This window comes from Cavia porcellus, unplaced genomic scaffold (genome assembly GCF_034190915.1).
Source record: "Cavia porcellus strain 051 isolate PalLab524CR breed Dunkin Hartley unplaced genomic scaffold, mCavPor4.1 scaffold_25, whole genome shotgun sequence".
Classification (NCBI taxonomy): Eukaryota; Metazoa; Chordata; class Mammalia; order Rodentia; family Caviidae; genus Cavia; species Cavia porcellus.
In genome coordinates this window covers 36613051-36663527 of record NW_026947508.1, presented here as the reverse complement: position 1 = coordinate 36663527, position 50477 = coordinate 36613051, and the positions used below count along the sequence as shown (strand labels likewise).

The following is a 50477-nucleotide window of genomic DNA, read 5'->3' as shown; positions in this document are numbered from 1 at the left end:
AGGAGGAGGAAGACGAAGAGGGAGAGAGAGAGGAGGGAAGCAGGCAGGAAACAGCAGGAGTGGATGATCTGTCTATCCAGTGCCTGGAAGCACAAGCCTGGGTTCTCTGAGGTGCGGGGCTCAGCCTCAGGTAACACTTACCTACCTTGTGTCCATCTAGATGTAGGAAGGGCAGGCCAGGCTTCCCTTAGCATTTTATTCCAGGGAATCCTAAGCACATCATTTTTTACATTTCAACTGTTAAAAAGCTTAAATCATATTACTTTTATTGACAGATCCTAATGGTATGTATTTATATAGTACAATGTGATATCCTATCTATATAAAATTGTGGATGATTAAACCAAAGTAATTAGAATATATGGCCCAACTAGCTCAATGCTGGGAATGCATCATTGGATGGTTTCATCATTGTGTGGTCAGAGTGTATGATGCTAACCTAAACGGTCAGTAGTTCAGTGTGGCCTCTTTAACTGGGGATTGAGGATTGAACCCAGGATCTTTGTGGCAGGGTTTCATTAAGTTACTAAGCTGCCTAGGCTGGGCTCCTATTTGTGATCTGTCTTGCTGTCTCAGTCTCCCACAACACTGGAACTACTGGTGTGCAATACCACATCTGGCTTTAAAATATACTTATAAATGTAGTGTGGTAGTGCCCGTAATCACACCTACTGGGAAGACTGGATGAGAAAGCAGGCTCAAGTCCAGCCTGAGAAATTTAGCAAGATCCTGTCTCAAAATTAAAAAAAAAAAAATCGACTGGGGATGTAGCTCAGGGATTCAATTCCCACAAAATATTGTACTTTATAAAATTTGGTTTAATTTATTTATTTGATACTGGGTGATAAACTCATGGTCTCACACATGGTAGGTAAGGGCAAGAACACTGAGCAATGACCCCAGCCCTTAAAATTGTCTTTTAAAAAATATTTTGAGAGGAGATCTTGCCAAGTTGTCCAGGCTGACCTAGAAATTTTGATCCTCCTGTTTCAACCTCTTAGGCAACTGGGATTACACATATGTGCCACTGCATCTCACTGGCTTTTAAATTTTTGACTTGTGTAGTTAAACACATATACAGGATACAGTGTGATTTTTCAATCCATGAAAATGATATATGTTGATCAGATCAGTGTAATTGGTGTAGCTATCACTTCAGCATGTTAAACATGTATTCTTTCTTTTTTTAATTTTAAAGAAAGAAAAAAGATAAGCATAACAATGAAGCTGAGTTTCAAAATAGGTTATTTGGACAGTTACAATAGTTGATACATTGTGTATTGTCTTTGTAGCTGTTCAGAGTACATGATATAGGCATGATATATAGGCAGAGTATACGTATAGGCTAACAATAATAGCACAAAATTTTCTTGTTTTTTATAATTTTTTTATTTTAAAGAGAATAAAACAAATTAAAACAAAACAGAATAGAGCCAATCAAAACAAAACAGTGTGAGTGATACAGGACTTCAAAACAAGATAATAGGAAATCAACAATGGCTACCATAATGCCTCTTGTTCTTCAAAATAGCTGCCCATACCATCAGACATGGGAAAATCACACAAAACATTATGCAATAGAACCAATAAAAACAAAGCAATGAATGTAATATAGGGCCGCAAAACAAGATAATAGTAAATCCAATATAGCTACCATAATATATCTTGTTACCATTGAAATAGCTGCCCACGCCATCGGATATAACAAAATCAAACAAGACAAAACAGAATAAAACCAGACCAAACAAAACAATGAGAAAAATGCAGGACTTTAAAGCAAGCTAATAGGGAATTAACCTTCAGAAGGTTATCACCTTCAGAAGGAGATCTCCATAGATGCTGTACTGTGTATTGTTATCCTCTAAATAGATGATCAGCTTTAGGCCTGCAAAGTCACTGAAACTCTAAACAGTACAAGAATTAAACTGTATTTTATCTCAAAGGTTCTCATCTCAGCCTGTGTTTCTTCAGATTAGCTGGTCACTCGTGGTGGGGGAAGCCTTGACTGTTCTTGTCTCTCAGCTCGTGTGCTGGGAGGAGCTGGCATCCGGTTGTCTTCCCCACAGCCTGTGCATGGTACCAACTCACAGAAAGTGACTGGCTTCTTGTTTCCTCTCTGTGGCCTGCAAATGGTGCCGACTAACAGGAAGAGGTTGGGGTCTAGTTGTCCTTCCTGTGGTCCATGCCAGTTTTCTTCCTTCCTTCCTTTCTTTCTTTCTTTCCTTCTTTCCTTCCTTCTTTCTTTCTTGATCATTTTTTCATGCTGAGAACACAAAGAATTCAAAATCCTTGCTACTAATTTTTTTGTCACTGGAAATTGAATCCAGGGCTTTGAGCATGCCAAACACACACTAAGCTACACCTCTAACCCCTACATTAGCTATGTTGAAATACACAGTTAACTGTCAATCATAATTGTGCTCTAGAACATTAGAAATTACTTGTATTACCCAACTGCACCCCTGTGTCCATTAACTATCCTCTCTCCATTCTTCCCTCCCACCCATACACTTTCCTGGCTCTGGTAACATATTCTGTTTTCTGCTTCTTTGAGATTAATTTTAGCTTCCACATATAAGTACTCAATTCCATATCTTGGCCATTGTGAATAATACTGCAACTGAGACAGAGCGCAGATGTCCCTTCAACATACTGACTTCACCTCCTTTGAATGTATCTGTATCTGTATTTGATACTGGGTAATAAACCCATGGTCTCACACTATCGATCTATCCCACTATCTATACGTAGTGGGATTATTTGATCGTTTTTAGTAGTTGTTTTTCATTTTTGACAGTGCTTCATACTGTTTTACATAACGTCTGTAATGGTTTACATTCACTCCCAGTGTGTGAGATTTCTCCTTTCACCATAGATTTGACAGACTTTAGTTTCTGTCACTATGACAGTAAGCATTCTAATAAAAAGAACAAAATTTTCTTACAAGGATGAGGCAAGGGTCAATAAGGAAACTGTGTTCTCCCCACGTGAAACCTTTAGTACTGTTACTACATTGCTTTAAGGGAGTGTGCCAGGCACCTGGCCAAGATCCTCAAATGTCTGAATAAAGGGTACAGTGAAGGATGAAGAAACAAACAAATTTAATAATACATACCAGGGGGATTGGAAGGTCAGTGACTCAGGTTGATCAAAGACAAAGAGCTTTTTGACTGATCCACTATTTAGTGAGCACATACACACATTATCAGAGTGGGCAGTGTGCTTTTCCTGGAACAGGGTGTGACTGCCTCGGGCTAGTAAAAAGAAAAAAAGCATTTTTGAAAGGATTTAACAAGGTTCAATGAGGAATCTGTTTTTTCCCCAAATGAAACTTATTTATTTATTTATTTATTTTTCCAAATGAAAGTTTTAATACTTCTACTACATTGTTTTAGAGACCCTTATTGTTCTCAACAAGTCTTTTCCTGTCCTGTGAGGGTCACAGCGTGGCCAGCTGTGGGGCTTCAACTGTGGCTGAGAAAAAGCAGGGAGTTTCCACATTCCAATCTGGCTTACAGGGCAGGACAAGGACGACCTTGGACAGCCTCTAGACTCAATTTGTAATTTGTGATCCCTAACATTTCCCCTTTTCTATTTATTTGATTGTACAAGTTGAATCAGTGAGCTGTGGCTGCAGAGCCTCTAGACACCAGTGGGTTTGAGTTCCCTTGTAGCAGACTAAGAATAAAACCAGAAGACATAAGCAAATCATTATGAGTACAGCAACATAAAGCCAGAAATGAGTCTTGAGATATTTAAAATGATTCAGCTGACTGAGTGCATCAAAAATTTATCCTAATCCTGTTTGTTCATCAAAAATTTGAATTTGATGAGATAGATAATATTTCTCTTTGTAAAGCATTTAGGTCCAGAGTTATATTTTGATACATTGCTTCCTGAATATGTGTGTGTTTTGAAACTATGTTACCAAGGGGCTGGAGGTTAAGCTCAGCAGTGTTAGTGACTGCTTGGCAAGCATGAGGTTGTGAGCTCAATCTCTAGTACCACCAAAAAAAAATTGTATTCTGGGGCTGGGAATAAGCATGAGGTCATAAGTTTGATCCCTGCTACAAACAAAACAAAACAAAACAAAACAAAACAAAACAAAACAAAACAACAACCAAAAAAAAGTTCCCAGTGGTGAACAGACTGATTATAAGGTAGGGTACTATGGAAAATTGGATGGTATTTGTTATACTAAAGCGCCACCATACTGTTCTGTATGCACCATCATCCTGTAACCTGTTTGCTGTGTTAACCTTTGTTCCCTTTGTGGACAGTTGTTCCTGGAATCAGTTGATTTCGAGTTACCTATATTCCTCTCAACCTTTGTTCCCCTTTTGTAAAAGATAGTTGATCCTAAAATTAGTAGACAAAGGGCTGTGAATTCCTGTAAAGAAGGAAATGGCTGACCACTGACCAATGGGTGAAACTTCTCTGCCCTCAAGCAGAGGAGAACAAAAGTCTTCCCCATTCTTGTTCCCCCTATTTTGTGGTTTTTTCTCTATAAAAGTCTGTTCAAATTTTAACCCAGCTACACAGCTTTGCACACTCCAACTGCACTGTGTCGCTGGTGCCAGTTTAAAAAAACTCTTGTTTTTCTTTAAAAAGACATCTTGCCCCGTTTTTTGGACAACATTTTGGGGTCTCGTTTTTGGGGTACAACAGTATTTTAGTGGCACATAAAGCTTTGTTGTAGTTGCAGATTTTCTTTTTTTTTGTTGTTGTTGTTTGTTTGTTTGTTTTCCGGTACCAGGGACTGAACTCACAACTGCCTGTTTGCAAGGCAGGTGCTTATGCTGCTGAGCTAAATCCCCAGTCCCTATAGTTGCAGATTTTCAATTTGATCTCCCATTCAAAGAACAGGGGGGATTAGGCATATATGCCCAATACTCCTGTCCTGTCACGGGGGTTATACATACAGTGCAGACTATGATAGCCGTCATGGCAATGAAAATATTTTGGTACCACCAGGGTCTCACTGTTTACCTCTCTCCATGGTTGCATATTTCTGGATGGCAGCCACACTGTTGATCCATCAACACAAACATAACCTCATCCCCATGTTATTAGTAGCAAGGAGCCTTCCCAGGTACCCATCTAGTTACTACTGCATAACACTTGAGTATGTGGAGAGCTGGAAACAGAAGCTGGCTGCCAATGAAGTTCAGCAGGAGCACATTTACTTTCTGTATGTGCATTCAAAGAATTTAAAATGAAAGTAGCAAGGTCTAATTGTGCTTGTGAAGGCAACTGTACTTCCCCTATTTGAGTTTTAAAATGATAGGTGTGCTCTCTCTATAGTTGCCTGCCCTTGATGATTATAAGGAATTTCTGTGCTTAATACCACAAACAGAAAAAAGAAAGATAAGTCTCTATTTATGTAAGAAAAGCCAGTATCAGTTTTTAAGGTGTGTGAGACTCTCATAGCTTTAAGAGCATATAAACAATGCTGTTGAACATGTCCCACCTTTCCCCGTTTTGTAACTTGAGAAAAAGTATTGTAGTGGAAGTAATGAACTTAACCATTGGTCTCTACTCCCGCCAACAGCAAGCAGGAAGGGTTCCTGACAGCCAGGTCAACAATTGTTATTGGTTGATTTCTGGATGATGACCAATCTTTCTGGGGTGAGATGAAATCTCAGCGTTGTTTTAATTTATATCTCTTGAATTACCAGTGATGTTGAACATTTTTTCATGTATTTATTTGCTATTTGTATTTCTTCATATGAGAAGTGTGGATACATCTCAGATGCTAATTTTTGGATTGAGTCTTTGAATTTGGGGGTTTGATGTTTCCAGTTCTTTACATGTTCTGGATAGAAGTCCTTTGTCTAAGAGACAGTTGGGTAGAACTTTTTTCCTACTCTGTGGATTGTCTTTTCACTCCATTGGTGATTTCTTTTGATGAATAAAAATTTTTAATAAGATGAGATCCCACTTATTAATTCATTTGAAGCACTTCCCATGCAGTTTGTGTTTCATGAACTCTGCCTTATCTTCCAATAGATCTCTACCTATCTTGTCTTCCAGTAGATTTAGTGCTTCTATTTTAATATTTAAATCTTTGATTCACTTTGAGTTTAGTTTAGTGCATGGTGACAGACATGGGTCTAGTTTTAGTATTCAGCATATGGAAAGGCAATTTTTCCAGCACCACTTATTAAAGAAGCTATCTTTCTTTCAGTGAACATGTTATGTCCCTTTGTCAAAATAAGGTGGCTGAGTGTTTGTAGTTGGGTCTGCATCTTGTAGTCTGTTCCACTGATCCTCAGGTGTATTGTTTTGCCAAACCATGCCTATTTTATCACAGTGTCTTTGTATTATAATTTTAAGTCATAGATTGTGATGCCTCCTGCCTTGCCTTTGTTACCAAGGATTGCTTTTGCTATTCTAGGTCTCTTCTGTTTCTAAATGAATTTTAGGGATGTTTTCTCTAGTCTGTGAGGTATGCTAATGGTATGTTTCTTGTGATTGCATTAAATATGTATAACAGTTTTGGAAGTATGGCCATTTTCACAATGTTGGTTTGTCCTATCTATGAACAAGGAATGTCTTTCCATTTTCTGATATCCTCGTCAAGATCCTTTATCAGAGTATTTTAATTTTTGATGAATAGATCTTTTGCTTCTTTTGTTAGATCGATTCCTAAGCATTTCATTTTTTTGAATGCTATTGTGAAAGATGTTGTTTCTCTAATTTCTCTCTCAGTGAGTTTGTTGTGTGTATACAGGAATGCTATTGATTTTTTATTACAATCTTAAAAAAACCAAAATGCAATATCCTAAAAAATCCAAACCTTATTATTGATACTAGTTCCTGCACATTTGCTGTGCTACCATACACATGAAAAAAATCATTAAATAGTTAAGACCATTAAACATAAAAACTTTAAAATCTAACTATAGTAGACCCTCAAAAAGCTATAACCTGAATTTTTAAAAACGTGCTTTTATACAAAGAATTATATAAGCTGTACAAAATCTGTACTTTTTTATACTTAATCTAATGTTGAGCTGCACTTGAATTCACATTCTCAGCAAAACACTTGCCTGAGCACACATATACTTCACATGCCATCACAGGACAGCCGCTTTTCTTCATCTTCATCTTCCTCCTCCCCGTCTTCCTCTTTCTTCTCCTCCTCCTCATCTTCTGGTTCATTCTTCCTTGATTCTGTTGGCCTGCCATGACCATTCTTTCCTCCTTCACTTCTTGTGCCCTTTGCCTGGTATGCAGCAATATCCTTTTCATATTTTTCTTTAGTTTACCTGCTTTTTGTTCATATGGTTTTTATCTTTGGCTGACGGCTCAGACCACATTTCACCCATTTTTTTTTTTTTTTTTTTTTTTGCAGCATCTCCAATGCACAGGCCTGGGTATTCACTTCTGATCTTTGGGTGATGTTCAGGGTAAAACAGGAAGAAGGAAAATGGTGGTATTTTGGGAGTATTAGGATTTTTCTTCTTTCCTCTCAGCAACTCCTTTGGGAGGCCCATAATGTTTAATTTCCCTGTCATAGTGAGATTTATCACTCTTTGCCATATCTTCAAACTTCATCTTTTCCTTGGCAGAATGACATTCCATCTCTCCAAGCACTTCTGGGAGAACTCAGCAAAGTTAACTGAGGAGTTGGGGTGCTTTTTCTTCTGCTCCTCATGTGGGGTATCCCTTGTCCATGGTGGTGTGACCTGGTGTGAGATTTTTCTCAGAGTCCCACGGAGAGGCCAAGTCTGACTAAGATGCTTCCTTCCTGGGGCTCTGGCATGAACCTATTTACTTTGCTATGGATTTTTGAGTGTTGACTTTGTATTGAGCTACATTACTAAATTTTCTTATTTTGGTAGAGATTTTGGAGTCTTCTATGTAGAGCATCATGTCATCTTTGAATAATGATAATTTAACTTCTTCTTTTCTTATCTTTATTCCTTTTATGTCTCTCTCTTGTGTAACTGCTCTACTGCTTCCAGAACTATATTGAATAAGCTTGGTGATAGTGGACATCCTTGTCTTGTTTCTGAATTTAGAGTGAAATATTTGAGTTTTTGTCTCTTTAGTATGATGCTGGCTGTTGATTTGTCATACATGGCTTTTATCATATTGAGCTAAAGATTATTCTGAGGTAAAGATTATTTTGTCAGGTTTTTTTTTTTTACATGAATGAGTGTTGGACTTTCTCAGAAGCTTTTTCTGCATTTATTGAGATGATCATGTTATTTTTGCCTTTGGTTCTGTTGATATGGTGTATTATGTTTATTGATTTGCTTTTGTTGAATCATCCCTGAATTCATGGAATGAATCCTAGCTGGTCATGTATAATCTTCTTGATGATTTACTACTATTTTAGTATTCTAGTATTTTATTGAGTATTTTTGTGTCTATGTTCATTAGGGAGATTCAATTTCTTTGCATTTACATACACGTGTTCTATGGGCTAGTATATAGTCTGTTTTAGAAAATGTCTCATATGCAGCAGAGGAGGTGTATTCTGATGTTGTTGGATGGAACACCAAATTTCTAAGCCCATTTTTTCACAGATATGATTCAGTTCTGTTATTTCTCTGCTGATTTTTTGTCTAGTTGGTCTATTTCTTTGTGACAATGGGTATTAAAGCCCCTCATTACAACTGTGTTATTGTTTATTTGGTTTTCATGTTTAGTAATATTTGTCTTATATTGTTGGGTGCTTCTGTATTTGGTACATATATATTTTGATTGTCTTCTCTCCCTCTTGAATTTTCCATTAGTATGTATATAGCGACCTTCTTTATCACTTTTGCTCATTCTTAGTTTGAAGTTGATGTTGTCTGCAAACAGAATAACTACTCCTGATTTTTTCTGTGTTCCTGTTACATGGAGCATTGTTTCCCATCCTTTGACTTTCAGTCTATGAGTTTCTTTTTGAGTTACATGTGTTTTTTGCATAAAACATATTGTTCAATCTTGTTTTTTGATCCATTCTGTAAGTTTGTTTCTTCTGATTGGTGAACTGAGGATGTTTACATTTAATAGTTATAACTGATATGTATTGACTTATCTTTGTCATGTTATTTTTCTATTGTTGGTTCCATACTTTACCCCTGTTTGATTGCTTGCTGATTGGTGGTTTCTGTTGGTTATTCCTGGAATTGTGGTCACTTTTATCTCTATCTAGTATGTCTTTTAATACTCTTTCTAGGGTTGGTTTGGTAGCCATAATTACTTCAGTTGTTCTTTGTTATTGAAGTATCTTATTTCTCCATTAATTTTGAAAGACAATTTTGCAGGGTACATCAATTCAATCTGAGTTGGAAGCTGTTTTCTTTCAGAACTTGAAATTCTTCACTCCAAGCTCTTTTTGACTATAGAGTTTGTATTGAGAAGTCTGGCATGATTCTGATGAACTTTCATTATAGGTGTTCTGAGTTTTTTTCTCTAACAACTTTTAATATTTTGTTCTTGTTTCTGAATTTCTGGGACCTTGATTTTTATATGTCTGTGTGTAGATTTATTTTGATTATAGCTAATTCAAGTTTTATATGCCTCACTTATCTGTATGTCATTTTCTTTCTCCATACTTTGAAAATTTTCTATTAGTTCTGCAAAATTTGTTTGTGTCATTTGTGTTGGCTCTTACTTTTTCATTGACATCAATTATTCGTATATTATTTTTCTTTGCATTGTCTTTCAACTGTTAATTTTTTTAATAGGAAATCAACAATGGCCACCATAATATATTTTGGTATCTTCACAATAATTGTCCATACCATCAGGCATATCAAAACGAAACCAAACAAAACAGAACAAGACTAGTCAAAACATAACACCGAATAAAACAAAACAGTAAATCAGAACAAAACAAAACAGTGAGAACAATACTGCACATTGTTTTCTTCAAAATAGTCACTCAGGTTAGGAGACACAGGATAAAATAAAACAGTAAAGTGGAACAAAACATTGGATTTCAAAAACAAGACAGGGAGCAATCCCCTATAGTTGACACAATGAACACTGCCATCCTCCCAGTAGATGCCTAGACCACCAGTCCCAGGCCCGCAGAGTCAACCAAACAATACAAGGACAATGCTATTCCCTTCCCCTAGTTGCTATCATCTCACTCTGAGTCCTGCAAATCAGTGTGGGGGTGGAGTGCTCTTCTGGTTTTACAGCCTGTGCGTACCAGCTGGCTCATGGCTTCTCTTCTAGGTGAGGCTCCTTCTGATCAGCATGGCAGAGCTTGCTTCATGGGAAAGCATGGTTTTTCTTCTGGTTGAGGGTCTTAGCAATCAGCATGGTGGGGCTTGCTTCATGGAAAGACCCAAGACTTTTTTAAAAATTTTATTTTGAAAGTAGTAAAAATGTAACAGCACAAGACAGAACAAAGCTAATCAAGACAATGCAGTGAAATTGGTACGGGATTTCACAGTAGGATACTGGGAGAGTAGTAATAGGTACTATGGTATATCTCTTTAACTTCACAATAGTTGTTCAGTCAATTAGGTATAGCAAAATCAAACCAAATATAGAACATTATAAAACCAATTGAGAGTACTGAATAGAGCAAAAGAAACATAACAAAACAAAACAGTGAAAACAACCTTTGCTTTCAAACAGAAGATAGAAGGAAATCCCCCATATTTGCTATACTGCATATGGTCATCCTCCCAAGAGATGCTGAGACAACTATCCCCAGTAGCTCTGAGGGGGAGAGAGGGGGAAGAGTGCTTGATTTTCAGCCTGTGTGGCAGTAGGCTCACAGGTAATGGTTCTCTTCCTGGCCCAGGCTGCAGGTGCTTACCAAGAAGCAGAAGAATAAGCTGCCTGAGTCCCACCATGGTCATTCTCGCAAGTGCTGGTTATCCTCCTGGCCTTCGCTGGGGTGCTTACCAAGAGGGTGGGTGAATAAGCTGCCTGAGTCCCACCATGGCCAGATCTCAGGAGCGCTGGTTCTCCTCCTGGCCCACGCCACCAGTGCTTACCAAGAGGGCGCATGAATAAGCTGCTTGAGTTCCACCATGGCCTGATCTCGGGAGCGCTGGCTCTCCTCCAGGCCCAGGCTGCAGGCGCTTACCAAGAGGGTGGGTGAATAAGTTGCCTGAATCCCACCATGGCTGGATCTCAGGAGTTCCGATTTTCCTCCTGTCCCACAACTGTTGATTGTTATTTGCTAATCTTTTGTTATTTTCAAGAGATCTTTCCTTTCATGAGCACTACTTGTGATCCTTCCTCAAGGTCTGAAAGTCTGTCTTCAGTTTCATTCTAACAGTTTTGCCAGATTTCAATGGAATTTTTAAATTTCCTGGGCATCTATTTGAATTTGTCTCATGCATTCCATTTCTTTTCTATATTTATCAATCACAGTTTCCATTCTTTCCCTATCATCATCTGTTTGTACCCTAGATTTGCTGAGCAAGTTCTTTATAAATGTTGACATATCTTTTTTTTTACCTGAGATATTATTTCTGATATGATTTCCTCTATTGAATCATGAATTTGTTTCTTTAGCTTCTATCATTTGAGAAATTTCAGATGTGTGTCTTCTAATTTATTCTATGTTGATGTCTGCTGGAATTGTTCTAGATAGGCTGGAGGTCTGAGGTTGCATTTTTTTCTGAGTCTTCATTTTCTATTTAAGAAATTTTTATTTTTTTTCTATGTTGATTCTTGTAAGTTTTTTGCAATAGGTAGTAGCTGTGTTGGTTACTTTTCTCTCATTACTGAGACAAAATATTCAACACCCAAAATTAAGAGAGGAAAGGGTTAATTAGCTCACAGTTTGTGTAAGTTTCAGTCCATAATCAGCTGGCTCCAAGGCAGGGTGGCATGGCACAGGAGCAAAACTTCAAGGTGGCACAAAACAGCAAAAGCTGCAAGAGAAAAAGGAGAGTGAGAGCAAGCCTTTTTTCCTTCCCTTATATTGTAAGCAGGCTACTGCTCCCTACAGTGGGTGTAGCACTCACACTGTCTTCTGTGCTTTGCTCTTGCCCTTACCCTGGTCACCTGCTGAGTCACTTCATCAAACTTCTAAGTTTCTCAAGTTGACACAGTACATCAACTATTACAGTAGCTATATCACTATTTTCAAGTCCTTTCCAGCAAAATTCTGTTCCTCAGGGATATCTTTTGTGTGCACAAAGTTCTTGGCTTGTGTCTGTTCCAAGATTCTACCTTCCCAGTTAATTAAGAGTAAGATATTGTTATCTGTTTGGCTTAGTTCCCAGTTCTTTGGTTCTGGGCTGTGGTGAGGACCCCAGTGAGAACCCTGGGACTTCCTACTTTTGTTATAGAAAGGAGAACAACTGATTACAACAGATATGACATCCTCTTTAAAGTAGTATAATTAGCAATAACAAAGGCATCAACCACAAATTAGAAACTAACAAATTATCCTAGTGTTAACTTTGCACCTTAAACCATAGGAGCAAAATTTAAAATTTTATAACAGAACCAGTTGTAAACTGGGAGCTTGTATTCAAAGTGTTTCCCCTTGGTAGAGTGGTTTTACCCTGTGGAGTGGAGAAAGCAAAGATCACTGAAAAGAATGAAAAGAAAGTAGAAGCAAGGCTGGAGGACAAAAGATGATCATGCAAACTAGTTTCCTTGGGAAACTAGACAAGTAGGCAGAAGAGAAAAAAATGAGAGAATAAGCAAGGGATTATGGAACTTGGTCTCTGGGTTTGGGGAGTGGAATTAGTGTTCTGTCATTAGAGTTCCCCCCAGCTATTTAGAAAAGAGAGGAAAAAGAAAAGAAGAAAAAGAAAAGGGAAAAAAGAAAGAAAAAACAAAGCAAAACAACAAGAACAAAAGAACCCCCCTGCTTCTGCTTGGTGTGTGTTTGCCCTCAAATACAGTGCTGTTTCACCTCACCTGTTGGCTTGTATTGTTATTGTCGCTTTGTACTTTTCACATCACTGTCCCCACCTGTCCAAGCTGTGCACCCTGCTGGGATCCTACTGTGCCACTGTGTTCCCTCTGGTCTCTGGGTCTCCCGGGCAGTTCGCCTGAGTCGCAGCTGCAGTCATGGCAGTGGGAGGCCCTACACTATCACTTGGGTCCTGGCGGTGGAGGAGGTGCTGGGAGGAGCTCACATCATTCACCTGGGTTGCATGGTTCCATAAGCATCTTTTAATGAGAAAATCTTATTGTTTTATCTATAGAAAACTTAACCTTTTGATGGTAACCAATGTAAACATAGCATAATAATATGTTTAGCAATATTTATTAGCTGTGTCTACCATAAGGCTATGGAAACTATTGGAGATCCATTAGTTTTTTAAGGTGGTATTTTAAAGAGTGGAGTGACATTTTTAGGTGACTGTTCTTTTAATTTACCAAGAGGAGTGTTGTCCAACAGCTTTTTTAAAGTCTAAGGGTCCCCATTTAATTATCTTAAAATTTTTTGATGGTCTATGGGATCATAATAATTAATATATTATTTCTGACTAATGAAAGTCAGACATAGTCAATAATATGTATTATATTTGTAAAACCAATCTTGACATCATTTGATCATCTGGCAACTTAGGTGAAAGCATGTCTTTAATTTGAATGACATTTACTTATAACCAATTATAATTAGACAGACAACAGATGGACAACAAACACAAAAGATTTTTAAAAAGACCAGAGTGTACTCCTGGATATTTGACCAATTTGAATTATAATAATTCTTTTACATAAGACTAGTTAGAACTTTGTCTGTTAACAAAGATCTTTTATAATAAGAATTAGAAAGAATAAAAACCTTTTACCTATAATCAACATTTTCTCTGTATTTTATTTTGTCTTAAGAATTTTGGCAACTCAGTTCTCTCTTCCTTCATTTAATCTCTGGCTCTGTCACCCCTATATGTTCTGTTACCTACTCAGACATTGTTTTTCTTCTAACAGCAATTGTCAGATCCCTCTCTAAAAGACCTGACATAGTTTGGGTTAACACTGAACTTTTATAAGATTTGGCTTTTACATTTTGATAAGCTTTTAGATAAGTAAAAAGATTTTTTTGGTGGCCTTGACTGCCCCAAGTGCCTGTTTGTTATCTTTATTTATATTCTTAAAAACAAACTGAAGCATGATAATTTTTGCTGCTTGTGAATGAGGATTCCCTCCTGTGTAGCTAGGACGACAGGCATATGATACTATGCATGCACAGCATGATCAAGGAAAGCAGAGAATGGTAAGCTGCTTCTTTGCTATATGGCTCCACCACTGTCCCACTGGCATTGCTGCAGGAATTAGCAAGGCTGGTGACAGGCAGTGGACCTGGAAGTTATGAATCGGAGCACACAACCTGTGGTGCCACCACGACCAACATGCTGTTCTCATAAAGCAGAGATTCAGGCTCCTTATAATTTTCCCAGAAGCTCAAATTCACAACCTCACCATTGCTAGCACATGCACCTGCCTCTAAAAGTTCTGAGGTGCAGGCCAAAGAATTTCTTCAAAAGCATCATTCAACTATGGGGACCAACAGTGTGGTGGGTGGCTTTTGTTTTTCTTTATATTATTCTCTCTAGTGCTGTTCTGGAACAGGAACTTCGGGAATGATAGTACTTAACAGACCCAAAACAGATTTTATAATAGATTGTAAAACAGGTCCCAAGCTGAAAAGTTCTCCAGGTTAACAGTTTCTTTTCTGTCATGAGCTCTCTTTAAATTTTTCCTTGCTGTATTCCAGTTTTCAGTGTTCAAGGTTTCTGTTTGAAAACCATGGATTATACTTAACAATTTCAAGTACCGTGTTTGTCAGCAGGTGGGTACTGATTCAAGCTCTAATAACTGTACGTATCTTTGTTCTTTCACTGACAAATTCTGCCCCATTATCCCAGCTAACTAAAAACTTTCCATCGTGCCAAGTGCTTACTTTTTCACTTTGGCCTGGATGTCTCCAAATGTGTCCCACCAAGTGCTCTTACCATCTCACATCCTCTTCTTTCCGCTCTGGTGGGTCTTTCTTCTCAGGCCTAATTAGGATATCCCTATTTAGGAGTCAGTTGTTGGGGAACTGGCCAAGATCCCCAACTGCCTGTGTGAGGATACAGTGAAGGATGAAAAAGAAACAAAGTTAACAATGCATACAAGAAGGACTGGGAGGTCAGTGCCTCAGGATGATCAAAGAACAAGACCACTTTGGCTGGCCCACTGTTTGTTGAGCAGAAACACACATTTTCAGAGGGGGCAGTGTGCTTTTCCTGTGTTTTTCCAATTGCTTTGGGCTAGAAAAAAGAACAAAACATTCCTGCAAGAATGAGACAAGGGTCAATACTGACGGAAACTGTTTTTTCCCCCCAAACTTTTACTACTGCTTTAAAGATCTTTGTTGTCCTCAGCAAGTCTTATTTTGCCCCATGAGAGCCACAGCATCCTTACCTGTAGGGCTTCAGCTGTGGCTGGGAGAGAGCAGGGAGTTTCCACATTCAAATCTGGCGAACAGGGCAGGACAAGGATGTCCTGGGACATCCTCTAGGCTGAATTTATAATTTGTGGTCCCCAAGAGTGAGATGATACTCCACAGTGGTTTTGATTTTCAATTCCCTGATGATTAGTGATGTTGAGCATTTTTTTAATATCCTTATTGGCCATCTCTATATCCTTTCTTTTTTTTTGTCTTTTTCCTTTTTATCAGTACCAGGATTTGAACTCACGACTGCCTGCTTGCAAGGCAGGCACTTATGCCGCTGAGCTAAATCCCCAGCCCCATCTATATCCTTTTTTTGAGAAATGTCTGTTCATATCATTTGCCTGTTTTTAAAAATATGTTTAAAAAATTTTAAATAAAAGAATAAAAACAATGATACAGAATTTCAAAACAAACTAATAGGAGATTAACAATAGTTAATATATTGTGTATTGTTATCTGTAAAGTAGTTGCTCAGATTACAAGATACAGGCATGGAAAAAATGATCAAATAATGAAAGAAAAAACCATTCTTTTAGATGAACTAACAGAGATTAGTAGTATAATTATCTGTCATATATCTATATTATGGTAGATAATTATACATATCATCTTTTCCACTCTTTCTTTTATCCTTTCCTCCATTCCAGTTATTTTTTCCTTTTGAGCAGTTGTTTCCCCTTTCACTTGCACAATAGCTGTTGTACATTTTGGATTTTATTTACTCTTTCAGTTTTTTACCCTAGGGAGACAATATGATGTTTGCACATGAAAATCTCATTTATTTCACTTATGAATATGATCTTACACTGCATCCATTCACTTATAAAAGACTTGTGTTTATCCTTTTTTGTAGATGAGTAGTATACCACTGTATAAACATACCACATCTTTTTTTGTCCATTCCTCAGTTGATGGACATTTGAGTTGTTTCCAAGATTTTTTTTTTCTTTTTTTTTGGCTTTTTCGTTTTTACCAGTACCAGGGATCGAACTCACGACTGCCTGCTTTCGAGGCAGGCGCTTATGCTGTTGAGCTAAATCCCCAGCCCCGAGTTGTTTCCAAGATTTAGATATGACAAATTGTGTTGCTATAAACATGGGTGTACATATTGTTTTTTTTTTTTATTTTGAAGGCAGTATAGCACAACAAAACAAGACAGAACAAAGCCAATTGAGACAATGCAGTGAAATTGGTACAGAACTTCAGAGCAGGATACCAGGATAATATTTAATAGGTCTTATAAGATAACATATACGATGGTACCTATTACTGGGGGCTGTGGGAAAAAAGGAATCTTTCTTCACTGTTGGTAGGAGTATAGAGTTGTACAAACACTGCAGAAATCAGTAACAACAATAGTTGTCCATTCAATCAGGTATAGCTAAATCAAACCAAAAATAGAACATTATAAAACCTATCAAAACAGAATATTGAATAGAGCAAAGCAATTAATCAGAACAAAGCAAAACAGTGAAAACAGTATTTGCTTTCAAAGAGAAAATAGAAGGAAACTCTCCATGTTTGCTATATTGCATATGGTCATCCTCCCAAGAGATGATCAGACCTCTGGCCCCATGGCCGGAATAATCAACCAAACCATGCAAGCATTTAGTTGCTTTATGTGCCTTAGTTGCTATCAACTCTGGCTGTCCTCAACACCATCCAGTTGCTAAATGTGTGTGTGTGTGTGTGTGTGTGTGTGTGTGTGTGTGATGGGACATTTGATTCTCAGCCCGCTAGCCGGTAGGCTCATGGGAGACACTGACTTGTTCTTTCCCTGGTCTCCTGCTGCTCATTTGCACGACTGCTGCTTACCAGGAGGGAGGCTCACTGCTTTCTCACTCAGGCCCCCAAGTTCCAACATGCGGTGCACGTATCTTGCTATGATATGATGTTTTCAATTCTTCTGGGAAAATACCCAGAAGGGAATAGCTGGATTGATTGGATCACCAATCCTAGTTTTTTGGCAGATCTCCACACTGATTTTTACAGTGTTTGTACAACTCTATACTCCTACCAACACTGGAGAAAGATTCCTTTTCTCTCACAGCTCCACTAGTATTTGTTACTGGTTGATTTCTTGATGATACCCACTCTGTCTGGGGTAAGATGGTACCTCAGTGTTTTTTTAATTTGCATTTCTCAAATGACCAGTGGTGTTGAACTTTTAAATATATATTTATTTGCCATTTGTATATCTTCATCTGAGAAGTGCATGTTCATCTCAGATGCCCATTTTTGGATTGAGTCTTTGAATTTAGAGGTCCTGACATTTTTCAATTCTTTATATATTCTAAAAAGAAGTCCTTTGTCTAAGGGACTGTTGTCTAAAATTTTTTCCCACTCTGTGGGTTGTCTTTTCAGTTTGTTGGTGATTTTGATGTGTGAAAATTTTTAATAAGATGAGATCCCATTTGTTGATTCTTTGAAGTATTTCCTATGCAGTTTGGGTTCATGAACTCCCTGCCTACTGCTGTAATAAACCCAACAATACAAGACAAGGTAGGTAGAAGTATTCCCAGAAGAGCTGAAAACATCATATTCTGCCTACCTTGTCTTCCAGTAGATTTAGTGTTTTTGTTTTGTTTATTTATTTATTTTAAAGACAGTGAACAACACAGAATAAAACAGATCAGAAGTAAATAGTGTAAGAGTGACACAGATTTCAAAGCAAGACAACAGGAGATCAATAGTGGCTACCATAATTTTTCTTGTTTTCTTCTAAATAGTTGCCTATATCTTTACACACAATGAATTCATACCAAAAAAAGTATAAAACTGATCAAAACAGAATAATGAAGGCATTACAGGCATTCAAAATCAGACAATAGGAAAATCAACCATGGCTGCCATAATGTCTCTTGTTCTCATCAAAATAGCTTCATGCCTTCATGTACGCTGAAATTAAATAATACAAAATAAACTAAAACCACTCTAAACAAAGAATAAAAGCGTTACTGGATTTCACAGCATAATGATAGGAAATCAGCAATGGATATCATAATGTTTCTTTTTCTTCAAAGTAGGTGTTCAATTCAGCATGCAAAATATAATTGATTCTCATAAATTGTTTAGGAGTTTAGGCTTGTATAAGCCTCTCCGTGTACATCTATCCTTTCTGCACTAGAGGGAAAAACAAAACAAAACAAATTACTAGAAAAATAAGAAACAAAAAACCCCCAAACAAATAATAGTAGCAAGGAGCACAAAACAATGATGATATAGGCCTTCAAAACAAGGTGATAGGATCAGAATTTTCTTTCTTTCTTTCTTTTTTTGTACTGGGGATCGAACTTATGACCTAGTGCTTACTTGCCAGGCAGGAGCTTATGCCACTGAGCTAAATCTCCAGCCTGATAGGTTCAGAATTAAGGTTATTATTTTACATAGTGAGTCTTCAAAAGAGTTCCTCAGATCACCAGGCACAAACACACAAAATTATTCCAACCCTAAAATGTTAACTGTTTTGTTTCAATAACCAATAGAATTTGTAGCACAATCATCTTAGCTATCTTGTGTGTTTATACAAATTTAGATATTTTTTCTTTTCCCTTCTTTTTTTTTTTCCTTTTCCTTGAGATATTATTTTTTCCCGTTTGAGCAGATTTTTTTTTGGTCTTTTTCATTTTTATCGGTACCGGGGATTGAACTCATGACCGCCTGCTTGCAAGGCAGGTGCTTGTGCCGCTGAGCTAAACCTCCAGCCCCTTGAGCAGATTTTTATCTTGTCACAGTATTTATTGAGGATTTTGCATCTTATGTATTCATACCACTTCTTACACTAGGGAGACAATATGGTATTTACACATGTGAGTTTGATTTATTTCACTTATGAGTATGGTCTCAAGTTGCATCCATTTACTTATAAAAATCTCAATGTGATCATTCTTTATAGCTGAGTAGTACTCCGTTGTATAAAAGTACCACATCTTTTTTATCCATTCCTGTTGATGGACATTCAGGTTGTTTCCAAGATCTGGCTATTACAAATTGTGCTGCTATAAACATGGGTGCACATATATCACTGTGATATGATGTTTTCAATTCTTCTGGGAATATGTCTAGAAGTGGAATAGTTGGGTAAAATGGGACTTCCGATCCCAGCTTTTTGAAGAAACTAAAGACTGATTTACACAGTGGTTGCACCATTCTACACTCCCACCAACAGTGCAGGAGAGTTCCCTTTTCCCCACAGCCTCTCCAGCATTTGTTGTTGGTAGTTTTCTTGATCCTGGCCATTCTTTCAGGAGTGAGATGGAATCTCAGCATGGTTTTAATTTGCATTTCTCTAATGAGTAATGATGATGTACATTTTTTCATGTATTTGTGTGCCATTTGTATTTCTTCATCTGAGAACTGAGTATTCATCTCAGATGCCCCTTTTGCATTGGGTCTTTGAATTTCAGAGGTCTGATTCTTTTTAATTCTTTATATGTTTTAGACAGAAATGCTTTGTCTGAGGGACAGTTCACTATGATTTTTTTCTCAGTTTGTGGTTTTTCTTTTCACTATGCTGGAGGTTTCTTTTTTGATGTGCAGAAACTTTTTAATAAGAGGTGATTCTGGGAAGTATTTCCCATGCGATTTGATCCTTGTTCATGAATTCTCTACCTACCTGTCTTCAAGATTTTTACCTAATTTATCTTCCAACAGATTTAGTTTTTCTGTTTTAATATTCAGATCTTTGATCCATTTAGATTTTAGTTTAGTACATAGTGACAGGCATGAGTCTAGTTTTAGTTTTCAGCATGTGGAGAGCCAGTTTTTCTAGCACCATTTATTAAAGAGACTGTCGTTCTTCCAGTGAACATGTTTGGCCCCTTTATCAAAGATACGGTGGTTGAGTGTGTTGGTAGTTGTGGCTGTATCTTCTAATCTATTCCATTGATCCTCAGATCTGTTTTTGTTCCAGTACCATGTTGATTTTATTACAATTGCTTTGTAGTATAACTTCAAGTCAGGCATTGTGATGCATCCTGCCTTGCCTTTGCTGCTTAGAGTTGCCTTTACTATTCTAGGTCTCTTCTGGTTCCAGATGAATTTTAGGAGTGATTTCTCTAGATCTATGAAGTATGTTGATGATATTTTCATTGGGATTGCATTGAACTGTATAGCAGTTTTGGGAGAATGGCCATTTTTACGGTATTCAAATATTATGTATTTATACAAATGATACTTATTATGATATTTATTACAATAAATATTGTAAAAATTATGATATTTATATGATATTTATACAAAATATATAATTACAAACATTACGATATTTATTCTTCCCATCCATGAGCAAGGGATGTCTTTCCATTTTCTGAGATCCTCTTCAATTTTCTCTTTCAGGGCATTATAATTTTTCCTGTATAGATCTTTTACTTCTTTTGTGAGATTAATTAGTAACTATATCATTTTTTGGATGTTAGTGTGAAGGGTGTGGCTTCTTTTATTTGTTTCTCAGTGATTTTGTTGTTAGTGTGTAGAAATGCTATTGATTTTTGAGTATTGATTTTGTATTTAGCCTCGTTGCTGAATTTATTTATTATTATGAGACTTTCTATGGAGTTTTGAGGGTCTTCTATGTAGAGCATCATGTCATCCACAAATAATTATAATTTAACTTCCTCTTCCTATCTTTACCCCTTTTATTTCTCTGTCTTGTCTTATTGCTCTGGCTAGTATTTCCAGTACTATGTTTTTTTTTTTTTTTTTTTTTGCCTTTTTCCTTTTTATCGGTACTGGGGATTGAACGCATGACTGCCTGCTTGCAAGGCAGGAGCTTATGCCGCTGAGCTAAATCTCCAGCCCCTTCCAGTACTATGTTAAATAGTAGTGGTGATAAGGGACATCCTTGTCTTGTGCCTGATTTTACGGTAAAGGTCTTCAGTTTTTGGCTATTTAATATGATGATGGCTGTTGGTTTGTCATAGATGGCCTTTATCATATTGAGGTAAAGACCATCTATTCCAATTTTCTGTAAGGTTCTTATCATGAATGAGTGTTGTACCTTTATCACAAGCTTTTTCTGCATCTATAGAGATGATCACGTGATTCTTACTTTTGGCTTTATTGATATGGTGGATTACAATTATTGACTTATGTGTGTTGAACCATCCCTGCATGCCTGGAATGAATCCTACTTGGTTATGGTGTATAATTTTCTTGATGATTTGCTGCATCCTTTTTGCCAATATTTTATTGAGGATTTTTGCATCTGTGTTCACTAGGGAGATTGGCTTATAGTTCTCTTTTTTAGTTGGGTCTTTCTTAGGTTTTGGTACTAGAGTAATATTTTCTTCCAGGAATGACTTCGGAAGAATTGCTTCCCTTACGATTTCATTGAAAAGTTTGAGGAGTGTTGGCATTAAGTCTTTTTTGTATTTCTTGTAGAATTCCACAGTGAATCTATCTGGGCCTGGGCTCTGGGTTGTAGGTAGGGGCTTAATTACATTTTCCATTTCATTAATAGAAGTTGGGTTATTCAGCAGTTTTACATCTTCTTGACCCAGCTTTGGTACTTCATATGTTTCTAGAAATCTGTCTATTTCTTCTGTGTTATTGAACCTATGAGAGTAGAGGTTTTTCAAATAGGTGTTGATGATCTTCTCTGTATTCCCACAGAGCCTGTAATGATTTCACCTTTCTCATTCCTTATTGCATGAATTTGAGCTGTTTCTTTCCTTTTTTAAATAAGGTTGGCTAGGGGGTTATCAATTTTATTTATTCTTTCAAAGAACCAGTTCTTTGATTCATTGATTTTTTGGATTGTTTTATTAGTCTCTATTGTATTACTTTCTGCTCTGATTTTTTATTAATTTCATCCCTTCTTTTGGCTTTGGGCTTAACTTGCTCTTCTTTTTCTAGATGTTTGAGGTGTAGCAATAGGTTGTTTATTTGTATTCTTTCTGTTTTCCTGATGTGGGAACTCAGTGCAATAAATTTTCCTCTGAGGACTGCTTTCATTGCATTCCACAGATTCCAGTAATTTGTATTTGTATTTTTGTTTGCTTATAGGTATTGTTTAATTTATTCTTTAATTTCCTCTGTGACCCACTGATTGTTCAATAGTATATTATTCAATTTCCGTGTGTTTGTGGGGTTTTTGCAGTTTCTTTTTATCATTAATTTCTAGTTTCATGGCACTATGATCTGATAACATGCATGGGATAATTTCAACTCTTTTGCATTTATTTAAATATGTTCTATGGGTAAGTATATGGTCTATTTTAGAGAATGTCCCCTGTATTGTTGAGAAGAATGTGTATTTTGATATTGTTGCATGGAGCACTCTGTATATGTCTATCAAGTCCATTTGTTCACAGTGAATCAGTTCTGTTATTTCTTTGCTGATTTTCTGCCTGGTTGATCTGTCCCTTGGTGTCAATGGTGTGTTAAGGTCTCCTGTTATAATTGTGCTATTGCTTAGTTGATTTTTCATTTCTATTAATACTTTGCTTTGTATAACTGGGTGCTCTGGAATTTGGTGCATATATATTTAAGATTGTTATCTCTTCCTCTTGAAGTTTTCCCCTAACAATATGTAATGACTTTCCTTGTCTCTTCTGATCATTCATTCTTGGTTTGAAGTTCACATTGTCTGCAAACAGAATAACTACCCCTGCTTTTTTGGGGGGTTCCTGTTGCATGAAGAGTTGTTTCCCATCATTTGACTTTCACTCTGTGAGTTTCCTTTTGGGTTAGATGGGTTTCTTGTAGACAGCATATGGTTGGATGTTGTTTTTTGATCCATTCTGCCAGTCTGTTTCTTTTAACTGGTGAATTGAGACCATTTACATTGATAGTTATAACATTATATATTGGTTTATTGTTGACATGTTATCTTTCTGCTCTTGCATCTTTATCTTTCCATTCTGTTTAATCATCTGCTTTGCTTAGTGGTTTTTCCTATGTGTATCTAAACTGTCTTTCAGTATTTGCAGGATTGGCTTGTTGATCATGAAATCTTCAGCTGTTTGTCGTGGAAATATCTTATTTCTCCATCCATTTTGAAGGACATTTTTCAGGGTACATCAGTCTAGGATGGAAATCATTTTCCTTTAGGATCTGAAATACTTCACTCCATGCTCTTCTTGACTTCATTGTTTGTGCTGAGAAGTCTGTTGTAATTCTGATAGATTTTCTTTTATAGGTAATCTGTCTTTTCTAACAGCTTTTAATATTCTATTCTTATGTTGGATTTCTGGGATGGTGATTATTATTTTTGTGGGTGTAGTTTTATTTTGGTTATGGCTATTTGGAGTTCTATTTGCTTCATTGATCCTAATGTCAGTTTTTATTCTCATATTTGGGAAATTTTAGCTTATACTTCTCTAAATATCCTCTTGATATCACTTGTGTTGTCCCCTTCTTTTTCATTTATCCTTATCAATCTTATGTTGTTTTTCTTTGCATCATCTTGTAGCTGTTGAACTGTTATTTCCTGATTCCTTGTTATTTTTAAAAGATCTTTCCTGGGGCTGGGGATTTAGCTCAGTGGCATAAGCGCCTGCCTTGCAGGCAGGCAGTTGTGAGTTTGATCCCCACTACCGATAAAAAGGAAAAAGACAAAAAAAAAAAAAAAAAGATCTTTCCTTTCCTGTTCACTAGTTGCAATCTTGTCTCTGAGGTCTGAAATTCTATCTTCAGTTTCATTGAGGTGCTTTTTACAACTTTCAATGGAATTTTTGATTTCCTGTATATCTCTTTGAATCTGTTTCATGTATGCTGTTTGTTTCTTATATTGTTCATCCAGGGATTCTATATTTTTGTTTTGTTTCTCTAATTTTTTTTCCTTAACTCTGAGGATGGAGTGTTTCTCTAATTTTTTAACTTTGTCTTCTTTTGATGTGTTCTGCATCTCTTTCTTTACTTTTTTCATTTCTTCTTTTAGCTGGGAGATTATTTCTAGTTTGAATTCCTTTAAAGCTTTCCAGAGTTGCTTCTTTATTTCAGCTGCTATTATTTCAGATATTTCAGGTGTATGGCATGTATTTTCTTCTATGTACATAGCTTCTAAGCTTTCTTGGGATGGGCTGGAAGTTTGAGATTGCATTTTGGACTTTCATTTTGGCATTTTCCTATATATCTCTGTTTCAAGTGTTGTTCCAACTCTTCCCCTGGGCCTGTTGGAAATCATCTTCTATGGCCTCAGCTCTTGGTACTCTGGCCACCTAGTTCCCCAGATTGGGAGAAGTTCACTGCATAGCCCAGTCAGGCCCGAAACCTGTGGAGTTGGTCGAGTGTGACAGGAAGCTGGGAGGTTCCTTTACCACTGGGAGCAATGATCTTAAACTCCCAGGGCTTGGGATGGTGTGCAGACACTCACCTCTGGCCACCCAGTTCTCTGGACTGAGTGAAGTTCACTGGGGGTGGCCCAGGAAGGCCCAAGACCTGAGGATCCAGTTGAGTGTGGCAGGAAGCTGGGAGGTTCCTTGACTCCTGGGAGCAATGATCTTAAACTCCTGGGGCTTGGGATGGTGTGCAGACACTCACCTCTGGCTGCCCAGTTCTCCGGATTGAGAGAGGGTCACTGTAAGTGGCTCAGGCAGGCTGAAAACCTACGGAGCTGGAGCCAGTCAAGTGTTGCGGGTAGTTGGACAGTTCCTTGACCACTGGGAGTGATGATCTTAAACTCCCAGGGCTCTTTCCCTGAATAGATCTTTTACTTCTTTTGTTAGATTGAGTTCTAGGCATTTCATTTTTGGGGATGTTATTGTGAAGGGTGTGGTTTCTCTTATTTCTCTCTTAGTGAGTTTGTTGTGTGTGTATAGGAATGCTATTGATTTTTGAGTGTTGACTTTGTATCCAGCTACAATACTGAATTTAGTTATTATATGTAGGTGTCTTTCAATGGAGTTTTGTGGGTATTCTACACAGAGTATCATGTCATCTGTAAATAATGATAGTTTAACTTCTTATTTTCCTATCCTTACCCTTTTTATTTCTCTCTTTTGTCTAATGGCTCTGGCTAGTATTTTCAGCAATATATTTAATAGAAGTGGTGATAATGGACCTCCTGGTCTTGTTTCTGATTTTAGAGTAAAAGCTTTCAGTTTCTGGTCATTTAATATGATGCTAGCTATTGGTTTGTCATAGATGGCTTTTGTCATCTTGAGGTAAAGACCATCTATTCTGATTTTCTGTAGGGTTCTTATCATCTTATGCCACTGGGCTAAATCCCCTGCCATTCCCTTGAATTTCTTGTAGAATTCTACTGTGAATCCATCAGGAACTGGGCTTTTCTTTGTTGGTAAGGTTTTAATTATGTTGTCAATTTTATTAATTGAAAATGGGTTACTTCATTTGCTTTCCTCCTCCCACTGGCTCACCAGCTTGGGCTTTCACTCTAGTTCTTTTACCAAGATTTGTATGACCACATTGAACTTGTTTCATACTGATTGTTATCTTTGGGTTTTCTTGTGAAAACACCCTGAACTTTGTCTTCACCCTTAGCTGAAATGTTTACATATCTTCTGGTGATAATTTTCATAATTCTATGTCTCTTGAAAGGTTCGTGGACATGAGACCTCATAAAAGGCAGGTTTGAACTACAAATAAGCTCTTAAAGAAAATTTCATTTTAGATTGAAAATATTTGTGCTCAACTGCTTGGGCTTTGTTCATGTGTGTATATTTAGTTCTATGCAATTTCATCATGTGTAGATTCATATGACCATCACAAGAGACAGTACAGTTCTATCACATCAATCCCCCATGCTGCCCCTCATACACCTACAGCCACCTACCTCCGTATGCTGTCCCCTTTCCCCAGCCTCTGCCAACTATGAAACTGCTATCCCTGTACTTTTGTCATTCAAAAAATGTTAGATAAGTAGAATCATATAGAATATGACCTTTTGAGATTGACATTTTTCATTCAGCATAATTCCCATGAAATTTATCCAAGTTGTGGCATGTATTGATACTTTGTTCCTTTTTATTGCTGAGTAATATTCCATGGTTGTGGATGTACTAGTTTAACCATTTACCCACTAAAGGACATATGGTTTGTTTTCAGTTTGGGTCCCTCCCTAATAAAGCTTTTGTGAACAAAAAAAAAAAAAAAGAAAATGGGTTACTAAGCATTTTTACATTTTTTTGATCCAGCATTGGTAGTTCATATATTTCTAGAAATCTGTATATTTCTTCTGTCTTATCAAACCTATGAGAGTAGAGGTTTTCAAAGTAGGTATTGCAGGCTGGGATTTAGCTCAGCAGATAAGCTCCTGCCTTGCAAGCGCTTGGTCATGAGTTTGTTCCCCAGTGATGATTAAAAAAAGTCACAAAGTAGGTATTGGGGCTGGGGATTTAGCTCCACAGCATAAGTGCTTGTCTGGCAAGTGCAAGGTCATGAGTACCACCAAAAAAAGAGCACCTATTCCAAAGTAGGTATTGATGATCTTCTGTAATTCCACAGGGTCTTTAGTGATTTCACCCTTTTCATTCCTTATTGCATGAATTTGAGTTTTTTCTTCCTTTTTAAAATAAGGTTGGTTAGTGGCTTATCAATTTTATTTATTCTTTCAAAGAACCAACTCTTTGATTCATTGATTCTTTGGATTGTTTTCGTAGTCTCTATTGCATTGATTTCTACTCTGATCTTTATAATTTCCTCCCTTCTTTTGGCTTTGGGCTTGACTTGGTCTTCCTTTCTAGATGTTTGATGTGTAGCATAAGGTTGTTCATTTGTGTTTGTTCTGTTTCCCTAATGTGCAAAATCACTGCAATAAGTCTCCGTCTGAGGATTGCTTTCATTGTATCCCACAGGTTCCAGTAAGTTGTATTTGTATTTTCACTTGCTTGTAGATATTGTTTAACTTCTTCTTTAATTTCCTCTGTGACCCATTGATTGCTCAGTAATGTATTATTTCATTTCCATGTGTTTGTGGAGTTTTTGCAGTTTCTTTTGCCATTAATTCCTAGTTTCATAGCACTGTGATCCAATAACATGCATGGAATAATTTCAATTCTTTTGCATTTACTTAAACATTTTCTGTGAGCTAGTATACAGTCTATTTTAGAGAATGTCCCACATGCTGCTGAAAAGAATGTATATTATGAGGCTGTTGAGTTGAACATTATGTACATGTTCACTAAGTCCATTTGTTCACAGATGTGATTCAGTTCTGGTATTTCTTTGCTGACTTTCTGTGTAGCTGATTTATCCCTTTTGTCAATTAGGTGTTAAGGTCTCCCATTATAATCATTCTATTGTTTATTTGATTTTCATTTCTGTTATTATTTGTTTGGTATAGCTGTGTGCTCCTGAATTTGGTGCATACATACTTAAGATTGTTATCTCTTCCTCTTGAAGTTTTCCCCTTAACTGGTATGTATTGACCTTCTTTATCTCTTTTGATCATTCTTGGTTTGAAGTTTACATTGTTAGCAAACAGAATAGTTGCCCCTGTGTTTCTGGGTGGGGGTTCATGTTGCATGAAGTATTGCAACACTATGAGTCTATGAGTTTCCTTTTGGGTTTGATGGGTTTCTTGTGTACAGAATATGATTGGATGTTGTTTCTTGATCCATTTGGCCAGTCTGTTTATTTTAATTGGTAAATTGAGGCCACTTAAATTAATGGTTATAACTGATACATATTGATTTATTTTTGTCATGTTATCTTTCTGCTATTGGTTCTTTACCTTTCCCCTCTGTTTAGTTGTTTGCCTTGCTTCATGGTTTTTTCCTACATCTATCTAGAAGGTCTTTGAGTATTCTTTTCAGAGTTGGTTTGGTAGACATGAAGTTCTTCAGTCATTCTTTGTTGTGCAAGTATCTTATTTCTCCATCAATTTTGAAAGACAGTTTTGCAGGGTACATCAGTCTGATTTGGAAGTCATTTTCCTTTAGGATTTGAAATACTTCACTCCATTCTCTTCTTGACTTTATTGTTTGTGTTGAGAAGTCTGCTGTGATTCTGATGGGCTTTCCTTTATAGGTGACCTGTCTCTTTTCTCTAACATATTTTAATATTCTGTTCTTATGTTGAATTTTTAGGATGTTGATTAGTATATGTCCAGGTGTAGATTTATTTTTTTATGATCATTTAGAGTTCTATATGCTTCACTTATCTGTATATCAGTTTCCATTCTCATGTTTGGGAAATTTTCTGCTATTCTTCTGTAAATAGTCTTTTGATATCATTTGTGTTGTCACCTTCCTTTTTGTTTATAGCTATCAATATTATGTTGTTTTCCTTGGCATTATCTTTTTTTTTTTTTTTTTTTTTTTGGTACTTGGAATTGAACTTAGGATATCATGCTTACCAGCTGGTGCTGTACCACCAAACTTGGTCCTCAGCCCCTCCCTTTGCATCATCTTGCAGTTGTTGAATTGTTATTTCCTGATTCCTTGTTATTTTAAAAAATCTTTCCTTTCCTGTTCACTGGCTGTAGTCTTGTCTTGAGGTCTGAAAGTCTATCTTCACTTTCATTGAGGTGGTTTTGCCAACTTTTGATGGAATTTTTGACTTAATGGGTATCTCTTTGAATCTGTTTCATGCATTCTGTTTGTTTCTTGTATTGTTCATACAAGACTTCCATCTGGCCGTGTTCCTCTAATTTTTTAACTATGTCTTCTTTAGATGTGTTCAGCATCTCTTTCATTACATTTGTCATTTCTTCTTTTACCTGGGAGATTATTTCTGATCTTAGTTCTTTTATAACTTCCCAAAGTTGCTTCTTTACTTCAGTTGCTACCATTTCAGGAGTTTCAAGTGTATGGCTTACATTTTCTTCTATGTCCATGTCTCCTAGGCTTGTTTGAGATGGGCTAGAAGTTTGAAATTGCATTTTGCTCTTTCATTTTGTTGTTTGCCTGTATTCTCTTAGGGAAGCTAAAGGCAAGGTCTCAGTTGTTTTTTAGTTGAGAATATGTACCCCTACTGCAGCTTCTCCAGTTGAGTGGGCGTTAGACAGGTGTTACCAGGTGGCTCCCAGCCACCGAGGGTCACTCAGTGGGGCCCAACGAGGCCCAGAGGACCTTCCCATGGGTTTCTGGTGATGGGAGATGCTGGGTAGGTCCCTACCAGGCTCCAAATGACATGCTGTGGCTTCCCCATGGGATGGAGATTGCTGTGTGCACTTTCAGCTTGCGAGGCAGAGCATAGGCAGCTCTGGGCCACTTGGGGATCACTGGGCAAGGCCCACCTAGGTCCGAGGGGATCTTTTGGTGGGTCCTTCGGTGATGGGTGGTGCTGGGTGGGACCCTACCGGGTTCCTAGCAACGCGCCCCAATGCGCCAAAGTTGCACCATGGGATGGAAATCACTGTGCACACTTTTGGCTTGTGAGGTGGAGTGCCAGAGTTTCTGTTTTAATATTTAGATCTTTGATCCATGTTGACCTTAGTTTAGTGCATGGTGATAGACATGGGGCTAGTTTTAGTCTTCAGCATGTGAGAAGCCAATTTTTCTAGCACCATTTATTAAGGAGACGATCTTCCAGTGAACATTTTTGCCCCCTTTGTCAAAGTTAAGGTGGCTGAGTGTCTTTATAGTTGTGTCAGCCTCTTCTTTATGTTCCATTGATCTTCAGGTCTGTTTTTTTGCCAGTGCTGTGCTGATTTTATGAGAGTAGCTTTGTAATAAAATTTCAAGTCAGGGATTGTAATGGTGTTATAGGTAACTGAGTTAGGTAGAAGTATAGGCAGTCAGATAAGGCTAGGTCCTCAAAGGAGCCAGTGCAGAAGCCCAGATACCTTGTAACTGTGGGGGACATCTCTTTATGTGGACCAGACCTCAAGACAAAAGGTCAAACAAACTGGGCTGGGGATTTAGCTTAGTGGCATAAGTGCTTGCCTGGCAAGTGTGAGATTTCGAGTTTGATTTCCAGTACCAAAAATAAATAAATTAATTAATAAAAATAAAAAATAAAAAAGTAAATCAAACAAATTCACCCATATCCTAAGGATTAATATTATAAATAGATCTCTGTCTCCCAGGGAAATCTAGGAGTCACCATCCCAACCCCCTACAGGATGACTCACTGCTTTTCAAGCATGTGCACTTGCTATGTGACTCACTTCCCTTTTGTTCCAAATGTAATCAACTTTACCCAAGAAATTAGTCTTATTGGTTGACCGTAATTGTGCCCCACCTTATGTTTGCCTTGTGAGTTGCCATGTTTTCCTCACTTTGGACCTTGCTCATCTTGTGGTTTTACTCTATAAAAGTCCCTAGAAAAGACAGAATCTTTGGCAACCCACTCAGGACACTTCTGTCTCTCTCCCAGATAGTAGCTTTCTTTATCTCAATAAATATATTCTGCTCCTAACCTCCATTGTTCCTAAAATTCATTCTTCAGTTTTAGAGAACACAAACTCATATAGGACGTATAGTAGGTTGGGAGTTTCATTCCCCTATATCACTGGTACCTCATGCAATCCCTCACAAATCCTCCTCCTTTCTCTCCCATATACACCCACTCTGCAAGACACTGGTTGCTCTCTAACAACAGATCCAATAAAACTTCCTGTCCTCTGGCAGCATCCAGAACCTCTTGCTTCTGACCCTCCTGCTGCAACAGCACTCCAGGGACCACCTGCTGGTATGGCCACTTCTTTTCTCTTAGAGCTTCCCAGAGATGCCCCCCCTCCCCCCGTCCCAGGTTCTCTTGATGACCAGGCACCTGTTCTGTGTGCTACATCTGTTACACCCCAACCCAATCCATTCCAGTCTGGATTACAGTTTGGCCCCAAAACCTTGCCCCCTGCCCTCCTAGTTCTCACACCAGGAGATGTCAGGGGGCAGAGAATTGAGTTCATTTTCTTTCCCATTGATAGATCTTTCTCAAATTAACCAGCATCTGGGCTCATTTTCCTTAGATCCTTCCCAGTATATTCAAGAGTTTTAGTACTTAATTCAGTCATATAGTCTAACCTGGGCTGATTTAAATATGATTCTTGGTTCCACTCTTTCCTTGGAAGAGTGGAAATGAGTGATCTCCCTGATTTAGTTTTGAGATGAACAGCATCTCCAACAGGCTGGTCTTCCTGTAGGGATGGTGACTATCCCTCAGGAGGACCCTACCTTGGACTATCAGGCAGAATCTGGAGATCTAGCTAGGTGAGATCATATGATTTCTAATTTAATGAAAGGACAGGGCAGCCCATAAAGCAGTTGATTTTGATAAGCTAAAGGAAGTAGAACAGGGATGAAAGCCTAGCTCAGTTTATGGTTCATATGGCTGCTGTCCTTAGCTGAATCACAGAAAGGTCAGAGAAATATCTTATCCTAAAGATGTATTTTATTACCTAATCAGCAACTGACATTTGTAAAAAAATTATAGAAATTAGACTAGTCCTCGGACCCCACAATATGAACTTAACAATTTGGCTTTCAAAGCTTTAAATAATAGAGGTGATACTACAAGAAAACAGGGAATTTCTGAGCTGCAGATGTTAACCACTGCTGGCTATCCCTCCAGGGCCATGTTTTAGATGCTGCCAGAATGGCCACTGGTCTAGGGAATGCCCATAGCCTGGGAGGAATCCTATTCTGTGTCGTCCATGTGGGGGACTGCCCAGTGTCAGCAGTTGCCTCTGTTAGCTCTGAGGAATGGCCACAGGACCTCCCCCACCAGATCCTTCACAGACCTTCCTGGTCTGGCCTCTGTGGACTGACTAGACCTGAAACTGGCAGAGGCTCCTTGGAACATTTCAAACACTGAACTCAAGGTGATTCTTGCAGAGTGTGTGTGTGTGTGTGGGGGGTAAGACTATCTCATTTCTTATCGATGCAAGAGCTTGCCCTCCTTTCAAGAACCAACTTCCTTGGCCCAATTACTATTGTGGGTATTGCCAGTAAAGTCTCCAGACCCTTAAAACGCCTTTCGCCCAAATTTGGTACCAGTTGGGTCAGCACCTTTTCCCACATTTTCTGTAGATTTTACTCTCAGTCTTCCTGAAACTCAAACTCAGTTGTCTTTTGCCTCAGGGATGGAACACATTTTGCACATGCTTTCATTTACTATAGCCTTAATTAGATTCCTGACCCCTTACCTATGACCTCTGCCTCAGTTAGTATTCTTCCTCTTGCCCCGTGGCTACTTGCCTGGAGTTTTATCCAGTCTCTCCTGATTATCTTTACAAAACTTTAGTATCAACTCATTCCTTGCCAAACTATGGCTTCCTACCTTAGTTAAAGATTGCTGGCTCTGTATTTTTACATAGGCAGCAACCTATACAGACATTCCAGTCCCCACCGCCAGGTATGGGTTTCTACCAATCTCACCTACCACCCTAAATATGAAATGAAAGACCAAATCCACTTCTTCAAAGGAAGTCTGTGGCTGCTTTCCCTGTCAGACAACAAACCACCAGGTAGCACATGTGGTTTGATTCCTCCAGTCTTATTCTGCTAATGCTTCTGTGTGCAAGAGCTAAACAAACCCATACATAGTACTATAACCACTGATACTCCTCTAACTTTCTAAGTCTCTGTTTGCATTCAGTGTAACCTGTCCTCTGGTACTTCATTAGGACATTTACTTCCCCTCAGTGTAATTATACATTACCATTCCTGGCCTCGTACGATCATGCCAGCTACTGGGTTACTCAGGATACCTCACTCACTCAGTTTGTCTGCTTTTTTGCTCTCCCATAGTTGTGACTGTGTCGTTGCTCAGCAGACAGAGTTCTGCAGCGGTCATCAAATCCCTTTTCCCCATGAAATCCCCGTCATCAACCTCCCTCTTGCTCAGGCTGTCTACTCTTGTCTACCTTTGAGTACTCCTCACAGTGGCTCTTTGTGGATACAAGAAATTTTTCCTTTACTGGTCCACAATTTATAGGACTGTTTTTCCCACATTTCTAGGGGTTGAATACAGTACTAGGCCTTCACACTGCTCTCCATTGCCAGCTACTTTTATTTTGATACAGATTCTCCTTAAGTTCCCCAGGCTGGCCTCAAACCTGCAATCCTCCTACCTAAGCCTCCTGAGTCATTGGGATTACAGTTGTGAGTCACCATGCCTGGGGAGATTTACCTTGATTAAAATGAATCCACAGGATTAAAGTCATATACATTTGGGGCAAAGGATGTAGCTCAGAGGTAGAGTGTTTGTCCAGCATGTGTGAAGTCCTGAGTTCAATCCCTGGTACTGAAGGGAAAATCATATAAATTTAACTGCAAATTCTTCCTGTTTTGCTTTTTTTTCCCTTTTGCATCAGCATCTCATGATGTAGCCCAGGCTGGTCTCAAACTCATAGAAATCCTCTGCCTGGGCCTCTTGAATGCTGGGATTACAGGGATGTGTCACCATGCCTGGTTTAACCACAGACTCTTCAGAGGTCACATCTGTACTTAAAGCTTAAACCTTTCCCCACAGCAGCTTGGCTTCCATATGGGTACATCACTGATGTTAGCTCTTTATTTCTGTCATTATTACTGCTGTTCCTTGGACTCAAAGTGAGGATACACCGATTTTCTCTGTTATCCCCCAGCCTTCTTTAGCCCTTTGTGGAGTTATCTGACATGACTGCAGCCACTTTGAGCACGACTGAATGACTGATACAGAGTAATCCTCATTGATTTTTCTTTCATAGTTTCCCAGAAAACTATAAATAACAAAACCATTAGAGCAGTACCTGAAGCTTTACAATCTGATCCTGTCTCCAGGAATGTGCCTAACTCTAATATTAGTTTAAGATAAACCAGGTACATTCCAACTAGGATGAAGTAACTTTTGTGCTAACCAGATTACATTCCTTTTCTCCTGGCCCAAACTGCAGGGAACCAAGTGGTCTTGCTGTCACCCAGGACCCTGCTTCTGCTATATGTTTTCTCAATAACTTGTGCTTTGCAAACCTGGACGTGTCTGCTTCTCTTGTCTTCAGCACCATGTCACCTTGAAGCAGGTTTTCCTGCAGTAGAAACTAGCATTGACCTGAAGCAAGGGCCTCTTCTTATTTTCCATAATATTGTTTATCCTCCAATATTCTTATTTTCTAGAATATTGCTTATTCTCCAAAGATCTGGTTTCTGGTGTTAGCATTTCCCTCATGGTGGCCTAATATTCATACAGGCATATCACTGATTTTAGCTTTTTGTGCCTATTTTAGACCCATAGAGATTTCTTTTAGTTTCTTATCATCCTAACAAAGCCTGTGAATATTTTTGCTGAAACTTACCCAGTATTGACATATTTTTAAGAAGGAAGTTTTCAAAATGTCTAGTGAGCTGTACTTCTGGTGGAAGAAAGCTTTTTGTTGTAATGTCTTCTTTATATATGACATTATCAACTTTTTCTAAAATGTTTGATAATTTTTCTTAGTGGACCTGGCAATACCATCTATTGGGGAAGTTAATGTCCAAAGCTTTTCCACTTCAGTCATTTCTCTGAGTTTCTATAATTTTGCATAGGGGAGAGACTAGAAGTGATGCGTAGCCAGAGTAGTATCTCCATAATCACATAATGCAGACCCATTTCTTGGGACCCAAAAATAAATTCTTGTACCACTGATGAAATAAGTCCCAATAAATGATCATCAACAATCTATTTGGGTAATTGAACAACTGAATAGTAGATGATTAAAATACAGTGATGTATTGAACTCAGGAGAACAACATAAAGATTTTACTTTAAAAGGACAAAATAAAACAAAATAAAGCCAATCAAAACAAAGCGGTGAAAGTCATACAGGACTTCAAAACAAGATAATAAGAAATCAGCAATGGCTACCATAAAGCCTCTTTTTATTTTCAAAATAGCTGCCCATATTATTAGCCATAGGAAAATCAAACAAAATATAGCAGAATAGAACCAATAAAAGCAAAACAATGAATGCAATACAGGGCTTCAAAACAAGATAACAGTAAGTTCAAAATGGTTACCATAATATATATTGCTGTCTTTGAAATAGCTGCCTATGCCATCAGATGTAATAAAATCAAACAAAACAAAGCAGAATAAAACCAAACCAAACAAAACAATGAAAACAATACAGGATTTTAAAACAAGATAATAGGGAATTAACAATGGTTGCTATTTTCAGAAGGAGATCCCCCATAGTTACTATACTGAATATTGTTATCCTCCAAATAGATGCCCAGAACATGAGCCTTAGACCTGCAAAGTCAATTGAATATTACGCACTACAAATATTAAGTTGTTTTTTTCTACCTCAGTAGCAATCATCCCAGCTTGTTTCTGTGGATCAGCTGGGAGTAGGGGGACTCGGCTCTTCTTGTCTCCCAGCCTGCATTGCTGGTCAGCTCACAGGAAAGGGCTGGCTTATTGTTTCTCCTCCCCATGGCTCACAACTGCCACTAACTCACAGGAAGGGATTGGCTTCTTGTTTATCCTCCCTGTGGCCTGTGACTGCGTCTGATTCACAGGAATCCATCATAAGGATTAGTACAACATTCATTAGAATTACATTGGCTATTTGTCACAGGAACTAACCCATTTTGAATGAAACATTCAAATCTTTTAATGATGGTGGTTATTTTTTGAAAGAGTGCAGAAGTGTTGGAAATTACATTAGGGAATAGTGCACATTAGGAGGGTTTTATCGATCAGAAACAACCTTTTTGTGTTCCAGGATTCAAAATTATTCCTAGAGGAGGGATATTGTATTAGGAAAACTGACCCAACACTTAGGGATAGTTTTCTTTTTTTTCCTTCTTTCCTTTTTGTTTTTGTGAACAGAAAAAGTAATTTAAGGACAGCATTTTTTAAAAAATAGAGACTCACTATGTAGTTTATATACTGACCTTGAACTCACTACACGACTCAGGCTAGTTTCAAACTTGTGATCCTCTTGCAGTTTTGGGATTACAAATCTCACCATATTGTGTGCCACCACACTGTGTGACAGCAATGTTTTTAATCCCTGAATAAACACACAAAAGCCATACTGTATTAATAAAAAATAATTTTTTTAGTCAGGATCTTGCTATGTAGTCCAGGCTGGCCTGGAACTCATGACAAATCCTCCTGCCTTACCAGCCCAAGGGTTGGATTACAGCTGTGCACCACCACATTCAGCCTACAATGGTAATCAGACAAAGGTCTATCAATCATTTGTGATCTTTCCTCAGTCTTTTTCAGTCTTTTGAATTTCTCAGTTCTCTTTTGGGAATGAATGGTCCTTGTCAGTTTGGGATGACATGTTTTCTGTACTTTAGAAATGAGACCCTTCATCCACCAAAAAGGCCTCAAACCAAACCAGAGCATTTGGAAGGGGCAGTGTGATAATCACCGGGGTGCCTGTCTGGTAGAGTCAACCTTGTCATGGTTTAGTCTCCTCACAGAGCACAGGGACCAGCACACTCAAGTTGTCTTTAAAATTTGTGATAAGAATTGAATAAGGTCCTTTTCTTCATTTTTTCAAATAAAAAAGATTACTAATTTACTTGAATTTTTTCTTGCAGAGGAGAGGTTAGTGACAGAATTTTTCTCTATGAAGTTATAGTCTGTTATATCAAAAATTACTTGTTCAGACCTAGGCATGGTGGTACATGCGTGTAATCTCACGCTCAGGAAGGTGAGGCAGGAGGATCATCGTGAGATCGAGGCCAGTCTAGGCTACATAGTGTGTTCAAGGCCAGCCTGAACTATATAGTAATACCCTGTCTCAAAAAACCAAAACTGTTGTTCAGCTTCCTTCAGTAAGATAAATATCAGTTGGTGCCCAGAGAGCAAATGAATGAACAAGTTGCTTGTAAGACTATGAATCCATGGAATAAGCAGAAGATGCTGCATGTAGTGGCTGGGAAGCCAGACAGCTTCTGGTCCTGGGAAGTGTAGACCAGCCATGTGGGGGATGTGGTTGGGATGGTCTTGTCTTGAGAAGGTCAAGTGAGGTTTCTTTCCTCCATTTGTCTCCCTGAATAGTCAACCTCTACTTTCTAGATTATAACTCAGTTTCCCCTGGGCAGTTGTTTAGACTTCTTGTTTCTATAAGTGGAAAGTTTACAGAACATAAACAAGACTTTGTAATAATCTAGTGAAATGCTGCTTTATACTCACATGTTGTCCAAGCAGACTCCTCCCTTCTTTGTAGGAAGGAGTTTTAGAGCCTGTCCAGTGCCCTTCTCTGTAGATCTCAAGATCTTGAGAATTATGAACAAGGTATCTGGCCACTATGGTCCATGTATTTTGCCAGTTTCTTTTTCAAAATTTCCACTTTGGCTTTCTACATTCCTGAATTAAGCCTAGGTGATATGACCAGGATAGGACTAGTGTGTCTGTGATACTTTACACATTCATTATAATTTGGCCTGAAAACTGAGGGTTGTGATCATGGGGGTTAAACTGGTCTAAATCAGAGAATAAAGCTCCATAAAAGTCTTTGACTTACAGTGACAGGGTAAGCCTTTTTGTGTGATTGAATTTTTACTCTACAATTGTACATTAAGGCTGGGCATGGTGTACACACCTGTAATCCCAGCATTTGGGAGGCTGAGGTGGGAGGATCACTGTGAGTTTGAGGCCAGCTTGGGCTACAAAGTGTGTTCAAAACCATCCTGAACTAGTGTCTTGAAAGGATGAAACAAAAACAAAACATGCACACAAATGAAAACAAGAACAAAACATTAATTTCCAAGGTAAAATAAAAAAAACATTTATTTGATTGGTTAAACACAATCTAAATATTTATAAATATCTGTTGTGGGATACAGTGAGCTACCCAACTTTATGGATGAATTGTCATTTCTGTTCACTCAGTCAGTGAACAGTGTACACTTGGAATGTTGGGGATAAAATGGTAACTAAAGAAAGCAAAAATTCTTTCCCTCGTGGAGCTCAGATTCTTTTTAAATTTATTTGGTTAGTGTTGGGGATGAAGCTCAGTAGAGCATTTACTTAATGTGTGTAGGGCCATTGGTTCAATCCCAACTACCAAAATGGGTGCAGGAAAATTACATTTATTTATAGGCACTTTGTGATGTTTTAATACATGTATACATTGCGTTATGTTCAAATTAGGGTGGCTATTCTTCAAATGTTTATCATTTCTTTGTAGCAAAAACATTCAAAATAATTTTTTTTTGTCTTTTTCGTTTTTATCGGTACCAGGGATTGAACTCAGTGACCGCACACTGGCAAGGCAGGTGCTTATGCCGCTGAGCTAAATCCCCAGCCCCAAAAATCATTTCTTTTAAATTCCTTGGAATATATGGCATATTACTATTTATAGTCACTACATGTTACGGTTTGTGTATTATGGTTTGTGTTTAGCTGTGCTCCCAAAGCCTTATGTGGTCATAGGTAGAGCTTTTCAATAGTATCTGGCTCTAGAGTGTGTGATTCTGGGAACAAGAGTGTGATTACTAGATTAGTCCACTGATTGGTTTGGCATAGTACTATGTGTGGATCATGGGAAGGCCTTCCTTGAGTGTCAGTGCCACCCACCTTAAGGGCGTGTAGCCTGGATAGAATATAAGGGACAGAAAGAGGGTTGCTGACTTCACTTGCTACTTTGCAGGCTTCTGTGATGTCACGAACTGTTTGTGCTCTGCAGTACCACTCCACTATGCCCCCCTGTTTTGGAGCCAGTCAACAATGAATTGAACCCTCTGTAAACTGTGAGCTAAATACATCTTTGCTCCTGTAATTTTGGCTGTCAGGTATTTTGTTAGAAGAAAAAGTAACTGAGACATAATAGATCACATCCCAATTGGGAAGACAGAAAATAACCAAGGTATAAAAGTGACAGGTAATTGTCAGTGCTAATGAAAAAAGAAAACTAATAAAACAATATGTATGTGCTGATGTGACCGGCGCAGCCCCCCAATAAGACAGGAGACGCTCTTGTGGGCGACAGTTAACTGCTGCTTTATTTACGCGGGCTCTGGTTTATATATTCAGCCGTGACCAATCACAGGCTGCCACGAGGAAGCAGGGCGGGAATGGGACGCAGGCTCTGGCTACTATATCCAGCTGTGGCCAATCAGGAGTTGCCACAGAGTCGGCACAGGGCGAATAAGGAGTGAGCACGAGGTGCGCACGGGTTGGCTAATTTAAAGAGGGACGTAGCGCATTGCGGAAGCTGGCGTGGTCCTTAGTCCCGGATGGGGTATGGTATGTTGAGCGCCTGCGCCCAACACTGATGCACGTGGCAGTGCATGCCTGTAATCTCAGAACTCTGTGAAGTATAGGCAGAAGATTGCAAGTTTGAGACCAGCTTGGGAAATTTAGTGACTTAGCCAGACCCTATGTCAGAATAAGAAATTAAGAAAAGGATGAGGATATAGCTTAGTGTGAAGGCCACTGCTGCAATCACTAGTACTTAAAAAAAGTATGTGGGAAGAGGACCTTTGAATAAAACCAGAAAGAAATAAAGACAAACCATGTGGCTATTAGAGGGAAGATCATCCCAAGATCATGAGCAATCAGGTCTATATGTTTCAGTTCCCTAACAAGAGAAATGGACAGAAGTGTAGCCAGTGGGGTGGACTCCTCACCGTACATGCATGAGGCCCTGTGTGTGTGTGTGTGTGTGTGTGTGTGTGTGTGTGTGTGTGTGTATGGAGATCGATCCTTGGGATGCTATGGCAGATCCCTAAACAGCTGATGGCTGGAGACCACCTGCCTTTCTATTCATGCTTTTCTTTGAAGGAGGATCTGGGCCCTGTGTCTCTGAGTCTGCTGCATAAAGAATTTTGCATTTGCATATATAAATTATTTTGCACATGAAAAGAATTTGTACAAATCAATAAAACTTCTGGATTGCAGAGGATAACAGTGGCTGCTTGAATTTTAATCTCTTCACACTCCAAATAATAGAGAATAAGGATCAACAAATTGTGTTGTACAGGCCAGGACCCTGTTATTGTAAATAAATATTTGTTGAAACACTGCTACATCCACTTAATCACCCATTGTCTTTATGACCAATTTCATATCACAATGAAAGGCTGAGGGAGACAGTATGTCTTGCAAACCTAAAATTTGTACTATGTGGCCTTTTAAGAAAAGGTACACAGAGATGCATGCCTGTAATCCCAGCACTCAGGAGGCTGAGGCAGGAGAATTGCTGTGAGCTAAGGCCTAAAGAAGTGAGTTCAAGGAGAGCCTACACTACATAGTGAGATCCTGTCTTCAACAAAGCAAAGTAAAGCAAAACAAAACACAATATAACAAAAAAAGGAAAGAAAAGAAAAGTTCAACCAGGCATCATGGCTCATGCTTGTAATCTTAGCATTCAGGCAGGTTGAGAAAGGAGTATCAGAAGTCTGATCCTTGCCTGCACAGTTTAGCTACTTTTTAAAAAAATTTTATTTTGAAAGTAGTAAAATACAACAGAACAAGACAGAATAAAGCCAACTAAGATTGTACAGTGAAATTGGTACAGAACTTCACAGCAGGTTACTGGCATAACAGTAATAGGTATCACAGTATATTTCGTTATCTTTATAATAGTTGTTCTTTCAATCACGTATATCAAAATAAAATGAATTACAGAAAATTATAGAACTTATCAAAACAGAATACTGAATAGAGCAGTACCATTAATCAGAATAGAGCAAAACAGTAATAAAAATATTTGCCTTCAAAGAGATGGTAGAAGGAAATCCCCCTTATTTGCTATGGTCAACCTCCCGGGAGATGCTCAGATTTCTGGTTCCCATTTGTTAACAGGGCAGAGGGGCAGGAGAAGTGGGGTAGAGGAAGTGGGATGTTTGACTCTAGGCTGTGCACCAGTAGGTTCACTGTTGCTTAGCAGGGAGGCAGGCTGGTTGCTTGGTTTCCCAGCTTCATAAGTTCCAACATGGTGTGGATCTCAGAAGACACTGGTGGTTCTCCTGGAGGGGCTGTAGTCTGTCACACTGCAGCCACTTACCAGGGAGGGGAGCTGCTTGTTTGGCTTCCCAGAGTCCTAAGTTCCAACATGGCACAGATCTCAGGAGCCACTGGTGGTTCTCCCCCTGGAAGGGCCACAGTCTCCAGTTTAGCTACTTAGAGGAGTACTATGTGAGATCCTTGTGTGAAAGAAAGGCTGGTGTCCTGGGCTGCAAAAAAGACTTGACCAACTGTCAAAGGATGTAAAAGGGTTTACTGATACATTGTGAGAGAGCAGCAGGCAAGTCCAAGAAAGGTTTGTACCGTTAGGGTGAAAGGTAGCGGTTTTTCTATTTGACTTTACCATGGTGGTGGTGGTGGGGCCTGGAAACGTCACCCCAGGAGTGTTTTCATCAGGTCACAATGCATCCACTGTCAATCCTCCTCAGTTTTCAGGGGTGTAGGCATGTGAAGACCAATATGATTTCCTTGTTCAAAAGGATCCAGTTCCCTTAGTGTAGCTAGAAACAGTCTTTCCAGGTAAAATTAGTTAAGAAATATGTGAAGATAAAAGTTAGTGATCAGAGGATCAGAATAAAATATATTCATTTGTATTTGAAAGGGGCTTTTGACAGTATATTAGGAGAGGGAAGAAATGATGTTCTTTAACACACGGCAAACAGTGAGATCATCTAGTGATGCATGCATAGTTTTTGTATGTGGCTTACACGGTGGAAATTTAATATTCTTCTACAGGTTCATCCCTCAGCTGCAAGGTGGCCTTTAAAGGAGCAATGGTAAAATCACCTTGATTCCCCATAGAGAGGAGGCTCAGTGCAGAGGCCCTGGCTTCAATTACCACGTGACCTCTCTCTCTCTGTATATCTCTTTATCTCTATCTCTAGAGGAAAAGTTTGACTGACTATGGTGGTAGATACCTATTATCTCAGGACTCTGGCAGGCTGAGATAGGACTGCAAATTCAAGGTCAGACTAGGTAATTTAGTGAAAACTTGTTTAAAAATAAAAAACAAAAAAATGAGGGCTAGAATGTATGTAGCTCAGTGCTCTCAGAGCTCAACCTTCAATACATCCAAAGAAACAAAGGAAGGGGGCCGGGGATTTAGCTCAGCAACATGAGCGCCTGCCTGGAAAGCGCTAGGCCGTGAGTTTGATCCCTGGTATCACCAAAAAAAAAAAAAAAAAAAAAAAAGAAGGAAGGCAAAAAGAAAGAATTTTATGCAGAGAATAGCTGGATAATAAAGAATTTCTCAACTTTAAGTTACCTATATATATAGAAAAATAAACACTGAATTCTGGTCAGATACAAATCCGTTACAGTCCAGCTGTAAATCTTTGTGGTGAGCAAGGCAGCCATGGAAAAGTGTGAAGAAGAGAGGGGGCAGCTTACAGCAGGTCAGTGATGGATCTGAAATCACTGTGGGCAGGAGAAAGTCTTCTTTCAGTGGGAAACCCTGAAAAGGAATCCTGGTAAATCAGAGCACTGATATGGGGGTGGGAGGGGTTCAAAAGGTACTGCAGAGAAAGAAAGAAAAGGATGAAAGAAAGGGAAAAGAAAGGCCCTGCAGGATTCCAGGAGCAGCGTCAGAAAGACAATGATTCTGGGGGAACAGAAGGCAAGAAAGAAAGGAAAGGCACTCTAGACAGGAGGGAGCGAAGAGAGGAGGAATCAAAAGGGAAATGTAGGGCACGCACTATAATCAGAATCAAAAGCTTTCACAACATCTCACCATGTACACAGCTGTGCATTAAAACAGCGGCTCTCAAACAGTGTCGGTCTCAGGACTCCGGTACACTCTGAAAATCTGAGTACCTTGCAGAACTTCTATATTTGTGGGTTTCGGCTTTTAAGATTTACTATATTCAGTATTAAAACAGAAATTTAAATAAAATTATATTGCCTAGAAACATAAGTAATTTTTAATGGAAAAAACTATATTTTGAAAAGCAACATTTCCTTAGAAGTTTGGGATTGCTTTACATTTTTGCAAATATCTTTAATGTCTGGCTAAAGAGAAGACAGCTAGACTCTTTTTTTGAAGTCCATTTTATTCAAACATAGGAAGAAAAAAAAAGCTACAATAAAATTTCAAAGCATGTCAATCAGGGATTAACAACCATACATACATTGCACATTGCAACGCCTAAGTCATTCACCCGGAGCACAAGACATCTGCATTCAATTGTCAAACAATATCAGTACAAATCTTTCTCTTCAGCAAGTTCAGAGAAGTCAGTAGTATAACTATCTTAACTATTTTTTGTATACATATACAAACATACATTTTTTTCTTTCAACAGCTGGATTTTTGGATCTGTGCTTCTGCATTCAATCAGCTGCAGAATCACATGTCATGTAGTGCTTAGAAAACTATACTTGTAAGAGAACGAGAATGAAAAAGGTAAGTAAGACTTTAGTATTATTATTAAAATATATTTGACTTTGCAGTCATCTGAAAGGCTTTGGGAGCCCACTGAGAACAGCTGGATTTTGTTTTGTTTTGTTTCGTTTTTGAGACAAGGTCTCACTGCAGAGCCCAGACTGTTCGTGAACTCAGAGTGGTCCTCTTGCCTGAGCTTCGCGAGTGCTGGGATTATAGGTATGCACCAATACACTCTGCTTGGCAACAACACGCTGCATTTTAACAAACAATAAAGAAACCCACCTGGAGTGTGTCACACGCCAGCGATCCTAGCTCCTTGGGAGACCGGAGCGGAGGATCTGGCTATACAGCAAGACTCTGTCACAAAGTAATATTGAAAAGGCCTGGGGACGCGCCAGTGCTGTAGAGAGCTTGCTTAACAAGCGGTAAGATCTAGGTCTGACCCCTGGAGCTACACCAAACCCGAACTAAACCACCCCCAAACTGTTCTTCACTTTACTGACAGAAGGAGGCACTCTTGCCCTAGGAATCTTGGAAGCCACCCTCATTGCAAAAAGTGAGCAAACAGAAACAAAGCTTCTGTAAGAAAATAGGCTGGGGATACGGTTCAGTGGCACAAGTGCCTGCCCGGCAAATGGAGGTCGAGCATTCGATCTCTGGTACAAAAACCAAAACCAAAACCAAACTAAAACCTTAAAAACCTAAAAACGAAAACAAAACCAAAACCAGAATCAAAATAGTGGAACATTTCTACATTATCCTTTCCAAACTACCATGAAATGAAAGAAAACTGTAGCACAGCACAACAAAATGAGCTGTCTTGAAACAAACATTCGAGGATATGAAAACGACCTGGAAATAGTAAAAACAAACAAACAAACAAACAAAAACAAAACAATCCCCCCAACCAAATGGAAGGTGATGGTGCATGCCTGTAATTCCAGCACACATGAGGCTGAGGCAGGAAGATCATGTTTGATTACATAATGAGATTCTATCTCAAATAAAACAAACACAAACGCTCCTCATTAGAAAGGGATATTTTTGTAAATGAATTAGGAGTTTACTGAACTAAAGAAAGAAGAAAAACACCTGAGTGCTACAATACAGGCTTGTGGCATCACACCAGGTTTATTTATACAGTTTTTTTTTAAATGTTCTATTGCCCAAGGTCAGTGCGTTCCTGACTGGACAAATATACATGAGAAAGGTTTCTCATTGCTGTCTTTCATAAAGGAAAGATAAAAAAGTTGTATAAAATTTCTTTCTGCAGCTCCTATAGCTCAGATAACTTCCCTTTGGAGTACTGTCTTTACTAGTGTATTGGATTGCTGTTTCTTTCAGAAGTAAAATGAGTCACAGAATGTTATTGAAGAGCCAGAAATGGTGGCACATGTCTGAAATCTCAGCACTCAGGAGGCTGAGGCAGGAGGATCTTGAATTTGAGGTTCCTCTGAGAGTTTGCAGCCAGCCTGGGCTACACAGTGAGTTCTTGATCAATCTGAATTACATAAGTGAGAACCTGTATCAAACAAAACAAAGCAAAGCAAAATGAGTTGAATATGTTGGTAAACACCTATAATTCAAATACTCTGGGAAACTGATGGAAGAGGATTCAAATTCGAGCACTTCCTGAGCAGTTGAGCAACTCTGGGGGAACTCATATCAAAATAAAAAAATAAAAAGGGCTGGGATACAGATTTTTGAGAAAGCAGTGGGCCTAATCCCCATTACTGCAAAAATAATAAACAAACAAATAAATAAATAGCCAGCCCCAATGTAGCTCAGTAAGAAGGATTTGGGTTCAACCCACAATATTAAAAAAAAATCAACACAAAATAATAATAACAACAACAAAAATAACTGGTTAACAATAGGATCTCATTCTATAATTGAGGCTGGCCTTGAACTCACTGTGTAGCCCAGGCCAGCCTTGAACTCATGGCAATCCTCTGGCTTCGGCCTCCTGAGTGTTGGGATTACAAGCATGTGGAACCACACCTAACCAGGTTACTATGTGGTAAGAAATTAAAAAATAGGATTAACCAGGCATGGTGGCACATGCCTGTGATCTTAGCTCTCTCTCTCTTTTTTGTTTTTTGTTTTTTTTTGCTCAGGGGATCAAATTCACGACCTTGCATTTGCCAGGCAGGCGCTTATGCCACTGAGCTAAATCCCCAGCCCCAACAAATTTATTTAGAAGATAAATTACACATACTTTAAATCTAAATCTGGCCTTTTACTAAATAACAAAAATGCAAGCACATTTCTATCAAGTCCAAAAACAAGGCAAAGATAATACTTGTAAGCACCATTTAATACTAATACTGGTTAATACTTACAGTATTAGTCCATGCAAATGGACAAGAAAAATAAGTTATCAATAAGGAATTACAAGCGAGCTGGGTGTTGTGGTGCACATTTGTGATCTTTGGGAGGCTGAGGCAGCAGAATTATAAATTTGAGCCCAGCCCAGGCAATTTAGGGAGATTGTATCTTAAAAAAAAAAAGTTGGGTTTGTAACACAATGAGAAGGCTTCAGTACTACAAATGGTTTTATTTAACAAAAAGAGAAAAAGTAAAACTAGCTTATTTTTTAAAATGGTGCTTGTGATACAGGGGAATGAAGTTCCTGACCTACTATATGTCCGGTATGAGTTCATGGTCTCTAAAATTGAATAATGAATTTTAGGAACAATGGAGGCTAAGAGAAGAAATATTTATTGAGAGAAATAAAGCTTCTGTCTGAGAGAGACAGAAGGGGTCTTGAGTGGGTTGCCAAAGATTCTGTCTTTTCTAGGGGTTTTGATAGAATAAAACCACGAGGTGAGGTGGGTTTAAAGGGAGAAAAACTGGGAACTCATAAGGCAGCAGGGAGGGCATCAGGTGGGACAGAACCATGATCAGCCAATCAGATTTCCTGTTCAGGTAGAATTGACCAAATTAGGGACAAATGAGTCACATAGCAAGTGAGCCTTCTTACCATCAGTGACTCTTCCTGTAGGGGGTTGGGATGGTGCTTTTGGCTTCTCAAGGCGATCCATAGCTAATCCCTAAAGTTTACTTATGGTGTGGTTTCATTTATTTTGCCTTCTGTTTTGAGATCTGGCCCACAGAAGAGAGGTGTGTCTCCTCCAAGGTCACAAGGCATTTGGTCCTCTGTGCTGGCTTCCTTGAGACCCTGTCCCTGTCTGACTGCCTATAAAATTTCTAATTGCCTGTAATGTTAGAGATTGAAGCTAGGGCCCCACACATGTTAGGCAAATGTCTTCACAACTAAACTGTATCACTGGACACGGATGATATGATATTTTTCCTGAAAAATGCTAGGAAATCAGTAATAAAACTAACTCAGTAAAAGAGTACGACCAAATAGCAGGGTATACAATCACAGGCAGGAAGCAGTAGCATTCAGGCATATAAGTAATAATCAGCAGATGTGACAGTAGAGGAGATAAACCATCTACATTGACAACACTAAATAAAACATAGGTAAATTTTAAATATGCAGGTATGGGAGAGGTGACTTGAATCTGCAGATGCATAGTGACTACTGATGACCCCTATGTCTTATAGATTTCTACCTACTTTGTCTCCAGTAGATGCAGTGTTTCTGTCTCAAAATTTAGATCTTTGATCCATTTTGACTTTAGTATAGTACATAGTGTTAGACATGGATCTAGTTTTAGTCATTGGCATGAGAAAAGTCAGTTTTATAGCATCATTTATTGAGAGACTTCCAGTGAACATATTTGTTCCCTTTGTCAAAGATAAGGTGGCTGAGTATGTTTGGAGTTGTGTCTGCATCTTCTACGCTGCTTCACTGGTTTTTAGGCCTTTTTAAAAATTCAGTACTATGGTGATTTTGTCACAGTAGCTTTGTAATAGACTCTCTTTTTTATTTAAAGAAAAAAAAGGACATAAAAAAACAAAGCAGTAAAAGGGTATAAGTAATACAGTATTTCAAGAAAAAAAATATACAGTAAGAAATCACCAGTTAATAGGTTACATATTATCTTCCCAGGAACAGTTGTCCAAATTACAAAATTAAAGCATATAAAGTGGACATTCATACAGTGAAATTGGAGACAGTTCCATTCAATGATCCAACAAAAGCCCCGTAATATGGTTTTCCATCCTACACACTGGAACGTACCTGTGGTTATATCCCTTAGTCCACCTTCCTTTGCTCTCTTTTTTACAATAACAATAACAATTTGGGCTGGGCTCAAATTTATAATTTTGCTGCCTCAGCCTCCCAAAGATCACAAATGTGCACCACAACACCCAGCTCGCTTGTAATTTTATTACTCCCACGGTTCTTATTACTTTTTTTTAAGAAAATAAAACCAAATGTGACTAAGCAAAACAGAGTCAGAACAGAAGGGTTGGCATAGCACATGATGCAAAAATAGAATACCAGGTGATCAAAAGTGGTTACCATTGTGCCTCTTGCTATTTTTAAATTGAGTTGTCTATATCATCAGGTATAATAGAATTGATCAAAACAGTACAGAACAAGATCAATAAAACCTACACTGAAGACCTTGCAGGACTTCAAAAAAAGGATAATAGTCAAACCGTAATGGGCATCATAGTATATCTTACTGCCTTCAAAGTGGTTGCCTATACCCTCAAACCTGATACTATCAAACAAAATATAATATAGAATAATCAGACAGAATAAGATGGGAGAGCAATATTGGGGTTCAAATCAGGTTAATAGGAAAACCAAGAAAGTTACTATAATATGTCCCGTTATTTTTAATTTAGTTTTCCCTTAATTAAAAAAATGAGAGAAAATAGATTAATTTTAAAAAAGGGAGGAGATTGAGATAAGAGAGGACATTGTAACAGAACAACACAGGGCAGAACTGAACCATTCAAGCATCATTGTGTTTTACCACCAGATAATCTAACATAATAGTAGTCGCCATAGTGCCTCTTTCCTTGAATTATTTGAGTGTAACTTCATATGCTATAACATCAAGCATATAAAGACAGTGTGAAGCCATTCAAGAGAATGCAAGAATTACAGGGTATTTAGAACCAGCTAATAGAAAATGAACAACAGTTTCTTTATTATCTCTTTGCCTATAAAGAATTTTGTTTATACTATAGCATATAGTGAAATATAGTAAGATACAACATGTTAAAACCAGTGGAAACAGATATACCACAGCTTGATGGGACTTAAACAAGATGATATTAAATCAGCACTGCTTTTTTTGTGTGTGTGTGTGTCTTTTATCTTTTTATCGGTACCGGGAATCGAACTCGGGACTGCCTGCTTACAAGGCAGGTACTTATGCCGCTGAGCTAAATCCCCAGCCCCAAGCTAAATCCCAGGCCCCAGCTAAATCCCCAGCCCCAAGCTAAATCCCCAGCCCCAGCTAAATCCCCAGGCCCAGCACTAGCTTTATGTTGTATTGTTTTCTTCAAAATAGCTATTTGTACTATCATAGATACTAAAATTGAACAACCCAGGTTAAAACCATTGCAGTTTGAGTGAAAACATTATATGGCTTCAAACCAATATGATTGGGAATCATGATTACCACATACTTTTATGTAGTCTTAAAATTTCTTACACTAGAGAAACTATTCAGTATTTATACATGTGAGTTTGATTTATTTCACTTATGAGTATGGTCTCAAGCTGCGTCCATTTATTTATAAATGTTTCAATGTGATCACTCTTTATAGCTGAGTAGTACTCCATTGTACAAAAATACCACAACTTTTTTATCCATTCTTCAGTTGATGGACACGTAGGTTGTTTCCAAGATCTGGCTATTACAAATTGTGCACATATGTCACTGTGGTATGATGCTTTCAGTTCTTCTGGAAATATGCCTAGAAGAGCAATAGCTGGGTCAAATGGGGCTTCCAGTCCCAGTTTTCTGAGAAATCTCCAGACTGACCTCCACAATGGTTGCACACTCCCACCAACAGTGCAGGAGAGTTACTTTTTCCCCACAGCCTCTCCAGCATTTGTTGTTGGTAGTTTTCTTGATCTTGGCCATTCTTTCAGGAGTGAGATGAAATCTAAGTGTGGTTTTAATTTGCATTTCTCTAATGGCTAATGATGATGAACATTTTTTCATATATTTATTTGCCATTTGTACTTCTTCATCAGAGAATTGTTTATTCATCTCAGATGCCCATTTTTGGATTGGGTCTTTGAATTTTGGGGGTCTGATTTTTAAAAATTCTTTATATGTTTTAGACAGAAGTCCTTTGTCTGAGGGGCAGTTCACTAAGATTTTTTCCCAGTTTGTAGGTTCTCTTTTCACTATGCTAGAGATTTCTTTTGACGTGCAGAAACTTTTTAGTAAGAGGTGATCCCAGTTATTGATTCTGGGAAGTATTTCCCATGTGGTTTGAGTCCTATTCATGAATTCTCTACCTACTCCTATAGCTTCAAGGTTTTTACCCAATTTGTCTTCCAATAGATTTAGTGTTTCTGTTTTAATATTTAGATCTTTGATCCATTTAGATTTTATTTTAGTACATGGTGATAGGCATGGGTCTAGTTTTAGTTTTCGGCATGTGGAGAGCCAGTTTTTCCAGCACCATTTATTAAAGAGACTGTTGTTCTCCCAGTGAACATGTTTGGCCCCTTTATCGAAGATAAGGTGGTTGAGTGTGTTTGTAGTTGTGGTTGTATCTTCTAATCTGTTCCACTGATCTTCAGCTCTGTTTTGGTTCCAGTACCATGTTGATTTTACTTCGGTTGCTTTGTAGTATAACTTCAAGTCAGGGATTGTGATACCTCCTGCCTTGATTTTGCTGCTTAGAACTGTCCTTGCTATTCTGGGTCTCTTCTCACTCCAGATGAATTTTAGGAGTGATTTCTCGATTTCTGTGAAGTATGTTGATGTTATTTTTATCAGGATTGCATTGAGTCTGTATAAAAGTTTTGGGAGAATGGCCATTTTCACAATATTTATTCTTCCTATCCATGAGCAAGGG

General features: G+C 38.3%; 1 long non-coding RNA gene and 1 pseudogene across 1 annotated transcript; both read right to left on the bottom strand.

Annotated features, from left to right (window-relative positions):
* Window positions 1–7069: 7069 nt before the first annotated feature.
* On the bottom strand, window positions 7070–10820 carry LOC100725250 (high mobility group protein B2-like; annotated as a pseudogene).
* Window positions 10821–11625: 805 nt separating this feature from the next.
* Window positions 11626–35625, bottom strand: LOC134472838 (uncharacterized). The gene is made up of 3 exons (XR_010042814.1): window positions 35492–35625; window positions 14895–15004; window positions 11626–11846 (listed from the first exon to the last, which is right to left on the bottom strand). It is a non-coding gene; the product is annotated as an uncharacterized LOC134472838 (long non-coding RNA).
* Between the last annotated feature and the right edge of the window lie 14852 nt (window positions 35626–50477).